The following is a 72,089-nucleotide window of genomic DNA, read 5'->3' as shown; positions in this document are numbered from 1 at the left end:
TTTTCTTTTATTTACCCATTTGACCCATTAACATAACCAAATTGACAAGTTCATATTTCATAACTAAATGGGTCAAAATAAACCCCTCTAGACACAATAAAGTTTTCATTTTTTGCTTAATAATTTATTAACGGGAAAATTACGAAAATGTCGGTTGACCGAAGATGTTTTCAAATTTGTCACGCTCCTGCGTCCTTGGAGCGGCACATTATGCGCGGGATGCGTCCTTAGAGCAAAACCCAATAAAAAATGGACACGTGGCTACGGGATGCGTCCTTCAAGCACGGGATACGTCCTTCAAGTTTTTGAAGCGTTTGGCGAGATTTCCGGCGAGTTGCAGATTTCCGACGAGTTTTCCGGCGAGTTATTTTCCACAATTCTCCCAAAAGCTAAAGTCCAACCCGTTTGAAGAAAATGTTGCCAACAATAGGCGTAACGCTAGAGCTGTTTGACCACTTGCTATGTCAAACAAAGCTTGTTAATTTGGTTTCTAGCGAATAAAAAATAAGCTGCAAATCAAAGGATAAATGCTTGGATGGTTACCAAGATTGATGTTGCAACCAACAGCCCCGAAGAGCCCGGAACCAGATAATGAAAACGGGTTGGACTTTAGCTTTGGTCCGGCCTCGGTATCATCAGAAGGAGATCACCGACCTCAAGAGATAGAGTTGGTGGTTGTTGAGTATTGGTTCGGGCCAGACGTGATGATGATTTGGTTCGGCTTTCAGGGGCTGATCGTTCGGTGGTGATGGTGTACGGTGGTGATGGTGGTGTATACATTGATTTTGGGAGAATTGTGGAAAATAACACGCCGGAAAACTCGTCGGAAACCTGCAACTCGCCGGAAACCTCGCCGGACGCTTCAGAAACTTGAAGGACGCATACCGTGCTTGAAGGACGCATCCCGTGCTTGAAGGACGCATCCCGTGGCCACGTGTCCATTTTTTATTGGGTTTTGCTCTAAGGACGCATCCCGTGCTTGAAGGACGCATCCCGCGCATAATGTGCCGCTCCAAGGACGCAAGAGCGTGACAAATTTGAAAACATGTTTGGTCAACCGACATTTTCGTAATTTTCCCTTTATTAATTATATCACTTTTTCTTTTTATATATTGTTATTGTTAAAAATAGAAAAACAGACGAAAAAGGTATTTAGATCCAACAAATTTACCCAATCTAGCATCATTGGCCTCGTTTGTCGATTTTTAAATCCACTAAAGAAGGTTGCTGCAACAATCATCTGTTCCATGACACTGCAACAAAAACGAGAGAATTTCAGTATCATGCTTACATTTTATTAATCCGCCTTGTAAACTTTGAAGATGCGAGTCTCTCTGTTCAAAATTAAAGTCACGTTTTTTTTTTTTTTTTTTTCCATTAATAATAGTCTTCATTTTCCCAATTTCACAATATATCATGTTAGTATCCTGTAAGAAATTTAAGAAAATGCGAGTATTTATTACGCATATTATACTCATCAATGCATGTGAATCATTTACATCAAATGAATATTTAAACCATATTTACTTTTGAGACTCTTATCAGACATAACTTGAGCGATCATTGTCTGCAAGTTTTTTTCTGTCCTTAATAAAGAGAATTATGGAAGAATAATCAGCAGTCGAATATTTTGTTAAACTACTTGCCAAATCAAAACCTTGCATTGATAACGAAACGTGCAACTATATAAGTGAGGATTGTGGTGATTAATAACTAAGAGCGGAATATGATAATAAAGTAACGGCTTAACCGTGGTGGTCATAGATTGGTTCAATTTAAAACGGGTGAAAGAGACAACTCACATGTAGCATAGGCTTCTATGGGATATCTAAGCGTAGGCTTCTATCAAGAATGCAAATGCTATAAACGTTAAACTGAAACTGAAACTGCAACAAAATTATTGTTTAATACTGTCAAAAACAATATGATATCTGATCAAGATCTACAAAACTACAACGAATACCCAAACCAGAATGATTTATTGCCAAAAAATATGATAATGAACGATTCAAGATACAAGCCTAACATCTCTAAAATAACTCTTAAAGATTACCACAACGATAATCTTTCTATGACAACGAATTAGACAAGAATCACTATCATCTGGTTCAAGACGAACTCAGACCCGATATGTAGAAACATCTAATCGTCACACACCAGAGAGACATGAACTTGTAAAAAATCTCTGAATGTGATCTTGATGCGACCTGTCAAGCGTTATATTCTAATAACCAGACTTTCAAAGGCCGCCAGCCTATCTTTGACAAAAGCCCAGCAGATGCATATCTTCGGCCCATCTGATTAAACAGCAGCCCATCACTTCTTTAGTAGCCCAGCACTTTGTACAGGTCCATTTCCTCATGACAAACAAAACATTATTGTTATTATTATTACAAGTATAAAAATGAACAAAAAGATGCATAAATGTAACACCATTTATATTTTAAGTGTAACATTTTAACAAATACACAATAATATATCAGCTAGGATACGAGAAAAGATGCATGCATTTATCGGCGTGACAGAAGAAAGTTACCTACGATTTTTTTTCCTTAAGAGCTCACTTCACTTCCAAAGTGGAATTATAGAGCTCTAAGTTGGAATATACATCCTGTAAGAATATGAAATACTGAATGATCATTATTGAATGAGTAGGTTACAATATATAGGGATTACGAGTAACCCTAGAACCCTAACTGAGCCCGTGGGCCTATAGTCTAATACTCCCCCACAGTCGTAGCGGATGGAACTAGAAGCTTAGACTGAAAAACAAAAACAATAATAAACCCTAAAAAACTCTCTTCGATTTCAGTCAAAAGTCCATAATCTTGCAATCTTCAATCCATAATCTTCAATCCACGGTTTTGATTGATCTCGTAATCCTATAAGAGGCAACCAATACGGCAGTGCAGCGGCTGCTGGTAGCGGCGCGGCGGCGGATCGTAATCCTGTAGGCGGCGCGGCGGAAGACCGTAGTCTAATGAGCGGCGGCGGCACGGCGGCAAGAAGCGGCTTGACGGAGATGAGAAATCAACAGGATGAGCCGTAGCATCATCTGTGTGGTAAGAGACCGTAAGAAGACCGGTGAATCTAGAACCGAAGACGAAGCTTTATTTGAACACAAAACTGAAAAAAAAAAACGGAAAATGAACAAAGACCGGACAGGGCGGCAGTGGCGGCACGCCGCCCTGTCTAGGGTTTTTCTCAAGTGGTGACGGCTAGGGTTTGTATATTTGTGTGTGGCGTGGCGGTAACGGTATAGAGCCTAGGCTGGCTCTGATACCATGTAAGAATATGAAATACTGAATGATCATTATTGAATGAGTAGGTTACAATATATAGGGATTACGAGTAACCCTAGAAACCTAACTGAGCCGTGGGCCTATAGTCTAATACATCCATCATTTGATACCTGCTCCCTTTAACTTTTTACATCGATCAAGTTCGTCTCACGGGCTTAGGCACGTCACTCTCCCTTATATAAAATCCTTACAATTACAAGATTTGGTGGTGTATAGGTGTAAAAAAAATGTTTAAAAAAAACAAAGGGGGGCAACCTTTCAAGATGAAGGAATCCTCTTCTTTTGATATTTTCTATTGTGCTAATTAATGATTTGATAAATTCATTTATGAGAGTTCATTTGCAGAACATGTTTAGAGGTAAATGCTCTGTAGTAAATTGTATTATCTTCTTGACCAGGGCAAGATGAACTGTTCATTCTACATCCGTACTTACGGGTGGTTATGGTGCATTCTGTAGTAGGCATGTAAACGAACAGAACGTTTAGTGAACTGTACAGTGGCAAGTTCGTTTATTTAATAAGCGGACGAACATGAACTAAAATCTTTGTTCATTTAATTAAACGAACGAACATGAACACATGTCACGTCAATTCGTTTACGTCCGTTCGTTTATAAATATTAATACAAAAGCACCATATATATACATATACATTGTACGTATGTATTATATTTTTTAATACAAAAGTTCATGAACTGTTCGTTAAGAATGTTAATGAACGAACACAGACATGTAGATCCGTTTATTTAACTGTCCGTGGTTGGTTAAAGTTAAATGAGTGAACACGAACATGCCCTTGTTCGTGTTCATTTGGTTCATTTACAAACATCATTGATAGGTTTCACCACTATGACCTTCTCATGGTCCTGCATCTTGGATCAATGAATAATAGCAAAAATATTGTAGAATCAACTCAATCATAACTTTTATTGCTCCTGATAATAACCAACAGTTTCCCCCATTTGTGCATCAAAATCTTGTATTGGATTGGGTATCAGATATGTATCTGGAACCAATCATCTCAGTTAACTAAGGAGTTGAAATTGCTAAGGAGTATACTTTAGAAGGAACCTTGCGTTCTCAATTATAATTTTGAGGTCAAAATTTGATGTATGTCACTTGAACTGATCACATAATAAAGTTACACACCCAGAGGTAAATTCGTTATATGCATTAGCATTATATATGCATATTACCATTAAGAGAGTTCCTTTATAGTTTTACATGCTTCTTACCTTTTCACACGTGCTGCAGTTTTACCCAGCTGGTCTTTGCAAATATGGGGATTCATGTAGATTCAATTACTCCATATTAGAGGCTAACAATCTTCCCTTGCAAGTTAAACTATCTTGGTTATCCTAAAAGATTGGTAATTTATTTCAATAGATCTTGTCTACCGTGCTAATTAATGATCTAATTAAATGATTTATGAGAGTTGCAGAGCATGTTAGCGATAAATGGTCTGTCGTAAACTGTATTACCTTTGTGACCAGGGCAAGATGAATTGTTCTTTCTACATGCGTACTGGCATGTGCGGTTATGGTGTATCCTGTAGGTTTCACCGCCCTAATCCTATCATGATTTTTACTCCTGGACCGATGAGTAACCACAAAGAAGCTGTGAATTTGACTCAATCGCACCTTTCGTTGCCTCTGGTAACAACCGAAAATTTCTCATTTGTGCCTCAAAAATCGTGTATTGAGTGGGTACAATGTTACATACAGTGATACCTAATTAGTAACTTTTAACCTCAAGTTTTTTCATATGTTGGTAATTCTTTGCAAGGTATCTGATATTATCAGTGCTTTACGATATAAATAGGCACCAAAAGGCAAGGAAAAAACTAAAACCGCTGAGGATTATACTCCAAAAAAGAGAACCTTGTGTTCTCAATGATGTTGCTCTACCAACAAGCCCTGTAAGTATTTAAATCTCTAAAATCTGACATGAAGCATTGTTCCTTTTATGTTATTTCAATCAATGAATCTTTTAATGATAGCATGTTGGTTGTATCGGTTACAAAAAGAAGCTATGATGGTCATGTATTTTTATTTTTGTGATATTCATCACCGTATGTTTTTGGAAACAGGGAAAGGTGTATTGAAATTATGAAAATATCGGTCTATGTAATTGGGGTCGTGCCTGTGCATATAACCATCCCAAGAAGCATTCATCATCGCGTGGATCCACTTCCGTGTCTCCTTCCTGTGTTAAGCCACAGGAGAATGTCACATTATAGGAATAAGTTTTAGGCCATGATGTAGTTATCCATATAAGATGGTTTTCTATTCACTAATCTTTCTGCTAGGAACATTTTTGGTTCTTTACTTGGCTTATAAAATATAACCTAATAAGGGTAAGACTTAAGATGTGCCTTTGGAATAAATACATTCCTTGTTTTCTCTATTTTCATGAACATGAACTTTTTTGTTCCATGGATTGCTTGCTTTCTTTAGAGATACCATGATGGTTACCATACATCTATAATTCGCCCCTTATTGTATATTAGATTTAGTTTTACTTTCTACGCCCCGCTTGCGGTATGCGCATATAATGTATATATGTGTGGGCGCTTAGGGGGTAAAAGTGAAAGTGCACTAATTTTAACATTATTTTACTAATTTCATGAAAATAACATTAAAAGAGGGGGATGGTTAATCATGCATCATGTGGTGGCGTTGATAGCTGAAAGACAAGGGAATACATGCACTAATCGGCCTTTGTCTTAATTGCTGAGTGTTATGTGCCTTATATCCACGGCTAGATGCAAAACTACTATCGAGTCGGGGGTCTCACTGGAAGCAGCCTCTCTATTCCTATGGGGTAGAGGTAAGGCTGTTTACATCTTACCCTCCTCAGACCCTACGTTAGCTTTGCTATTGGTGGGATTTACTGAGTATGATGATGATGAGTTCTAGTTTTACTTTCAAACATGCATTATCATATTACACATTGCGAACCAAGATAATCTAGACCATAGAAACAAGACATCTACATTATTTTGGGGCACTGACATATATACCGGATCAAGGTCATTAGGACCTAAAATTTTTTCGGATAACGGCCACCAAATTCAAGAGCCACCATGGACAAGAAGCCACTTAGACCGCAAGTCTCCTGCGAAGCATGAGACATCTCGACCGCCAGTCTCCCACACCAACTACTACTGAGGTAATATACCAACATCTATGACACTTAACGCTTTATGTAGCCTTCCATAGTAAATTTACTAAAGACAACCGGAAAGAAGATGCAAAGGAAGTGAATATATAAGTCTAGCCTGATGTAGTCAGCATTACATCATACTATTTGGGCCCAAATACCAATCTGGTTTGTCTAATGAGCTTAGGTCCATCACCCTTTCCTATAAAGGAAAGAAAAAGGAATTCCTTTTTTCCCTTCTCTCCTACTCCCACTAAAGATGTGCTATCCTGGCTTTCCCTCAATATCATTTCTTTCCGTACAACTTAATTGTCGAAGGTATTCGTCGTGCTTGGGGCTTAGGCCACATTCTAACGATCTTTCTAAATGTTGCAACACGGATCTAGACTTGGGAATATGTCAGGTATGCTAACTAAACAACCCAACTACGAGACACGATTTGGATTTTGTTGTAGGAACACCCAACTACGAGACACGATTTGGATTTTGTTGTAGCAACATGTAAAGTCAAAATGAAAGCATGTCCAAACACGCATTTTGTAAGAAACAACAATAACAACCTTTCTTATAAACTCCAATGAAACGCTTTCAAAGTTCATGTGCCCAAACCTTATATAAGACTCCGATTTTTTAGTATTATTTTGATTGTAGAAATTGTTCTTTTAGTAATTAGATAAGCCTAATTGGTATTCTATGATCTTAACAAAATTAATTGTTGATAACACTTAAGGGGGTAAGTTAACTAAGGGAGCAAGTTACTTCTCATATAAAGATTAGGGAGTTCTATTAGGAATAAATTCTCATCCAAAAATATATATATAGGATTTCAAGCTTGTACCTTTAATATAATTTGAGTATGATTATTTGATTTGGTATTTACCAATTAGGGGAGTCAATCGGCCTCTCGAACGTCGATTAAACCTTTGTATTATTAAATAACTATTTTTGCTCGTTTTTGTCATGATAATAGATTTGGGTCTTATAACCTTCCATATGGTGTGTAGTTTTTTATTTAATCACAATAATGTATCGTATTGATCTAGGATGTAATTAAGTTTCTTTTTAACGGCAAAAGGAAACTTTATTCCACCAAAACTAGCAAGAGGCTAGATACAACGCAACAGAACCATAAAGAATAATAAGAACGAAATCACAAAACCACCCCACACACACACAAAGACACCACTCTCATAAGAAAAAGTAAAACGTAGAAGTACAAAAAACCTCCAAACACATGAGAAACTAGAGAAAACCCAAGCGCATCATGGCGGGTATGCCGGAGGAAACATGAAAACCAGCTTAGGAGGGGTTGGATCCGAGATGCCAATAACCTTCACACGATTAGGTTTAACTCCTTTTTTCTGCTTTCCAATGGGGTTGCCATCACCTTTTCTACCTTTTCCTTGACAGTTAGTCGAATCTCCTGTTTTATTGGATGACCGTAAACCATTTTTTGCATCGGCCTTAGAGAGAATCTTGGGTTGCTCTCGAAGGACCTCCACAAGCTTCGCTTAAGATAACGAGAGCGAGTTCAAGTTCTACTTCGTAGAAGGGCCCATGGGCTTAGGATTAACTGGATACAGAATGATTGGGTTTTGAAAATTGATTAGGCCCAAAAGCTCGTCTAGACGAAATGGGATGTAAACGAACCGACTTGTTCGTGTTCGTTCGTTAAGGAAATAAATGTGTTCACCAACGGTTCATGAACACTTACCGAACGAGATTTTATGTTCGTGTTCGTTCACTAAGGAAATGAGCGTGTTCGCGAACACAAACGAACACAAATAAATTTGGCGAACGCGACGAAGGATAAAGATAGATGGCCCAGAGAGTAGCACTCGAATTTGAATCCCTTATTGTGGAACGGAGGTCAATCGTATTCGTGTATGTAAATAATGAGAAATGAAAGGGAAATGATGCATAAACAAGGTGAAAGTGGGTTTCCTAGTTTGATTGTTAGGGAAATAAAATAAATAAAAGTTTAATAATATAAAAAATACAAATAAAATATAAAAAAGTACAAAGATCTTCAATTAAAACACAAACATACGAACATAAACGAATGCAAATCAACAAATGTTCACAAACACGTTCACGAACATCTTACCGAACGTTCACGAACACAATCGAACGAATGAGACCTCTGTTCGTGTTCGTTCATTTAACCAATCGAACGAAATTTCTTGTTCATGTTCGTTCGTTTATTAAACGTTTATTAAACGAACGATATAAACGAACTTCCCGCCAAACGGTTCACGAACTGTTCGCTGAACGTTCGGTTCGTTTACAGCCCTAGTCAGGATCTATCCGATATCTTATTTTAATTGTGGAATGAAAGATAGGTTAAAGGGATTAACTGGGTTATGGCAAACTGCAGGGCTAATAGATTTGGGCCTTACATGGCTAATAGGATAAAGGGATGTAACTAAGCGACGTCGTGATGGAATTAAAACTTCAATAATAAAAAACTACTTGGAATCTTTCGGCTAACCGTGACCAACGAAACATCACCATAAAAAAAAAGTATCATGATGTCAACATCCTCAAATCAGTTTTGTCAAACATTCAAGCAGCTTATGACATTCACCAATCAAATACATCATGGCATCACTAAAGAAAGCAATCGACGAAACAAAAAGTTCATGTTCAGATAAATAGGAAACAAGGAATTTTTTTTTCAAATACACATCTTAAGTCTTACCCTAGTTAGATTGTATTTTATAAGTCAAGTAAAGAACCAGAGATGTGCGTAACGGAAAGATTAGTTTAGGAATAGAAAGCATCATATCTATATGGATAACTACATCATGGCCTCAAACTTATTCCTATGGTGTGACATTCTCCTGTGGCGTAACACAGGAAGAAGACATTGAATTGATCCAGACGATGATGAATGCTTCTTGGGATGGTTATATGCACAAGCACGACCCCATTTACATAGACCTAAATTTTCATTATTCCAATATACCTTCTTTCCCTGTTTCCAGAAACATAAGGTGATGAATATCACAAATAAATTTATATGTGATATCATAGCTTCTTTTTGTAATCAATACAATCAATATGCTATCATAGAAAGATTTATGATTGAAATAATATAAGAGGAACAATGCTTCACACCACATGTTAGAGATTTATATACTTACAGTCTTATTGGTACAACAACATCATTGAGAACTCAAGGTTCTCTTTTTGAAGTATAATCCTCAGCGATTTCAAATTTTTCCTTGCCTTTTGGTGCCTATTTATATCATAAAGCAATTATAAAATCAAATACCTTGCAATGAATTACCAACATATGAAAGAAGTTGAGGCTAAACTATAGTATCATTGTATATATCAATGTACCCACTCAATACACGATTTCGAGGCACAAATGGGAAATTGTCGATTGTTACCAAAGGCAATGAAATGTATGGCTGAGTCGAGTTCACAGCTTCTTTGCGGTTACTCATCCGTCCATGAGTAAAAATCATGATAGGATCAGGGTGGTGAAACTTACAGGATACACCATAACCGCACATGCCCGTACGCGTGTAGAAAGAACAAATCATGTTGCCCTGGTCAAAAAGATAATACAGTTTACTACATTCCATTTATTGCTAACAGGTTCTGCAACTCTCGTAAATTAGTTAATCTGATCATTAATTAGCAGGGTACAAATGATATTGAAATATATTACCAATCGTTTTGGATAACCAAGATAGTTAACTTGCATGGGAAGATTTTCAGCCTCAAACATGGAGTGATTGAATCTACATGAATCTCCATATTTGCAAAAACCAGCTGAGTAAAACTGCAGCATGTGCGAAAAGGTAAGCAACGTGTAAAACTATAAAGGAACTCCTCTTAATGGTAATATTCATATATAATGCTTGATGTCTCATTGTCTTGCAGCTCATTACATGTGTATGCAATGAACTACAATTCTTTAGCATATAAAGAATTTACCTCTAGGTGTAACTTTATTATGTGATCAGTTCAAGGGGCATACATAAAATTTTGACATTAAAATTATATGTACTGAATTTCAAAGCATTAACATGATCTTTTAAAACATGTACCTTAAGTTGTGCTCTTAAAGTGAGTCCTACAAAACTAACCAAGTCACTAGTAGAAATCTCACACATTACTTACTTGGGTTGTGTTAGACGTACCCCTTGTCAAATCGGTTGTCCATGTGAAAGGACGAATATACTTATATGGGTCATATAAAAAGGCGACATCATATACTTTCTTTTTTACTTAAAAAAAAGCTTAACCGGTCAAATCATACATAAAGGGTTGCATTTAGTAACATGGGTACGTTTAGCCGACCACAATTAAATCCATACCCATAGCGATTCCTATCTACATGTACCTTGCACGGAATCTTAGATGAACTTCCACCACCATTTCCATTGCTTTTATCCCCATCAACCTTCCATAAACAACGCATACATACATACAAATCAATTTCTTCACCAAAAAAATACATAATTTATCAACAAAATCCCAAGTTTATCTAGGACAGAGAGTAAATACCGTTAAAACAGGGTGATTAAACTTGCAGGACGATCCGAACTTGCATGTCCCGGTTCGAATGAAAAAGGAGCAATCTTGGGCATCGGGTCTGGTCGGGTACTTTCCGGTGTATGCCATGAATTTGATGAAAGAGAAACCCTAACTAAAGATGGTAGGACGGAAGAAGGTGGTGAACAAGGCAAAATGAGAGTCGTAAACCCTTTTGAGAGACATAATTCTGAATATATGATGCTAAGATACAATGTGATTGTATCAAATTATGAAAATATGATGTAATATAGTTTTTTAAATATTAGTAATAAGATACAATCCTGTTATATCAAATTAGTTAATTTAATTAATGTGTGAGATACTATTTGCGATATTGCCAATAAGATACAAATGGTAGTTAGAAAAGAAGAGACCATTTATCTAAAAGCAACCAACAATTAAATTTAAGATGATATACAATGTTATTTTATAATATATAATTAGTAAGTTGTCTAACAAGAGAACTTTGTATATGTGTATTTACAATATGATCTATTAAAGCATATATGAAAGTCGTTTATGATAGAAAAAAATATGTTTTGAATAAAACTTTGTTTTCAACAAAATTTATATGAGAATCTGAGAGATAAAAAAATTAAGATCGTTAGAGTTCCCTTGCTCGATGCGACAAGAATTTTGTACATGTATATCTACAATCTTACCTATCAAAACACGTGTAAAAGTCGTTTACGATACAAAAAAATAAATATATTATTTTGAATACAACAATGTTTTCAATAAATTAATATAGAAGTATTGAGAAAAAAAAAATAATAAATATCGTTAGAGTTGCCCGCTTAATGTGACGAGAGTTATGTGTGTGTATATCTACAATCCGACCTATCAAAACACGTGTGAAAGTCATTTACGGCACCAAAAATATTTTATTTTGAATACAATTCTGTTTTCAATAATGTTATATCAGAGTGTTCATTAATATTTATATCGGGATGTTAGAGAAAAAAAGAAACATAATTGTGTAATTTAGAATAAGACAAACAAAGAAAAGTTATTAGAAAAAATTAAAATAAAATGGTAAATAAAATATGAAGTAAAAATTAAATAAGTTAAAGATGCGTATTATTTATAGGTTAATAGATAAATTTAACTTAAAAAAAATGAGTTGTGATTGCTAAAGTTACTACTAGGAAAATTTCTTCGCGCGTTGTGGTGGGCATTTGGTCGGTATCGGTTCAGTTCAAAAAGAAACTCAAAAATAAAGTCGTGATATGCCCAAAAGAATGATGATACGTGTTTTACATCGATGGAATAGAAAACTCGAAAATAAAGTCGTGATATGCCCAAAAGAATGATGATATGTGGTTTACATCGATCGAAAACGAATATCGATAACGGGCTAACAGTTCTAATAGTACCAATAACAAAATTTATACAAACAAAAATTTAACTAAAGAAAAAAACACTTAAACATCAATTCTATATAAACAATACTAAAACAAACTAAAGAATAAATTTAGTTAAATTATTGAGTTTGGGATTTGTAAAACTATATAGTTAAGTATTAAAATAATTATTAGTTAGAAAATAAAAGTAAGAAACATAAGAAAGAAAAAAGAGAACAAATTAGAAAAATAAAATACAAGCTTGAAGAATAAACATTAAAAAGATGTGTGGGAAGTCGTCGAACTCGAAAAGCTTCAACTGGAAGAAATTACACACACCACCACTAGACAAATTTATATTTTTGTTAGTTTAAACACTTCTATAAGTATATATCTTTTTTTTTTTTTGAACGGCTATAAGTATATATCTTAAATATATTGCGTGAAAGTTTAAACACTTCTATAAGTATATATCTTAAATATGTAGCATGAAAAGATAAAAAAATTAATGAATGTCATGTGACATCTACTTTTTTTAATGGCTAACGTTACTCCCTCAAACTACAATATTTACAAATAAATCACCTTTGTTTAGGATTGAACCCAAGACCTCTCACTAAGAGGCAAGAGCCTCTACCAAATGAGCTAGCCTCACTTGGCGTGTGACATCTATTGATTGGCCAAACATCACCATTAACCATTAACCAATGAATGCAAAGTACTATTAATGATCATTTAGCAATTATATATAGTTAATTAATAATTAATTAACTCATGTGATTGCTTGAAGTTTGGTTGTTTGTTATTTTACATGGTAGTTAATTTATCATTTAAGTTAAAAAAATTTACAATAATTTGCATTCGTTTTTTTAAATGTATATGAATATGATGTTATGTTTATTTTTTCTGTCAAGGTTCAGATATAAATTGCAGACGGAGTTTTATTCAAAATAAAATATGTTTTTGTATCATAACCATATCATATGAAGTATCATTAATGTATTGGTACGGTAATACTATCGTACCGAACCGAACATCGTATCCGCAAAAAATGTTCATTTTTATGGTTTTTGGTTTCAATACTAGTTGGTTTCAATATTTTCTGGTATTTTGCATTGTTGGTACTGAACTGGTATTGTACCGCCATAATTGGTACGATCTTCGACTTGCGTTTTAACTCATTTTCGATTTCGATACGTTCGGTACAAGTACCGGAAGGCTTTTTTGTTAACATTCACTAGAAATCTTATTAACAACGGACTTGTGTTAAAATTAAAGTAACTTTTGGTATGGTAAACTATATCGAGTACCAGTACAATAACGATACTCATATTGTACCCAAACGATATCGATCGAACAATATTAGCGCCAATACCGATGTTCATATTTATGTTTTTTTAATCAATATAAAACAAAGAGAAAAATGCTCGGATAGTCCATGTGGTTTGCCCATTTTTCATCTTTAGTCTCATACTTTCTAAAATTACAGCTATAGTCCCCAACTTTTACAATTTCATTCCAGGATAGTTCCTAGCGTGGATGGGGGTTAGTTTGTCTAGTTAAGTGGGTATGAAATGACCCAAATACCCTTACTAATAAACAATGTTATTAATTATCTATTTAAATATCTAATTAAAAGAAAGTAAGGTCCACCTTATATTCTATTTAAATATCTAAATAAAATAAAACACCTTCTTCTCTCTTCCACTCACCATCACCACATCCCCACTTGCAACTTCTCCACCACCTTATAATAAAAAATGTTTTGAAAAATACTCTATTTTGTTCTAATTTTTCTTCAAAGGGGATCTTCATTTAAAACACTGAGACACATCTTCAGAAAAAGAACAAGTTTTACTTACAACCCGAGTTTTCACAACGAATTCCGATCTCGTTCTGGCGGTTTTAGAGATGATCAGATCTGTTAATTTTGATGTTGATTTCGTTCCGGTCGTTTCTAAGATGATCCGATCTGCTAATTTTAAATCCGGCCTCTTTCCGACGGTTTCATATATGATCGGATTTGTTAATTCTGATTCCGATCTTGTTCCGGCTGTTTAAGAGATTATCGGATCTACTTTTGATTACAATTTTGTGTCGGCGGTTTCAGAGATGATAGGATCTGTAAGTTCTCGCTTGATGTAGTAACAAAGAATGATCTTACATACTGCAAAAGTGCTAGATAAGTTGTCATTTATGCTTCATGTTTGTTCATTATGTCGTTAAATCAATGTCTGTCACTTTTCAGAGAAAACAAATATGTGCTATGTAATTGGTGTGTTACTTTGATCTATTCTAGCTCTTTCAATTGGGTGTGGGTGGTGACGGTGATGGTGGTGGAGAAGTTGCAGGTGAGGAGTTGAGTGGTGGTGGTGGTTGGAAGAGAGAACGGAGAAGAAGGAGAGGTGTTTTAGTTTAATTAGATATTTAAATAGATAATTGATAACATTTTTTAATAGTAAGGGTATTTTAGTCATTTTGCACCCACATAACACCAAAAACTAACCCCCATCTGCACCAGGGACTTTCTGGGAATGAAATTGGAAAATTTGGGGACTATAGCTGTAATTTTAGAAAGTTAGGGACTGAAGGTGAAAAATGGACAAACCACAAGGACTATCCGGGCATTTTTCTCTAAAACAAATGTTAGTATCCCTTTGTGCACGAGCACATTTTTTTGTTAGACGAGACAAATGTAATTAGACTTCACCATTATAATAAATTTTTATATTTTGAATACAAGTTTATTTCAACATCGTTCGCCTATAACTGGAAAGAAGTTTTACTAAAACCATAAAAAAGAATATTGATACCACTAACAAAGTTGTTTGGACGATATCTGTTCCGTTTGTCACGATAAAGAATATAAAAATCAATTATTTGAACAAAACTTTTATCTAAGTAGATAAAACTAATCACGTCATAATGATATATTCATAATTTTATAAAACATTACATTATATTTTTAGAATATAAAGACTTAAAAAAGTGAGATCTCTTTGATAACATATATATATATATATATATATATATATATATATATATATATATATATATATATATATATATACATGTGTGTGTGTGTTTCGATTACTTGTACATTACTCATCACAACTTGATATCGAAAACAAACAATATTGAGACAAAGATAAAAATAGTCACGTCACAACGGTATACTCAGGGCTGTAAACGAACCGAACGTTCAGCGAACAGTTCATAATTATTTGGCGGGAAGTTTTTTTATGGTCGTTCGATTAGCTTAATGAACGAACACGAACAAAAAAATTCGTTCGGTTAGCTTAGCGAACGAACGTGGGTTTCATTCGTTCGACTGCATTAGCGAACGTTCGGTAATATGTTTGGTTACGTTCGTTCATGTTTTTTTATTATATTAAAAAATAATAATAAACCTTTTATTTAAATATATTGAAAACTTGAAACCCTGTTTTTTTGAAGTTAGCTAAAATTTGGACATTCTAAAACATTTTTGGGGATAAATATGTCTAAATTAGTTAAACTTGATTCTTCGTTTGTTGGTGTAGTAGACTTCTTGTGTTTTGATTTATCATTTGAGGGTTGTATTTAGCTGCTTATATCCAGTGTTTAAGGATAACAATTTTTTATTTTTTATTTTTGTGTTTTGATTTATCATTTGTGGGTTGTATTTAACTACTTATATCTAGTGTTTAAGGATAACATTTTTTTTTATTTTTCCTTCTTGTGTTTTGATTTATGATTTGAGGGTTGTATTTAACTACTTATATCGAGTGTTGAAGGATAACAATTTTTTTTCAAGTTAAATGTTTGTTTGCGTTCATTTTTATTTGCTTGCGTTCGTTTGTGTTAGAGACTACTTTTCACGAATTGTTCATGAACAACTTAATTTCCTTAACGAACACGAACAGGGCCTTGTTCGTGTTCGTTTGGTTCGTTTACAGCCATAGGTATACTTAAAATGTCACACCCTCAAATTACCACTTAGGGAGTATCCCTGTTAGGCGTGTGACCACTAGTAATGAGCCACCAATTACATTGAATCCATAAGTTTAAAATAAAGTTTCATCATTTAATAGTAATAAAATCCAAACATAAGTAATTCGAAAACCATCAAGTTCAGCGGAAGCGTTAACGTAACATAATGTAAATACTTTCCAAACGACCATAGTAAATAAATGTTTGATAAATAAACTCATCAATGCAACCATGACCACTCACGCCCTCCAGCCAGCAAGTTCCTGTTCCCAAGTACCTAACGACCTGCGAGCATGTAACAAGTGTATCAGACAAAGCTGGCGAGTTCACAGTTTAGGAAAACGTTTGTTACCCGTTGTATGTAAAACAGTTCAATAACCAATGCAAGTAATATTGTTAATATCTCAATTCCGAACAATGACGGCTCCTGAAATACACGACTGCCCTTCCCACGTACTCCTATCTAGTACTGGGCCAGACTGGGTCATTAGTTCACCTCCGTCCTCTACAGGAGCGGTGTGAGGGTGCCAAACCTAAGTAGCGCTACTAACTAATACCCGATGAGGGACTTACAAAAGATGATAGGTGAGAATATTAACCAATATACCCGTTTTTACCCAAAGACTTATCCCCCCATGGGATACCCCCTGACTGTCCCCAACCACTGGGACACATGCTCGAATGTAGTGAACTCACCTTGGTTTTGCTCGGTAAGATTGTTTACTTGATTATCAGTTGAATAAACACGTCCTAAAAAGGTTACCAGTTACAATCAGTTTCACATGCACATATACCACACCTTTCACGTATAGTTAATTCACACATTCGAGGTTCACATAAAATATGTTCATTGCTCATGTAACGCACATATGCATTCCAACTCGTGACAGTTTATTCGCCCGTCTACAATATCAGACAATGCTTAGCATGTGATCACACAAATATACCATATTCATACCTACATAATCAACTAGTGTGTGCATGGCCCAAAGTTAACACATGTGTATATCATGATAACTAACAAATCCAACATTCAAGTATGGCCAAATTACGTCATGTGCGGCCCACATCACAACCGGCCCAACAATCATGCAATTCACACAACTAAGTCAATCCATAAGAGAGTGCGACCAAAACCCATTTGTGTGACCTGTTAGGCTTGTAGCCCACTGTTTAGAGTGCGGCCCAACAATCAGTCCTAAGTGACCTGTTATCACATATTGTAAACATGTGCAGCCCAGTTGTAAACCAACCATATTATTCATGCACTAGACATTTGGACCCTCGCAATATTCCTTTAATTACCCGACCCACTGTTGTCAATTTATTTAAAGTTTATAACCCTATGACTTGTAATTTATCTATAATATGAAATCCATTAGTTGCTGTTGTGCCATTCTTAAGGCTCACCTAAAACATATGTGGCCCAACCAACTTGTTTATGAATCCCGCATATACAGTTCAAACCAAATAACAAAACATTACTAACAACACAATACCATCCATTTGTTTCAAAACAATCGGTTTCAACATTGGGTTCATGAGCCTAATCATAATCTACAAGCAAGTCGAACAACATGACCATGCTACACAGATTTGTGAACTTATCCTTGTTGTCAGTTCTCATCTTAGTTATATATATAACCAATAAAAGTTCTGACCAACCACCCAAACCTTCACATGTATATGTCAGACATATATTGAATTCAATTTTTAATTAAATCACACTCAATTAATAGGCTAGCATGATTGGACCGATTGCTTGCATGCAATTCCTTTAATTGGACCTTTTATAATCTTTCACATGCATCAAATTGATATATGGCCGACAACTATGCTTTATCATATTCATGAATAGATTTACCACCAATTATTTACAAGCAACTTTATTCAACATGGCCATCATTGGCACCAATACAAGACAATTGTTGGCATTTTAACTTCTTCATATGCAGCCAACTATAATTAGTTGATTTGTGCGGTCCCTTTGTTCCTCACATGCAACCAAACTTTCACATACAACCTTATCATAAAAGCAACCATGTGCGGATATAATATAGTTATCATGTGCGGCCCTAATTTATTTCATCATATATAACTTATACTAGCATGCACCCTAATCCGTCTGTTCATTATTTACAAGTAATCACATGCATTCATCATTGAAACCCATTACATACATTCTTGTATCCGATCACACAGGAGTTACCAAGAAATCACACCATGTAGTTTTCATAAGTAATAATTCGACACAAAATACAAACAACTAGAATAAACTTTATAAGAACAGCTAATTGAAAGCACGAGACTAACCGAGAGTACCAAATGAGGCCAAGTAATCGAAGGGGGGGGGGGGTCTGCTACTGCCGACACACTTCCAAAAGAGGGTAGGGTTTGTTACGGTGAGAAGATGAGGGCATATGGGAGTTACGTGCTTCTAATTATTCTGTTAAAACCCCACCCTTTTGGGCTGGATATGAGGCTTTGGGCTGCACATAATTGGGCCGGATATTGATTAACATTTAGATAGAATGAGTTGGGTTCAGGTGGTCCATTAGCCGTATAGTGTGACTAATCGGCTCAAGATGTGCGCAGCCCAACAAATGCCAATACGATACTCTGCTCAATTATTAAACGTTTCACCCGGTTTAATGAAGTTATAATTGAATAGGACGTTTTAGCACATAAGAAAGAGATAAAGAGAAGCTAAGATCGCAAGGTGAAACATTACTAACCTCGGAAGATCGGGTTGTCACATAAAACTTTGTAAAAATATCGTATCTTAAAAGTGGTAAGATGAGAACAAAACACATATTAAATTAGTTATTATAACAAGTAATTATAAAACCTTTGTGGGTAGAAGGAAGAGGTTGAATGGCTAATTTAAAAAAAAAAATCAGGATATATAATACTTAAAGGGTATGTCCAAACGTGCCAAACCGTTGGAGCTGATGACTTAACGTCGTCCGGTTTGGCATAGTAGAGGAGTCCGGATATGACAAGGTGGGGTGTTGATCCCAGATGATGATGCTCTTTAACTAAATCTGGCAATAGATTTTAACAAGTATAAAAATAATGTGCGGAGATGGAAATCAAACTTTCAAGAAGCACAACTTACAGAATTTTCAAGTTTATCACTTTGGAAAACAAAGTTTACAAGGTGATCGTGAGGTTATTGACTACTAGAAATGAATACTTTAAAGAATTTTGTAATGAAGGGTAATGGAGTTTTTGTCGTATGTATTGAATGTTTGGCTTAACTCATTCTCGTTCTGTGGTGACATCTCTATTTATAGAGAGTCTTTGTCTTGAATAAACATTTGTTTATTCATGCTCTTGCTCTGCATAAAGTAACTTTTTGGCATATTCATTGAATCTATAGAGGTCAACTAGCTACTTCACAAATGTGGAAGAGCCTAATCTCTTAGACAAGTTGGCTCATCAGAATTTCCGATGACCTTCTTACCAGAATTCTGTTGAAATGATCATCAGAATCTCCGATGATCAGATGTTACCAGATTCTGATGATGAATACCAGATTTATCACCAGACTCATCAAATTGGTCTCTTCTGATCGTCTTTCTTTGCTTGTGATCAGATTCTGATCTTTGTTGAAGATTTGTCTTTCTTTCTTTTCTTGTCCTGTTATCTTGTATTTTCCTTTTGTTGATCTTCAGCATATGATTAGATTGATCATATTTTTCTTCAATACTTACAAATAATTTCCTAACAATTTCCCCCCCTAAGTATTGTAAGAAAAATAACTACTCATACTCAAAAAACATAAAGTGAATTCAAACTACAGAAATTCAAAGATTGACAAAAACATTGTTAAAAAATAAACAAGTAATATAAACAAATTGTTTTCCAATCATTGGCTAATCTTGTAAAGATCTCCATCTTTTAGCTTCTTCTTGTAGTCAGCCATTTTGTTGCATTCTTTGTACATTTCCTTGTACCAGGTTCTTGCTTGAACTCATTCATCAATGATGACTTCCATGTATGCTCTTAGCTCCTCTTTGTCACGTCCCATCAGCTTGAGCTGCACCTGTTTCTTGTTCATGCAGTCTTTAATGTATTTAAAAGTCTGATTAGAGTACCTGTGTAATACCTTGGAAATTAGAAAACCCTAAAATAATAAATACTGATTTATTATGTCGGTTTTTAAACGACTTTAGTACCCTTTAAAGATCTAAATATCGTATTATTGTGTTGTACTTTAGGCACCTCGTAAATATGATCAAATCTTAATGAAAAACTCTAATTAACTAAATTATATAACCATATCAAATATATACTAATAATTAAATAGGTATATAATAATAGTTACTATTATGAAAAGGCTAAATGTTATAAGATTTGTGTGAACGTATACACTAACTATATTAAACAATTCTTGAAGTTTATGGTTATCAATCAATATTCACCATATCCTTGTATGTATATTATTGAGTAACTTCCATGAAATGCTTCATATTATTCTGTTATGGCGAAACCCTTTAGTAAAGAAAAAACATCAAACGTGTACACATATGCATTTATTATAAAGAATGGCTTTTTTTAAGATATATATATATATATATATATATATATATATATATATATATATATATATATAACATCCTTTAATTGATTAAATCGATAACTAATAAAATCAATATAATCTTGAAGACGGGAAACCGGGCTAAGTTGAACACCAATTACACAGTGTGAGTGCATTTATGTCTATCGCCTCCGTCAATCGTACGTCGTAGCAGAAACATAACAAGACGCAGTTTAACGAAGATTTATTAAAGAGGAAGTCCATCCGGACGGATGGATAGCTGTAACAACCCGACTTTCCGGGTCATTACTTATATCTGTCATTTCTTGCTTAATTACTTGTACTCCCGAGATTCCGATTATCGCTAAGGGTTAAACTACCTTTTAAACTATATTTTACAACGCATATTCAAAACGCAGTTATCGCATTTAACGCAGTTAACAACATATACTATTAAACGCATTGTATCGCATATTACATAGCACGTTTATACTAAATGCTATCGCAACGCAAACTCAACGCAATCTCAACGCCAACTCATAACACTGATTTACTTTTATGCATCTTAGTTATTATGGGTACTATTTATGTGATCATTTGTGTCATTATTTGTTATATGGTTATCTCAATGCACCACTTACTTGAAACTCGCTTAAACGCAACGCTTAACGCATGAAACAGAAGTTGGAAAACTAATTCGCACAACACAGTTGTCCGAGTGGACATCCGGTCGAATAGACATCCGTCCGGATGGCCATAACCGAGGCCGTTTTTGCCATTTCTAACTTTTTGATTTTTGAAGAGAGGGCCTCGATTTGGGCTTGTAAAGAGGTGCTTTCGTCAACCTTGTGGGCGCACAGGGCAATAGATTTTGTGCCTCGGGGAGTGTGCCACTGAAAATTGTTTTGAGCAATTTCCTCAATTTGATTATAAATTTCATTTGAGTGACGATTACCTAGAAGTCCCCCGGAGCTAGAGTCAAGTGTTTGTCTTTGTTGGTGCAGTCATCTGTCGTCTTTGTCTTATGTCGAGTCTCGGGTTCGTCGGAGATCAAACTGGACAAGAAATCAAGGTTTTTGATGTTTGGCCGTTTGAAGTAAGCTGGTCGTTTGAAGGAATGTGTCCGTTTGAGTCCTGTCCCTTTGAATGTCATTCGTTTGAAGGTTTGCTGACCGTTTGAGCATGTTCAAACGGTCAGGCTATTAGTATATATAGGGTTCAAACGGTTTCATTTGTAACTTTCTGTTTTTCCGATGGCGAAGCTCCGTCGAAGTGTCTCCGTGACTGTAGTTGCTTTATAATCAATACAAGAGACAATTAATAGTGAATCCAAGCTGAACGAAGACCAAATCAATGAATTCCGCCTCTGATTCGGTCTAAGCGCTCTTCTGATCGACTCATCAGGTCGATTACACGATCCTACAATTGGTATCAGAGCTCAAGAGGAAGAGTTCTTACCGTTTAGCTCGTTTTCGCTAAGCAAATTCTAATTTTCTACACCTTCTTTCACGAAACTGATACTTTCACGGTTAAAATCAGCTAAAAACTTCACACTGTGTTCGGAATTGATAATAGACAAAGCCTTGAAAGTTTCAGCTTAAAACTCGAAGTGAAAATGGTGAAAATTGACTGAAAACTGGTGACCGTTTGAACGAACAGGACCTTCCGTTTGAAAAAACATCAATCGTTTGAGTGATCGTTTGAACAGGATACCTGACCGTTTGAAATTTGGGTCCCATCGTTTGAAAGTGTTAACTGGTCGTTTGAAATCAGGTTCCATCGTTTGAAACCAGTTCCCATCGTTTGAAACTGCTTTCCATCGTTTGAAAGCAGTCCAGTCGTTTGAAATTAACCCTATCCATTTGAACTTTCTTGACCGTTTGAACCAACTTCCGTTTGAACAAGATCATTACCGTTTGAAACTGTTTCGTTTGAAAAGAGGATATTGTTTGAACTTGGAATTTCGTTTGAACAGATTGTGTTGGAAAAATGGCAATGGTATTTGATGAACAGGAAAACTATTATTTTGAGAGATTTAATGAATGGTATCAAGGTTTTATAGATGACAGTTATAGAAGTGTGAAAAAGGATGGATGGGTCAAAAGATTTAAATATTTTGTGAGTCTGCAGAATGAAACTTTGGAAGCGTTAGAAAAACGATATGGAGTCTTACTTGAATACTTGAAAAAACATGAGATATTTCTATCAGATGGTGAAAAGATAGAGAAGTTTGCAGATGCATTACCTGTTGAATGGAGTGAATGTTTGGAAAATTTAAGAAAAGATTCAAATTTTTCAAAATTACATCTAAACAAATTCATCAGCAAACTTAAATCTCATGAAGTTGAAAGTACAAAGAAAAGAAAAGATATGATTAAAGTGTTGGAAAATCATTTGATGGGTCTCGGTGTAGATATGATTGAAGAAGTGAACAAAAAGATCATTGAATGTGTCAGGGCAAAATATGTTATGAAATACGACATCAAAAGAGGTTGTTATATTGATAATAATGGAAATCCTCTTGATTTCGTTAAAATGTTTTGTGCAGGTACATTCAAGGCAAAGGAAGAAGGAGCTTCAAAAGCTGAAGAATTTGTGAAGAATGAAACAGTGTGCTTTAAATGTGACAACTTCAAGACTGTCAATGACAAACTTGTGAAAGATGCGGAAAGTTTGGAATTGGAGATCAAGAAGTTGAGAGATAAGAAACAAGCTGATCAGCAGATTCTTATGTTTCGTGAAATTTGTGAGAAACTGAAAGCTGAAAATGACAAACTGTCAAGTAACTTGAACAGTTTGACATTTGAAAACAAGAAATTGATAGAAAAAGAAAAAGTTTTTGAAGAGAAAGTTAAAGATTTTGAAATTGAGAAATCAAAAATTGAGAAAGATTTTCAAAATCAAATGAAAATTCTTGAAGATGGGAGAGATGTGTTTAGCAAAAACAACACTGAAAAACAGAAAATGATAAATTCTCATCTTCAGAAAATTATAAAATTGGAGAAAGAAGGTGAATGTGCTAAAAAGAAAATCAAAGAGTTGGAAAAAGAGCTTGAAAGCAAACAGAAATCTTCAGAAGATTTGGATTTCTGGATAAAGCTTGAGAATAAGAATATGAAAGCTAATGAAACAAAATTTCAGGAACAGATAAAAGCTTTGGAAAATGAAAAGTCTGTTCTTGAAAATTTGAAGAATGAAAATGAAAATTCAATCAAGTTTCATCTTGAAAAAATATCTCAGCTTGAAAATGAAGCTGAGAATTCAAGAATCAAGATTGATGAACTTGAAAAGAAGTTGAAAGGTTTTGTGACTTCATCTGACAAGTTGAATTTTCCTTGTCCAAAACCAATCAACTCTGTTCCAATAAGTGACGATGTCACAAACTTTGACAATGTCAAAGTTGAAGATTGCGATGAAAAATCTGATGATGAAAATGAAAAATTAGAAAAACAAAAATTTTTTTTAAATTTGAAAGAAAAATTTCAGAAAACTGTTCTACAATCGACTGAAAAGGGAGAATGCTCTAAGCAAAAACCTTTGAAGAAGAAAGTGGAACAGAAACACAAAATTAAAAATGAGAAAATTTTTCAAAAACATAATAAAAGTTCATCAGATCGATCATCCAATCGTAATGAAAAATTACAAAAAGTAAAAAATGAAAACTCAAAAAATGTTGGTAATAAGTGGTGCAGGTTGGACCACAGTGCTCAAACGTCAAAACCAGCAAACTTGAGGAAGGAATACCACCAAGCTAAACAATGTTATGATCTGAGTATTTGGTGTGAAAAAGGTGGTAACTGGTACGATAACAGAGTGTGTTACAGTTGCGGATATCACGGGCACATTGCTGTTAACTGTCAGTATTGGAGTTATGAGACCAGGAGGTGCTTTAACTGCAACATCAAAGGTCACATTGCCAGAGATTGCCCAAGGAGATCAAATGAAAGATTGAGGGTTAATTCTCAGAGATTGGCAAGAATTCCAGTCAAGGTCAAGCCCAAAGAAATGAAAGTTCAAGAACCAAAAGTTCAAAACCCAAAAGTTCAAGAACAAAAAGTTCAAGAGACGAAAGTGAAGCTTTCACAGGGGCAGAAAGACCGACTGAGGAAGAAGAGGAAGAAAGCTCGAGAGTATTTGGAGAAGATATTGTCCTCGGGTTCATCCGTGGGAAAGAATAAGAGTTCTGATGAATCAATTTCTTCGGCTGCAAAGTCAAGCAAGATGAATTCATCAGATACAAATCCGAGGACTAAAGAGGATAAGAAGAAGAAGAAAATGGTCGGCGATGAATCTGACAGGTCAAAGTCAGACAAGCCACCTGCAGGCAATGATTCTGGTTCGTCGAAGCCAGAGGAGCCATTGGTTGAGGTAAAAAAGGAGAATTCAGGTTTAACAATGGATGATGCAAACTTTCCACCATTGTTGAACAAGAATTCGAAATCACCCAAGGACCGTCAGGCTTGGGTGAATCTGTTTAAATGAAAAACCTGACTTGCCGGAGTTCCCAGGTTGGTAAGCGTGGAACATGAATCGGCATATTTCTTGAGAAATTTCACTTTGGTGATTTTTCGTTTTACATGTGGTAAATCAGGGACATTAAGCTGTACTTGATTTTCTACAAGTATCATGTTGAGTTTTTTAAACTGATAGCGTCAAATCTATTATGAGTTTGATGAAAACATGATGATGAAGATAACCCCGAACCTACAAATGGTTGTTACACAAACTAATTTTTCCGGAAAAACCATTTTGATTGAAACAAACTTAAGTGTTTTGAAATCTAAATGGGAAAATAGTTTGTTGTGAGGGGGAGTTCTGATTGTTTTTGCATGAGAATGGTGATTTGAGGTAATTCACATAATGTTGTCAAATTTCTTGTATAGTTTGTTTTCAATTTTTCCTCAGAAAATCAAAATTGAAACATATTTTGATTTTAGGGGGAGTAATAAAATTTTGAAAAATTTAAAAAAAAATTGAAAAATGAAAATGAGTTTGGTTGCAAAAAGAGGAAATGATAGTACATCGGTGGACTATCACAGCATGCTAGAGATTTATAAAGTCAAAAATGTTTTTAAACAAGTCTTACTAATGATGTGTCAATAGACTTAACACAGTTAGTAAATTGTATTCGAGATATAAACCTAAATTCAAACTTGCTTAGTTTGTGGGGAACACTACTTGGATATATAGGTAACCCCTGAAATCTCGTTTGAAAGGTTTCTTATTCTGATATACTAGGTTTTTCTACTCAATGATGTCTGGGGTATTATTCCGGGACTTCTGCTGAATGGAAGTTCTGACCTAGTCCTTGGATAATACTTTCTTCATATGCTTGAAACATAGCATAAAGCCCTCAGCTGATTAGACAATAAAATTGATAATCAGTTGTTGTAGCTAAAAGATCTCCTAAAGGGGACACACCGCAAAGTCGAAACTGATATCTCTCTGCGCATACGGAAGTATCGACCTGAGATCCCTCAGTTCTCGCACATCCCTAATTTATATATAGATATCATTCGTAGTATACTTACCTGTAAATCTGAATATTGAGATCTGGATACGGGAGTATATTCAAGAGGTGGGACACTCAAATAAGTTTAAGTGCTAAGACATTAAATACATATCTTGAATCAACTGAAAATTTGTGTAGAGGTTTAAGTGGACAACAATACTGACAATCAGAAGTGAATTTGTTTCTTAACACTTGCTGATTAATAAGATCAACGGTGTTAGTGATATGTCTCAAAATCCGATATGATCCTCTTGCACAATCTCACAAAAATAGTGTTCCATTTCTGTATTTCATTAAATTCAAAAATCCAAAAATATTGTATTTTCTGTTTGAAATTTGAAAACTACAAAAAGATTTTCGAAAACTGAGTGTGAAGAGCTGAGTTTCGTCATTTCAAGTGCTAAACATGTTGAACTTGCGGTTTGAGAGAGAGAGTGAGTGAAAATGTGAAGATTTTGAAATTGCTAAAGGGGTTCATTAACTTGAAATTTAAGTTGTAATGTTCATTTGCAATTTGATCATTCATAGTTTTCTTATATGATTAGTTGATTCATTATATTGAATCACAATTGTGTTTTTGTTTTGTGATAGAGTGTTTGAGTTGTGCAGGTTTCTGATCCTGTTGCTTCTGATAGCCAGGAGACACATCAGAACCAGAGGAGGGCTTAAACTGAGAAAGCCAGGAGTTGATTTCAATGGTGATAACAAATACCAGACAGCGATCCCAGCATGATGATAGGGGGAGTCTGATGAGAGTTTGAGCCAGAGAAAGATCCAGGCACATGATTCCAGAAGATAGTTTCTGAAGATAGTTCCTGAAATCTTGTTTGAAAGGTCCCTTATTCTGAGATACTAGGTCTTTATACTCAGTGATATCTGGGGTATTATCCCGGGACTTCTGCTGTATGGATGTACTGACCTAGTCCCCGGATAATACTTTCCGCAAAGCTTGAAAAAGCATCGCCCTCAGCAAATCGATGAAACAATAAAATTGATAGTCATTGCTGTTGTAAAAAAGATCCTCTAAAGGGGACCCACCAAAAGTCGAGCCGTCATCTCTCTGCTGAACGGAAGTTCTGACCTGAGCTCTCACGGTTTCGCATCTAACCCCTTATAGATATCATCTGTGGTATATTCACCTGTAAGACTGAAAATTGGGATCTGGATACGGGAGTATATTCAAGTAGTGGGACACACGGATAAGTTTAAGTTCTTAAAACACTAATATCGTATCTCGGATCAGTTGAACTTTGTGTGAAAATTTCAGTGGACTGATATACTGACAATCTAGGTAAATTGTTTAGAACTGAAAATGTAATCTAGCTTAACGGTGTTAGTGACATGTCTCATAAACTGATATGATCCTCTTACACGAACTCACAAAAATATTGTCTGTAAATATCTTCTTTACTGCATTACAGGTTTCTTTATTTCAAAATCCAAAAAGATTTTCAGTGTGTTTTAGCATAAATTTTTGAAAAAGTCAAAAAGATTTTCGACAACTGATGTTGAATAGCTGATTTTCAAAATTCCGAGTGCTAAACATGATGAGTAATATTTGAGGGGGAGTGTTTGTGTGAAATTAAATGTTTTCATAATCTAACCTTTCAAGTGGTTCATCAAAATCTGTGTTTGTTTTAAAGGAGAGTCTGAATTGGTGCAGGGTTATATGTTTGAAATATGTATGTGAAAGAAATTTATTTTGAGGTAGAGTGTTTGCAGGGATTCGATGAAAAATTGTGAGTTGAAAAGACAGACAACGATCCTAAAGCTGATGATGCTGATGATCTGAAGAAATGCCAGCATATCGCAAGGGGGAGTCTGAAGACCTGCAAGAAAAGACTAAAAGTGAAGACCAGAGACGGATCAAGACTGAAGATTGTGAAGACTCGACACTTAAGACTTGTCAACATCTGAGGGGGAGTCTGTTGGTGCAGTCATCTGTCGTCTTCGTCTTATGTCGAGTCTCGGGTTCGTCGGAGATCAAATTGGACAAGAAATCAAGGTTTTTGATGTCTGGCCGTTTGAAGTAAGCTGGCCGTTTGAACGAATGTGTCCGTTTGAGTCCTGTCCGTTTGAATGTCATTCGTTTGAAGGTTTGCTGACCGTTTGAGCATGTTCAAACGGTCAGGCTATTAGTATATATAGGGTTCAAACGGTTTCATTTGTAACTTTCTGTTTTTCCGACGGCGAAGCTCCGTCGAAGTGTCTCCGTGACTGTAGTTGCTTTATAATCAATACAAGAGACAATTAATAGTGAATCCAAGCTGAACGAAGACCAAATCAATGAATTCCGCCTCTGATTCGGTCTAAGCGCTCTTCTGATCGACTCATCAGGTCGATTACACGATCCTACAGTCTTGTGTGTGGCAAAAACCCATTATAGAAAGTTGATACTTGTTGCCATACCGCAAGACCATGATGAGGGCACTTTCTTAGTAGCTCCTTGAACATTTCCCAAGTTTCATATAAGGATTCCCCATCCTCTTGTGAGTATGTATTAATTTCAGTCATTAATTTAGCCGTTTTTGAAGGAGGGAAATACTTATATAAAAACTTTTGGGCTAGTTCATCCCAGGTGTTTACCGATCCAACTGGGAGGGTGTTAGGCCAAGCCTTAGCTCGGTCTTTTAGCGAAAATGGGAACATTTGGAGGCGGATGGCGTCATTTGATGCTCTATTGATTCGAAAAGTGTCACATATTTCCAAAAAGTTGGTAATATGTAAATGGGGATCTTCATCTGCAAGCCCATGGAAAGTTGCGGAGTTTTGGAGCATTTGAATCAAATGCGGCCGAAGTTCGAAGTTGTTGGCATCGACATTCGGTGCATTGATAGCGGCTCCGAGATTACCTACCGTGGGTCGTAGGAAATCCATCAGGGTACGTTGGTCCGCCATTGGAAGTGGATCCCCCGAAACTTTCTCTTGGGTTTTAGCTTTAAGTCTTTTTCTTAGAAAGTGTTCGGGTTCGTCTAGAGGTTCTTTTATGTCTTTATTGGAACTGGAGCTCATGCACAGCGTAGGAAGTTCAGGTGCGATGCCTGGGTTCCAAGTCCTGCTATAAAAATAAAAAAGATTGTTGGTCAGAAGTCTCACCACGGCCCGGTGCTCAGCCGAACACGGCCCCGTGGTCGTGGTTACAGTTATTATTTTCCGAATTCCTGTTACTGGGGAGTTCGACACGACCCCGTGCTGCACCAACACGGCCCCGTGTTCAGCTCTCTATAACTCGGAAAATAAAAACTTCCAGTAAGGATGCTGAGCACGGCCCCGTGTCCGACAAGGCACGGCCCCGTGCTGCAGTATGCAGAAGCTAAAAAATTAAGAAAAAAATCCTAAAAAAACAGAAAAATAAGAAAAACGATTAGGCCGTTGATTCCTAACTTTCTTAAAATCCTAGCGGCGCCAAAAACTTGACGCGTGTCGAGTCTGATATATTTTTATGTATATTTTTAGCCCCTTTTATCACTTTAGTCAAGTTTTAAATTTATAAAACACGATATTCTACAAACACTAAACACACATATGGGCAAGTGCACCCATCGTGAGCGTAGTATAGCGTTGGTAAGATACCGAGGTCGTCCAAGGACACAAGAGCTTTTAATACCGGTTTATCCTCAACGTCTAATCAAATCAAAATTTTAGAAAAGGTTTTAAACATGAAAATTAAAAACTAAAAATGCTGAAAATAAAAATAAAATAAAATAAAATAAAAACAGATAGGCAAGATGAATCACTTGGATCCGACTCGCCTTTAGTGTAACCTTTGATGATTTCCGCACTTTTACACTTTTTAAGAGATTATCTTAGTTATAGTAGTAGGCCGCTCTTTTGAAGATGACGTTACCCTCAACTCAGTAGTTTGAGTCAGCAAGGATATAATCCTAAAGGGTCGGAATATTTAAAGATAATTAATTAACTTATTAATGCGTAATGCGGTAGGCCCCTCTTTTGAAGGTGACGTTACCCTCGGCTAAGTGGTTTGAGTCTGCAGGGATACAATCCCAAGTAGCCGGGTTAATGTATTAATAGTAGTTTACATATGAGGGGATCAAGCCATTCGCACCCCCGCCATCCAATACCAGTGGGTATTGAAGGAGGTTATAGTGAGCTTAACCCAGGTCCTTGGAGGATCTATACACTGAACAAGGCAAGAACCTTACCAAACAATTCCCTTAACCCCTGACCAGGTAGCCAACATATCTCTATATAGACCGTGGAGATATGAATGGTGTAAATCTTTTATTTTATATAGATAGTAAAATAACGCCAAGACACCACAGACAAATGATAAGGAAGTTTCACCTTCAACATAAGAAACTAGTTATTAAAGTCATTAATACAAAACCAAATAAAAAGTGCGAAAAGATTAAAAATCAATAGTATTACACTAAATGCTTGTCTTCATCAAGTGATGTAAGAGACTTAGGCAAACATGGTCTTTGATTGTCAAGAACTCTTACTATCAATCTTGGATACCGAGACTACTACACACACTCTAAGATGGATGATGGATGATGGTGATGGATGTGGGTGTTGTGATGGTGGTGGAGTGTGGGTGAAGTGGTAGAGAGGTGGTTTGCCAAGGGATTCCTTTGAAGTGAACCAAGCACCCCTATTTATAGCCTGCACAGAAGCTCGAACATGGCCCCGTATCCATTGGGCACGGCCCCGTGTCCATCCTTATTCTCTTTCTTCATTAATTACAATTTGTTTGCATTAGCTCCACACGCCCCCGTGTCCGCTGGGCACGACCCCATGTGCAGAAGCGTATATGTACTATCAAGATTTGCTTGGATTCTGCGAATCTTAGGGTTGACCACGGCCCGTGTTGAGCTGGCACGCCCCCGTGTCGGGAATAGAAGCTTCTATAGCTTTGTCCTTTCTGCAGACACCTGGCCACGCCTCCCGTGTCCGCTGGGCACGTGGCCGTGGTCAGCCTTCTGTTTTCTTGTTTTTGCTTGGAAGATGCTGTCGAGGGGTCGGGCATGCCACGTTGGTTCCTTTTCTTGTATTTATGTTAGATTTTGCTGCATATTTGTTTCTTTTGTTCATTTACGCTCATTTAGTCCTGAAAATACAAAAGGAAGACAAAAGCACACTTTTTCCAACATTAGTACTAAAAAGGGTTAGTTTTATGCCTCAATTGATGTAATTTAGGTGTTGCATTTTACACACATCAAATACCCCCACAATTGAATCTTTGCTTGTCCTCAAGCAAAACTCTTTATAACGTGGCTTACATGCCCAAATGGAATGGGTAGAAGAGAAGTTTTGGGCTTGTCTTGAGTGTCGCGAATCCAAGATCTCTATTAGGTTCTATTTTTATGTTATTTACAATCCTATTCATTATGATTTATTTAGAACGTTTCATAAGAGAAATTACTTATTTGGGCATAACATGCCTCTTTAAAATTTCATTTATATACAAGTTCACATACCTCACGGGAGATCTCTCAACACTCGGCGGAAGATGTATTTTGTGAAACACTCGAGACGTGCATGGAACTTACTTCTACCATATGCTTGCCAAGCAATCAATCCTCCTCCTTTTTAACCATAAACCTTTGTAAATATCAAGAGGACTTGGGGAAGGGTTAGGCTTGGGTTAAAGGTAGGTGGTTTTGGGTTAGTGGTTAGTAAAAAGGGCAAAAAGCGTAAAAAGTGTCGGTCGTCGTATAACTTGACGAACTTGTTTGTTTATTGCTATACTTCATTTTTTATAAGAAATGTCACATAAAAACCGAGCTTTTCACTAAAATAAAGGGTTTAAAAATAAAAAACGGTTTTGGTGGGTAAAGGGTGTTTGTTTTGCGGGTTTAGAAACGAAAAGGTTTAGGCTCAAAGGGGTTAACTAGGGGGATTTTGGGTAAGTGATAAAAATTGAAAAATAATGGTGTAGAAAAGAAAAAGGGTTAGTCCTAATGCCTTATCATTTACTTACTTGGGTTTAAGTTGGTAAGGACCGGGAATGTATCATCATAGCAAGTTCTAAAGTCGTAAGAAAACAAGCGCCTATTCACACAAGAAACGAAAAATGATCATTTAGTTTAAAGATGTATATTTGTATGCTCAATAAAGGCTCAAAACTCACTTTTTGTGGGAATGGGTTTATAATGTGATCAAGTATATATAATCAAATTTTAACTAGATTTGTCATGTCGTTTAATAATTTTCTTATGTTGGTTCTTTTTATCACGACGCTATCGGTTGTAAATTTGTAAAAATATAACCTTTTTAAAACTTGTTCTTCCCAAATTAAACCAAGACAAGTAAAAAAAATGAAAAGTTTTGAAAAAATTTGGGGTGATTAACGGTTCCAATAGAGTTTTGTGTAAGGCTTGTTATTAGGACTTGCAAAATTCAAGGTTTTAGCATCCCTCCCCCAACTTAAATTACACATTGTCCTCAATGTGTCCCAAAATAAGTTTTTAGGTTGATCGAATGTGTAAGAAGATGTTAAAAACAAAATTTTATGTTACTGGGCGTCTGGACACGGGCCCTGTTGGTCCGGGCACGGCCCTGTGTTCAGATTACCAGTATCATAATTAACAGAAGGCTGGGCGTATTCAGTGAACACGGCCCCGTGTCCAGTTACCTGAACTGGGCATTTTCTGCAGAACCTTGGGCACGAGGCGTGTTGGGCTGAGCACGGCCCCGCGCTGAACTTGCTGTAATGAAGAAAAATTGTCGGGAGGCTCTGTTTTTGTGCATGGGGTGTGGGTTCAAGTTTCCCTTAGTAACCTCCACTATTCCGAGTGTGTTTTATTCCTGAAAAGTAAAACTAAACTAGAAAACATAAAAGATAATCTAAACTAAAACTAAGGATAGTTCCGCGGAATGCCTCCGTGGTGCGCCATGTTTATAAGGGTCCTTGGCTAGACCCAAAGTCGGTCATATGTTACCCAAGTGGGATGTCTTGCATCCCATATTGCACCGTCGGAGAGCAACATCCAAGCTTGAGTCTATGACCTTCATGTAATTGACCGGGTCCTCGTCTTCTACTCTTTTTCTAACCCCAAACTCCATCTATTTGTCCCCAACCCTCAATGTTAATTTCCCACCATTCATATCCACCATTGCATGGGCGGTGGCTAGGAATGGTCTTCCTAAGATAAGCAGTACCTCGGTATCTTTCTCCATATCTAGTATGACAAAGTCAGCCGAGAAGACAAAGTCTCCGACTTTTACCAATAGATTTTCGGCGACACCCTGTGGATATTTAATGGACCTATCGGCGAGTTGTATGCTCATCTTTATAGGGCTTGTTTTCCCTAGTCCGAGTCGGTCGAACATTGATGCGGGCATGAGGTTGATGCTAGCCCCAAGATCGGCTAATGCATTGCGTATGGGTGATCCCCCATTCGAACAAGGGATGGTGAAGCTTCCGGGATCGTTCTTCTTTTATGGGAGTTTGTTGAGTAGTAAGGCTCAGCATTCTTCGCTTAAATTAACTAATTGCAATGATTCAATTTTTCTTTTGTAAGTGAGAAATTCCCTCATAAATTTTGAATATTTAGGCATTTGAGTGAGGACTTCTACAAATGGAATATTGACATGCAATTGTTTTAGTAAGTTTACGAATTTTGTGAATTGCTCATCGGTATTTTGGCGAAGTAACCGACCAAGGTAAGGTACCAGAGGATTCTTGGTAGGCTCTTGATTTGGTGGAGGAGTCGTTTCCTTTTGGGGTGTTGGTGAAGTTGCGAATTTATTGGATGGACTCTTGTCGGATGGGGGCAACTGAGCCTCCTCGGGACCTACAGTACGGTTTCTCAATGTGATGAGATGCACTTGCGCTTTCGGGTTGGTTTCGGTATTGCTAGGTAACGTGCCTTGTTGTCTCTCGGAGAAATTTTGAGCTAGTTGATTTAGTTGTTTTTCAATATTTTGAATACTAGCTTGTTGATTTCTATAGTTCGAATCCAACTGTTGAAATCGATCCGAGTTTTTCTTTTCGGTGTCGGAGATGAGGCGTGAGATAGTATCTTCAAGCCTCTCTCGTCCCCCTTGTTGTTGTTGAGAGAAATTTTGTGACTCATTTCTTGGTTGTTGAAAGTTTGTTCGTTGGTTTTGATTTTGTTGGTTACTACTATTGTCGGGTTCTCTCCAACCAAGGTTAGGGTGGTTACGCCATCCTTGGTTGTAGGTACCTGTTGGAGGACCTGACGGCTTATGTCTATTATCAATATAGTTACCATTTATGTTTGATTATCCATCTCTTTCATACAACTCCAATTTTCATGTGGTCCACCACACCCTTCACAAGCCATAACCGAGGCCGTTTTTGCCATTTCTAACTTTTTGATTTTTGAAGAGAGGGCCTCGATTTGGGCTTGTAAAGAGGTGCTTTCGTCAACCTTATGGGCGCCTGGGGCAATAGATTTTGTGCCTCAGTGAGTGTGCCATTGTAAATTTTTTTGAACAATTTCCTCAATTTGATTATAAATTTCATTTGGGCGACGATTACTAAGAAGTCCCCCGGAGCTAGAGTCGAGTGTTTGTCTTGTGTGTCGCAACAACCCGTTATAGAAAGTGGATACTTGTTTCCATACCGCAAGACCATGATGAGGGCACTTTCTTAGTAGCTCCTTGAACCTTTCCCAAGTTTCATATAAGGATTCCCCGTCCTCTTGTGAGTATGTATTAATTTCAGTCATTAATTTAGCCGTTTTTTAAGGAGGGAAATACTTATATAAAAACTTTTGGACTAGTTCATCCCAGGTGTTTACCGATCCAACTGAGAGGGTGTTAAGCCAAGCCTTAGCTTGGTCTTTTAGCGAAAATGGGAACATTCGGAGGCGGATGGCGTCATTTGATGCTCCGTTGATCCGAAAAGTGTCACATATTTCCAAAAAGTTGGTAATATGTAAATGGGGATCTTCGTCCGCAAGCCCATGGAAAGTTGCGGAGTTTTGGAGCATTTGAATCAAATGCGGCCGAAGTTCGAAGTTGTTGGCATCGACATTCGGTGCATTGATAGCGGCTCCGAGATTACCTACCGTGGGTCGTAGGAAATCCATCAGGGTACGTTGGTCCGCTATTGGAAGTGGATCCCCCGAAACTTTCTCTTAGGTTTTAGCTTTAAGTCTTTTTCTTAGAAAGCGTTCGGGTTCGTCTAGAGGTTCTTTTATGTCTTTATTGGAATTGGAGCTCATGAACAGCGTAGGAAGTTCAGGTGCAGTATGCAGAAGCTGAAAAATTAAGAAAAAAATCCTAAAAAACAGAAAAAATAAGAAAAACGATTAGGCCGTTGATTCCTAACTTTCTTAAAATCCTAGCGGCGCCAAAAACTTGATGCGTGTCGAGTCTGATATATTTTTATGTATATTTTTAGCCCCTTTTATCACTTTAGTCAAGTTTTAAATTTACAAAACACGATATTCTACTAACACTAAACACACATATGGGCAAGTGCACCCATCGTGAGCGTAGTATAGCGTTGGTAAGATACCGAGGTCGTCCAAGGACACAAGAGCTTTTAATACCGGTTTATCCTCAACGTCTAATCAAATCAAAATTTTAGAAAAGGTTTTAAACATGAAAATTAAAAACTAAAATGCTGAAAATAAAAATAAAATAAAATAAAAACAGATAGGCAAGATGAATCACTTGGATCCGACTCGCCTTTAGTGTAACCTTTGATGATTTCCGCACTTTTACACTTTTTAAGAGATTATCTTAGTTATAGTAGTAGGCCGCTCTTTTGAAGATGACGTTACCCTCAACTCAGTAGTTTGAGTCAGCAAGGATATAATCCTAAAGGGTCGGAATATTGAAAGATAATTAATTAACTTATTAATGCGTAATGCGGTAGGCCCCTCTTTTGAAGGTGACGTTACCCTCGGCTAAGTGGTTTGAGTCTGCAGGGATACAATCCCATGTAGCCGGGTTAATGTATTAATAGTAGTTTACATATGAGGGGATCAAGCCATTCGCACCCCCGCCATCCAATACCAGTGGGTATTGAAGGAGGTTATAGTGAGCTTAACCCAGGTCCTTGGAGGATCTATACACTGAACAAGGCAAGAACCTTACCAAACCATTCCCTTAACCCCCGACCAGGTGGCCAACATATCTCTATATAGATCGTAGAGATATGAATGGTGTAAATCTTTTATTTTATATAGATAGTAAAATAACGCCAAGACACCACGAACAAATGATAAGGAAGTTTCACCTTCAACATAAGAAACTAGTTATTAAAGTCATTAATACAAAACCAAATAAAAAGTGCGAAAAGATTAAAAATCAAAAGTATTACACTAAACGCTTTTCTTCACCAAGTGATGTAAGAGACTTAGGCAAACATGGCCTTTGATTGTCAAGAACTCTTACTATCAATCTTGGATCTCGAGACTACTAAACACACCCAAAGATAGATGATGGTGGTGGAGTTGGGTGAAGTGGTAGAGAGGTGGTTTGCCAAGGGATGCCTTTGAAGTGAACCAAGCACCCCTATTTATAGCCTGCACAGAAGCCTGGACACGGCCCCGTGTCCATACTTATTCTCTTTCTTCATTAATTGCAATTTGTCTGCATTAGCTCCACACGCCCTCGTGTCCGCTGGGCACGGCCCCGTGTGCAGAAGCGTATCTGTACTATCAAGATTTGCTTGGATTCTGCGAATCTTAGCATTGACCACGACCCGTGTTGAGCTAGGCACGCCCCCGTGTCGGGAATAGAAGCTTCTACAGCTTTGTCCTTTCTGCAGACACCTGGCCACGCCCCCGTGTCCGCTGGACATAGGGCCGTGGTCAACCTTCTGTTTTCTTGTTTTTGCTTGGGAAGATGTTGTCGAGGGGTCGGACATGCCACGTTTGTTCCTTTTCTTGTATTTATGTTAGATTATGCTGCATATTTGTTCCTTTTGTTCATTTACGCTCATTTAGTCCTGAAAATACAAAAGAAAGACAAAAGCACACTTTTTCCAACATTAGTACTAAAAAAATGGTTAGTTTTATGCCTCAATTGATGGAATTTATATGTTGCATTTTACACACATCACCTTTACATTTTATGTATTGACTCTATTTTAACGTATGTGACAGGTTGATAGGATGCTATGCTGTGATAAAACGAAGTACGAAGTCTAGAAACTCCACAAATAGAAATCTAGGTTGTCGGTCCTGATTTGCTTTTGAGATACGCTATATGTAATAATTATTTATGGAATGTTTGTTGGTTGGTATCGGCCAATTAACCTTTTAAATATTGCCATTTAATAGTTGTTATGGATTCTCTTGAGCAATCTGGTTCACCTAGTGTCGCTCCCCGATGTTTCCACTATCGGTTGGGGTGTGACAGATTGTTATTAGAGCCACAGCTATAGGGAATTAGGTCGAGTCTTAGGATTGACCTAGTCTATAGTCTAAATACCAACAGACCGCTTAGTGTGAACCCAGTAGGAGTTTTGCACGAGCTCACTCTTGATACTCTCGCTCGAACTCACGAAAACTACCTCTTTGCGCGAACACCGCATACTACGGCTTCGTGCAAAGACGACCTTTCCTAAGGTTGAACACTAACATGCCTTTCCTAAGGCTGATACAATACACATGTTTTCGGAAACACTCGCATAACACAATCGAGTGATTTGGTCGAGATTAGGTGTGAAAACCAAGAACTCTCGATAAAATCGCTCACTCTATGCGTATTTTTACTCTCAGCACGAGAATCTTCGTTAAGTTAGGAGTGACATCCATATCTCGACGAGACTCTCCATCTCTATCTCGTGGTTTTGCCACACATTCAGGAACGAAGTTGTCAAGCTAGGGGTGAAACCCGCATCTTAGTGACTAGTCCCACTCTACCTTGATTTTACAAAACTCACACTAAAGTCTCGATGAATTCCAATGACTCGATTCACGTAGTAACCGGAAGGATGCCTGCCGTTCACCGTATTTTGGGGAGAGCACAGTCTATTAGGCCAAAGTGTGCACTCGAGGTCGTTGTGGATAGTCGAATCACTTTGGGTAGTCGATGTCTAACACCCAAGACGTTCTGTTTCGATTCTGAGCTCGCAGCCGCTGATTTTACACCATATCGATTTTATGTGTTTATATGGTTACATATTTTGATTTTGGAGAATTTTACTCGCTTTTCGCTCCTCGCTTTACTAAACGCGCACAACTCGCACAACTACCGAATCCCAAACGCTAACTAATCGCAGAAAAACTAAGAACTCTCGTACGCTACACTACTCGCTGTACTAGTTGCAATGCCACTCGCTATGCTACTCGCTACCTAATGCAATACTCGCTACGCTGCTCGCTATCGCTCGCAACTCTCGATCGTGAAACGCTCCCTTGAAAGATAGGTGAATATGTGCAAAATATGTAGGTGAATACGTGAAAAATATAGGTGAATACGTGCAAAATATGTGCTTACGTGGGTTATGTGCTCCTACGTGCTGATGTGCTTATGTGCCTATCTGATTATGTGCCTATGTGTCTATGTGCCTACGTGTTCCTGAGCTTTACCTAAAAGAGGATGATTGTAAAACGATAAGCTTTTCTAAACAAAAACTAGATATAATCGAATCTCGTCTGAATCCTATGACGATGTCTGCTGTAGACAATGTCGTCAATTGAGGAGACTTACCAACTCGCGGCTGAGATCAATGATAAGCGAGTCTTAGCTAGGTATTTCAAAACCTCAACCAAGTCACTGCTACTCCCGCTCCCGAAATCGCAGCATCACAAGTTACAAAGTCTTCATGCCAGAATCGCAAGTGCAAGGGTAACAACAACAGGAACTACGCTACTACCACCGCTCCTCTCAACGTTGTCCCCGTACAACCCACCCAGAACCGAAAAGTTGCAACTCCTAACACCCTGCAGGGGTGAACTGTCGTTTTTATGCCAACTGTAACGTTTATGGGCATTTTACTGCTCATTGCCGTTCAGGCTCACGTCAACAAACTGTTCAAGCTCCAACCCCACCAACTCAACCCCTCGCTATTCAGGGTAACCAAGCAGCTCTCACCCCCGCTGCTCATGGGTGAGCCTGCTACTCTTGTGGTGACACGAACCACTTTGCTAACTTCTCCCCGAATCGTGTGGTGAAACAAGAACTGCAACAGCAACCACCGCAACAACAACAGCAACAGCAGCAGCCGCATCAGCAACAACAACAACAACAACAATAAGCATCATGGGGAAGAACTTTCAACATCAATCTCTGCCAGGCTCAAACTGACAACAACGTTGTCAATGGTACGTTCCTTGTTAACAGTATTTATGCTTCGTGTTTATTTGTGTAACACCACGGAAAAACGTGTCCAATTATATATAGACACGTGTCTTAAACTCCAAGGGTGCGAAAGATTTCGTTTGATGGACCAAAGTTGTCGAACAATGAAACTATGAAACCACAGGGACTAAAAGTGTCAACATGCCAAACTCGTGCCTCTGAATGACCTTACACGATGAATATATTCTTGAATGAGTGATTTATTTGATACAAGAAGCTGTTTATGAAAATAACCGGAAGATTATTATATTACAAGGGTTAAACGTGTCAACATGTCAATTCTGACCTCTGAGTGACCTTTTAACGAAACCAAGGCTTCGAAACATTCAAATATACTCTTAAGAATAAGTGGTATAAATTTCACGAGGTTTCGATATCGTTAAGTATGGTTTCAAGACTTTGGGCCAAAAGTGTCAACTTGACGAAACTTGCTTTCATAGTGATATTTAACGAACCCGAGCCTAACGAGGTTTGTTTAATTATCCTTGGGCTCCAAGAAATTATCTACAAGGGTCTCTATTGCCAAAAATGAAGTTAAAAAGGGGTTTAAACGAGCAAGGACTGAATCTGCCAGCTTTTAAACTTGTTTTCCCGGTTTAACATGTCCACGCGGCCCGCGTAAGACACCCTTAAGTCTTACGCGGCCGGCCTCAGGACGCCCAGATCAGAAAAGTTACCTGCAGGTGCGGGTTGGCCTGTTCCACCGCCTTAACCTCAAAGATATCGACCTAGGGAGCTGTAAGTCGGTTTATTACAATAGGTAGGACACCTGGGTTGATCTCAGAGCATCCTATTACACCTGGAAGTGATCAAAATCCTTGGACATTGCTATATAAAGAACCTTAGTTCTTATGTTCTTGGCACATTATTTGCAACAATTCCAAAAGGACTTGCTCTGGAGCTTCCATCAGCTAGAAGAGGATCATCAAGTGTAGAAAAGTTTGCTAGGACCTTAAGTAAGCTTCTAATTACTTGTTTAGTTGTTTAATTTAGCTTAATTATTCTAAAGTCAAACTTATCGTAAAATTAGTTTGACTTTCGTTTTAATTACATGTGGCTTAATCACTGATCAAATTAAAAGTGGTTATAAGACCACATTAGTGTAGGTGATTAACCCTTAAAAGGGCACCTCCTAATTATCTCGATTGGCTAGTCAATTGTCGGGTCAAAGTAGTTTGACAAAAAGTCAAACTGGGCAGAATGTTGGAATATGATTAAAATTAATAAACCAGAGGTTCTAAATTATATTTTAACATTCTAATAACTTGGTAATTAATATTAAAACATGTTTTATCAGTCCTAAACCGACAATTAATAGTCTAAGGTCAGTTTATAACCGAAAGTCGCAAAAGCTTGACTTTTGCTTTGACTTTCAGTTCTGACCCGTTCAAGCTTAATTCTCCTATGTTTTAAGCTTCCATTAGGACCACATTACTTAGTAGTATAACCCCCTGGAGTTATATTGCATGGTGCCTAGTGGTTTGAAGTATATGCACTTGATCGTAATTATGCTTAATAATGCCATAAACGCCCTTTTTACATACAACTGAGATTTTTAACAATGCGATTGGATTAACACCTTTGCTACTGATATTTAGACATGTCCTAAAAATTTGACACCAATTGGAGGTCTAGAATAGGAGTTATGCTCAATAACGTAATTAAGGGACTTTTTATCATTAATATGGCGTAATTAACATAAAGCCCATCTAAACCCGATTTTTGACACCAAACTTCATACCTACTGATGTAAAATAATATTTTGGGAATTTTAAAGATTTTTAATTATTTTTAGACTGAGCATAACATAGGATTATAACTTAATTTCGGTAAATGTCGATTTTACCCTTTTCATGCATAAAATGAGTTTTACATAACTTTTTAGTGCCAAACCTTTTGCTACTGATTTTTTATAATAAATAAAGTATTTTGAACTTTGTAAACTGATCAAAAACTCATATTTACTATTTTAACCCGAATACCCCTTTAAACCGACTTTTAAGTGTTTTTAGTACATAGTATGGGTCAAAATTATATTTGACAAATAAAACTCATTACCCACTGATGTTTTAAGTTAATTTATATAATTATACAGTAAGCTAAAGTTTCTAAACTCAGAAGTCTATTTTTGACCTTTAAAGTGTATGTAAAATTACCAAAATGCCCCTACGGGACATAGTTTGGCTATATAAGATAAATTTCACATATATAAACTATCCTACTGTTATAACTTATAAAAATACATATTTTTACTGATTTAATCAGACCTGAAACTCAGTTGCACAATTAAACTCTTTTATGGGCATTAAGATTACCAAAATGCCCTTATGGGACTTATTTTGGTTTAAATAAATTTTTGGGCATATATGTTAATATCTTACTGATGTATTAACATATTTTGAGCATAATAATGATTAAGATCTGTATATAATTTATTTGGATACCCGTTACGCGTTTACGCGTTCGGATCGGCTTATGTGACTAGTTTACATAAATTAGCCGAAACGAGTCAAACCTTATCATTAAATCCTCAATTTCCAGAATGTGTTTAGTTTACCCATATTATACAAGTATCCAAGCTTGTCGGGTCTAAATCTCATTCTATTCCGGTCTCCGCTTAATCTAGCGTTTAGAACCTTAAGGTTTCTTCCTAGCTAGCCGGTCTAAGTCCTTGACTAAAGTAAAGACCCGTTAACATCCTAATAGGTTAATAAACCTTCTATACAGATTAAATAGCTTCCGGTAGAAGGTGCCTTCAAAAAGCTTTAGGATCTTACTGCTAGCATCAGGTAAATACTTTTAACTTATTTTCCCTTATACGGGCTTGGGATATGGTATTATAATAATACCACTTGGTCGGGTATGAAATCATTTAATCGGATTGTGATTAATAAATTTGCATAACCCGTTTTAATATGACTTGTTTGATAACATAAACATTGGGGGTTAGTCTGACCATGTCCTGGATATCCTCGGCTCATTTTATTTAAAATGGCCACGACCTATGCACGGGGTGTAGGCATACACCCGACAGATGCAAATGCTAAAATAATATATAAACCCACATGTTGGGGATAACTCCTTTGTGGGTTCTACAAGTGGTGAGTCGGTTAATCATGACCGGCTTCCAACCGGCCCCAATTGTAAGACAAACATGTAAATCTATATACAAGATTATATTTAAATAATTATCCTAAGTTATAAAAGATTTATGCCATGTGCACCTAAATCAATTTTCTTAAATGTTTTCAAAAGAGTCAGTTAATTGTATTTACCAGTGTAAACTGACGTATTTTCTTAAAGACTGATTTGACAGGTACCTCTCGAAATAGGCTGGAGCTATAGGGTGTCTTTAGAGGATCTTGCAAATCCATAAGATGCCTGCAGTCTGTTATTTGTTTCTTTGTACATTTATGATCCGCCTGTGGATCTTATTACATTCCAATCTGTATATTCATAAACTCGAACACTCAGACTATATGGTTTGTAATAGTTTATTCACCAAGACTTTCGCTGTGCTATTATATTGTGTGTATTGACTATGACGATATCAACTACGTCACGATACTCCCCGCCGGGCCCACCGGTCATATGTGGAAATACGGGGTGTGGCAGGTTGGTATCAGAGCCAACATTGAGTGAATTAAACACTAACCTTTTGTGTTTAATCTCAATGACACAATAAGCACATTCCTTAGACTCTCGAGTCTTGGAAAAATGACCTAGGGTTTTACTCTTAACCTTCCTTTTATTGTTTTATTATATTTACTTGTTTTGACAGGAAAATGCCACCAAGACTAAGAGGACGAGGCAAGGGACCCATGCGTGGAGGACCCTCTAGTAGCTCCGGACCCTCCCATAGGCGTACACCATCTGACTCGATTTCCGGCTCCGACTCCAAGGACAATTGGAGCCACAGCTTTCAACCAGCAAGACACTCTGTCTCGCTGGGGTCCTCACCAGCAGACCCTCCTTATTTTGGGATGCCCATTCCGATCGAACCCCATCATTCTCCTCTCTTGTTAGGAACTCATCAATCCAACCAATCATACCATTCTTACAAATCTCATCCTCTTCACCAATCAGATTCCACTTATTCCCCAACACAATTTAATCCCAACGCTTATGTTAACGACTTTTTGGGCTATAACCTTTTAGGACCTGAGGATCATTTTTCTCAGGAGATGGAGATGGATGACGACCCAGACTCAGATTTGCAAACTGGTACACCAGGGCACCCGATAAGTATCTCTAGCGGTTCCCCATTTCTGGGATCACCGTACAATGGGCCCGACTCATTCCAGGAGAAGATGGGCCAGTATGACTGGTTTTTCACACCTTCATACCATAGCTCACCTGGCCAACCTCCCTTGGATGAACCACAGCTTCGAGCGGTTACCCCACCACCCTTGCCAGTTGAGGATCCACCTCAACAGCCTCCTGAGCCTCCAAGGCGAAAAAGGAATGCTAGAATGTCCGTACGTGGGGGACCACAGTTTGTATCTCCTCGTGGCTCGAGTTCGTATCCTCCTATCCCAGAAGACCCTCAGTTGGGTGAGTCATCACGCACGGTGACGGAAGTTAACCTTCCGTCGGTTTCACACGCACCATTTCAGCCACCGTTGGGTTTCGACAACCCTATCCCGACATACCCAGGATCATCTGGGTATAACCCGTCTGGATACCCATCCGACTATGGGACTCAGGATCCGTATCATACACCTGCCCAATACCATCATCATTACCCTTCGTCTTACCCTCCACTCTATCCTACTAGATACCCGGCGCAGGATTCTCAATACCCGCCATATCAACAACCTCCTTCGTATCAGCAGCAGCAGACTTAAGAGATTCTAGAGAGGTTAGAGAGAGTTGAACATAAGGCTCACGAAAATAAGAAAAAGCACAATGGTTTTGTTAAGGGCCTTATGAACCTTCTCAAGGGTAAGAAGAAATAGGGTGATGTTGGGTTGTTTTGCTTGTTATGTAATAAAGTCCCTGTGAGGACGTTTATTTTGTTTTCATGTATTAAGTCCCTGCGCGGACTTATTTCTGTTTCAGTATGCCCCTGCGTGGGCAGTGTTTTTCAGTATGCCCCTGCGTGGGCAGTGTTTTTCAATAACCCCTGTGTGGGTAATTTGTGTTGTTTTCTCAAAGTCCCTTTTCGGGCAACGTTGTAACCGTATCGTGATTTTAATGCAGTTATTTTGGTTTTAAATATGTAATTTATTATGTCATACTACTTCATTTCAAATTTTATTTAATCCGCCTAAGAAACTCTTAGAGGTATAACCTAGCCAAAATATTAAATGGCTATGATGGTATAACCTTTTTAAGATAAAGACTCCCTGTTAACATCTGAAAACATGTTAACAATCCTGTATTGTGCGGTACGAGAAATCACACAATCTTCCTAATATATTTGGATTTTTTTCCAGACCACTATTTTTAGCCTATATGATCATCATGAATCATGGCTAACAAACATCAATATGATGTATACACCACACATCCATTAGAGATGTATGCATATAAGCAAAGGTGTAATAAAGACAATGGAAGTTCTATTTATGAACTTCTTGTAAAAAAGGCGATGAACTTTGTTCGACCCTTAAATGATCACTGATCCAGAGGATCGTTGGTTATAATTAATCGTCCATGTGACAAGCTTTTCTAAGCTATTTAAATGTCCCTTAAGACGAGCTTTGTATAATATGATTATCTCTGTGATTATTATTTTAATGGTTTATATGGTATAATGATACCATGACCATCTACTCATCAATACGATGATCTAATATGTAAATTAAATATATCATCTATGTTTGATATAGTATTCAGAAATGGCTGGCTCGGACGAAGCAAGCAGTCATGCTACAGAAGGCAACAACACCAGAATTAATATCACTGGTGCCGAACTGCAGGCAATGATCACCGCAGCAGTTTCTCAAGCGGTAGATGCTAAGTTTAAAGATCCTAGTATTGTTAGGCCTCAAACTCATTCGAAATCCCAATCTCAACCTCACACTAATAAGAAAAGTGAGTCTCATCACTCATCTAACCAGGGTAGTGAACCCAAGAGGCAACTAGTCCTCAAACCGACTCATAGGTACGCCAAAGGTTGTACCTACAAGTACTTTGTCTCCTGTAAGCCTAGGGATTTTACTGGAGAAAAGGGAGCGATTGATTGTATGAAATGGTTAGATGAGATGGAAACCGTAATAGACATTAGCGGATGTGCTAAGGATGATGTAGTTATGTTTGTATCACAATCCTTCAAGGGTGATGCTCTCACATGGTGGAAAGCCTTAGTACAGTCTACTGGAAAGGTTCACTTGTATAATCTTTCTTGGGAGAAGTTTGTAGATCTTGTGAAGGACACATACTGCCCTCAACACGAGGTTGAGAGGATTGAATCAGATTTCCTCACCTTAGTAATGAAGGATCTGGATTGTAGATCCTATGTGACTAGTTTCAACTCTATGTCAAGGTTGGTACCGTACTTACTCACTCCTGAACCCAAACGCATCGCGCGTTTCATTGGTGGCTTGGCCCCTGAAGTAAAGGGAAATGTTAAGGCCTCAAAGCCAGCCACTTATAGATCCGCTGTGGATCTATCCTTATCCCTCACTTTGGATGTTGTGAGGAGTAGGGCGAAGAAGACGACCGATGAAGGGAAGAGGAAACGAGAGGAAGACAAGTCTCCTCAGTCGAACAAAAAGGGCAAAGGGAACTCTGGTTCCAAAAAGGGGCAGTTGAGTGACAAGCCCAGGTGTAAGACTTGTAATAAAAGGCATTTCGGGAAATGGAATCAAGATCCACAAGCCAAACCTTGTGGGATCTGCAAAAAGAAAGGGCACAAGTCTGTTGAGTGCCGAAATATAAAGGATGCAACCTGCTACGGTTGCAATGAAAAGGGGCACATCAAAACCAATTGCCCCAAGAATGCAAAGAAGCCCGAAGAGGCAAACAAAAACAATGCAAGAGTTTTCCAGATGCAAGCAAAGGAAGCAGTGAATGACGAGAATGTCATAACAGGTACCTTCCTCGTAAATAATAATTATGCTAGAGTCTTATTTGATTCCGGTGCTGATAAGTCTTTTGAAGACCATAAGTTCTGTAAGTTATTAAATCTGCCTATTAAGACTCTAGACATAAAATACGAGGTAGAACTTGCTGATGGTACCTTAGAAACAGCTTCCACTCTTCTTGATGGATGTTCTATATCCATTAAGAATCATTCTATTCCGCTATCTCTCTTGCCAATGAAATTGGCTGGGTTTGATATAGTTTTAGGCATGGATTGGTTGTCGCATAACCAAGCCCAAATTGCCTGTGATAAAAAGCTAGTCATTATCAAAACCCCATCTGGCGAATCAGTCACCATTCAGGGAGATACGCAATATGGGTTGCTAGCAATGTGTCTATTCTCAAGTTAGCGCAGTGTATGAAAAGTGGGTGTGTCATTTACATGGCACAAGTGACTGTGAATGATCCTAAGCCTAAAATTGAAGATATTCCGATTATCTCTGAATATCCTGATGTCTTTCCTGACGAATTACCTAGATTACCTCCTGAGAGGCAAGTAGAGTTCAGGATAGACATTCTCCCAGGATCAGCACCTATAGCACGAGCTCCTTATCGTCTAGCGCCCACAGAAATGAAAGAGCTCAGAACTCAATTAGATGAACTATTAGAGAAAGGTTTCATCCGACCTAGTTCTTCACCCTGGGGAGCTCCAACACTGTTTGTGAAAAAGAAGGACGGATCAATGCGTCTATGCATTGATAATCGTGAGCTAAACAAAGTAACGATTAAGAATCGTTATCCTTTACCCAGGATCGACGACTTATTTGATCAGCTCCAAGGAGCGAGCTTCTTTTCGAAGATTGATTTGAGATCCGGGTATCATCAACTTAAGGTTAGAACTGAAGATGTGCCTAAGACAGCATTCAGGACGAGGTATGGACATTTCGAATTCTTAGTGATGCCCTTTGGACTCACTAATGCTCCAGCAGCATTCATGGACCTCATGAATAGAGTCTGCAAACCATACTTAGACAAGTTTGTCATCGTCTTCATAGATGATATACTTATCTATTCTCGTAATCAGGATGATCATGAGAAGCACCTTCGGTGCATTTTAGGATTGCTTCGACAGGAGAAATTGTATGCAAAATTCTCCAAGTGCGAGTTTTGGCTTTGCGAAGTCCAATTCCTTGGACATGTTGTCAGTGAGCGAGGTATCCAAGTAGATCCCTCTAAGGTAGAAGATTCATTGAGAACTTCTCAAGAATAGCTGCCGTAATGAATTGGGAAGCACCCAAGACTCCAACCGAAATACGTAGCTTTTTGGGTTTAGCTGGATATTATAGAAGATTCATTGAGAACTTCTCAAGAATAGCTGCACCATTAACTTCTTTGACCCGTAAGAATATTAAGTTTGATTGGGGTCCAAAACAACAAGAATCCTTCGAGATTCTTAAGCAAAGGTTGAGCAATGCTCCAGTATTAACTTTACCTGATGGAATTGAAGAGTTTGTTGTTTACTGTGATGCTTCACACACCGGTATGGTTGTGTACTCATGCAAAAAGGAAAAGTGATTGCATATGCATCACGACAACTAAAGGTGCATGAAAAGAATTACACCACCCATGATTTAGAATTGGGTGTTGTGGTATTCGCACTAAAGTTATGGAGACATTATTTATACGGAACTAAATGTGTGATCTTTTCCGATCACAAGAGTCTCCAACATTTATTCAATCAAAAAGAGCTCAATATGAGACAGCGTCGTTGGATGGAGACCTTAAACGACTATGATTGCGAAATTCGCTACCATCCTGGTAAAGCGAATGTGGTCGCAGATGCGCTAAGTCAAAAGGAAATAGTTAAGCCAATTAGGATCAATGCCAAGAGCATTGAGTTGAGGAATAGTCTGAATGAAAGACTATCAGCTGCACAGAAGGATGCCGTTTTGGAAGATAACCTCCCAAATGAAAAATTAGGTATAATTTTCGACCAGTTAACACATGGGAAGGATGGAATTCTCAGAACGAACGGAAGGATTTGGGTTCCTATTCAAGGGGGACTGTGTGATATGATCCTCCAGGAAGCCCACAACTCCAAGTACTCAGTTCACCCGGGAGGTGACAAAATGTATCATGATTTGAAAGCTAACTATTGGTGGATAGGTATGAAGAAATCTATTGCTACCTATGTAGCTAAGTGCCTGACTTGTGCTTAGATTAAAGCTGAACATCAAAAGCCATCAGGTCTGCTTCAATAACCAGAACTTCCCATATGGAAGTGGGAGATGGTGACCATGGATTTCATAACCAAATTACCTAAAACCAGGCACGGAAATGACATTATATGGGTTATTGTTGATAGACTGACTAAGTCAGCACATTTCTTACCCATCAAGGAGACTCATAGCTCCGATAAGTTAGCCCAGTTGTATGTAGATAAGATTGTGGCTCTACATGGCGTACCGGTAGCTATTATCTCGGATAGAGATACTAGATACACCTCTCATTTTTGGAAAAGTTTCCAACAATCTTAGGGCACACGTTTGAACTTTAGTACCGCTTACCATCCTCAGACGGATGGACAGAGTGAGCGTACAATTCAAACATTGGAAGACATGCTGCAAGCATGTGTCATTGATTTAGGAGGTAGTTGGGATGATCATCTACCCTTAATCGAGTTCTCCTATAATAATAGCTACCATACAAGCATTCAGGCTACACCTTTTGAGGCATTATATGGTAGGAAATGTAGAACGCCTGTCTGTTGGGTAGAAGTAGGAGAAGCTCAGTTGTCAGGACCTGAGATAGTCCTTGAAACAACGGACAAAATTGTCCAGATTCGTGATCGCTTAAAAGTTGCCAGGGATAGGCAGAAAAGCTATGCTAATGGGAAGCGAAGGTCTCTAAAATTTGAAATAGGCGATAAAGTTCTACTGAAAGTATCACCCTGGAAAGGTGTGATGCGTTTTGGTAAGAAGGGTAAGTTGAGCCCTAGATATATTGGACCATTCGAGATTATCGAATGTGTCGGTAGTGTAGCTTATAAGCTGAACTTGCATGAGGAGCTAAGTGGGATTCATAATGTGTTTCACATTTGTAATCTCAAGAAATGCCTAGCCGATGAATCTCAAACAATGTCTCATAAGGACGTGCAAATTGATGAAAGTTTGAGGTTTGTTGAAAGACCTATATCGATCGAGGATCGACAGGTTAAAAGGCTCCGAAGAAAGCATGTACCTATAGTAAAGGTCAAATGGGAAGCCCGTAGAGGTCCCGAGTATACGTGGGAAATCGAGTCCACTATGAAACAGAAATACCCTCACTTATTTCAGTAAATCTCGGGGTCGAGATTTCTTTTAAGGGGGTGAGGATGTAACACCACGGAAAAACGTGTCCAATTATATACAGACACGTGTCTTAAACTCCAAGGGTGAGAAAAATTTCGTTTGATGGACCAAAGTTGTCGAACAATGAAACTATGAAACCACAGGGACTAAAAGTGTCAACATGCCAAACTCGTGCCTCTGAATGACCTTACACGATGAATATATTCTTGAACGAGTGATTTATTTGATACAAGAAGCCGTTTATGAAAATAATCGGAAGATTATTATATTACAAGGGTTAAACGTGTCAACATGTCAATTCTGACCTCTGAGTGACCTTTTAACGAAACCAAGGCTTCGAAACATTCAAATATACTCTTAAGAATAAGTGGTATAAATTTCACGAGGTTTCGATATCGTTAAGTATGGTTTCAAGACTTTGGGCCAAAAGTGTCAACTTGACGAAACTTGCTTTCATAGTGATATTTAATGAACCCGAGCCTAACGAGGTTTGTTTAATTATCCTTGGGCTCCAAGAAATTAACTACAAGGGTCTCTATTGCCGAAAATGAAGTTAAAAAGGGGTTTAAACGAGCAAGGACTGAATCTGCCAGCTTTTAAACTTGTTTTCCCGGTTTAACATGTCCACGCAGCCCGCGTAAGACACCCTTAAGTCTTACGCGGCCCGCCTCAGGACGCCCAGATCGGAAAAGTTACCTGCAGGTGCGGGTTGGCCTGTTCCACCGCCTTAACCTCAAAGATATCGACCTAGGGAGCTGTAAGTCGGTTTATTACAATAGGTAGGACACCTGGGTTGATCTCAGAGCATCCTATTACACCTGGAAGTGATCAAAATCCTTGGACATTGCTATATAAAGAACCTTAGTTCTTATGTTCTTGGCACATTATTTGCAACAATTCCAAAAGGACTTGCTCTGGAGCTTCCATCAGCTAGAAGAGGATCATCAAGTGTAGAAAAGTTTGCTAGGACCTTAAGTAAGCTTCTAATTACTTGTTTAGTTGTTTAATTTAGCTTAATTACTCTAAAGTCAAACTTATCGTAAAATTAGTTTGACTTTCGTTTTAATTACATGTGGCTTAATCACTGATCAAATTGAAAGTGGTTATAAGACCACATTAGTGTAGGTGATTAACCCTTAAAAGGGCACCTCCTAATTATCTCGATTGGCTAGTCAATTGTCGGGTCAAAGTAGTTTGACAAAAAGTCAAACTGGGCAGAATGTTGGAATATGATTAAAATTAATAAACAAGAGGTTCTAAATTATATTTTAACATTCTAATAACTTGGTAATTAATATTAAAACATGTTTTATCAGTCCTAACCCGACAATTAATAGTCTAAGGTCAGTTTATAACCGAAAGTCGCAAAAGCTTGACTTTTGCTTTGACTTTCAGTTCTGACCCGTTCAAGCTTAATTCTCCTATGTTTTAAGCTTCCATTAGGACCACATTACTTAGTAGTATAACCCCCTGGAGTTATATTGCATGGTGCCTAGTGGTTTGAATTATATGCACTTGATCGTAATTATGCTTAATAATGCCATAAACGCCCATTTTACATACAACTGAGATTTTTAACAATGCGATTGGATTAACACCTTTACTACTGATATTTAGACATGTCCTAAAAATTTGACACCAATCGGAGGTCTAGAATAGGAGTTATGCTCAATAACGTAATTAAGGGACTTTTTATCATTAATATGGCGTAATTAACATAAAGCCCATCTAAACCCGATTTTTGACACCAAACTTCATACCTACTGATGTAAAATAATATTTTGGGAATTTTAAAGATTTTTAATTATTTTTAGACTGCGCATAACATAGGATTATAGCTTAATTTCGGTAAATGTCGATTTTACCCTTTTCATGCATAAAATGAGTTTTACATAACTTTTTAGTGCCAACCTTTTGCTACTGATTTTTTATAATAAATAAAGTATTTTGAACTTTGTAAACTGATCAAAAACTCAGATTTACTATTTTAACCCGAATACCCCTTTAAACCGACTTTTAAGTGTTTTTAGTACATAGTATGGGTCAAAATTATATTTGACATATAAAACTCATTACCCACTGATGTTTTAAGTTAATTTATATAATTATACAGTAAGCTAAAGTTTCTAAACTCAGAAGTCTATTTTTGACCTTTAAAGTGTATGTAAAATTACCAAAATGCCCCTACGGGACATAGTTTGGCTATATAAGATAAATTTCACATATATAAACTATCCTACTGTTATAACTTATAAAAATACATATTTTTACTGATTTAATCAGACCTGAAACTCAGTTGCACAATTAAACTCTTTTATGGGCATTAAGATTACCAAAATGCCCTTATGGGACTTATTTTGGTTTAAATAAATTTTTGGGCATATATGTTAATATCTTACTGATGTATTAACATATTTTGAGCATAATAATGATTAAGATCTGTATATAATTTATTTGGATACCCGTTATGTGTTTACGCGTTCGGATCGGCTTATGTGACTAGTTTACATAAATTAGCCGAAACGGGTCAAACCTTATCATTAAATCCTCAATTTCCAGAATGTGTTTGGTTTACCCATATTATACAAGTATCCAAGCTTTTCGGGTCTAAATCTCATTCTATTCCGGTCTCCGCTTAATCTAGCGTTTAGAACCTTAAGGTTTCTTCCTAGCTAGCCGGTCTAAGTCCTTGACTAAAGTAAAGACCCGTTAACATCCTAATAGGTTAATAAACATTCTATACAGATTAAATAGCTTCCGGTAGAAGGTGCCTTCAAAAAGCTTTAGGATCTTACTGCTAGCATCAGGTAAATACTTTTAACTTATTTTCCCTTATACGGGCTTGGGATATGGTATTATAATAATACCACTTGGTCGGGTATGAAATCATTTAATCGGATTGTGATTAATAAATTTGCATAACCCGTTTTAATATGACTTGTTTGATAACATAAACATTGGGGGTTAGTCTGACCATGTCCTGGATATCCTCGGCTCATTTTATTTAAAATGGCCACGACCTATGCACGGGGTGTAGGCATACACCCGACAGATGCAAATGCTAAAATAATATATAAACCCACATGTTGGGGATAACTCCTTTGTGGGTTCTACAAGTGGTGAGTCGGTTAATCATGACCGGCTTCCAACCGGCCCCAATTGTAAGATATACATGTAAATCTCTATACAAGATTATATTAAAATAATTATCCCAAGTTATAAAAGATTTATGCCATGTGCACCTAAATCAATTTTCTTAAATGTTTTCAAAAGAGTCAGTTAATTGTATTTACCAGTGTAAACTGACGTATTTTCTTAAAGACTGATTTGACAGGTACCTCTCGAAATAGGCTGGAGCTATAGGGTGTCTTTAGGGGATCTTGCAAATCCATAAGATGCCTGCAGTCTGTTATTTGTTTCTTTGTACATTTATAATCCGCCTGTGGATCTTATTACATTCCAGTCTGTATATTCATAAACTCGAACACTCAGACTATATGGTTTGTAATAGTTTATTCACAAAGACTTTCGCTGTGCTATTATATTGTGTGTATTGACTATGACGATATCAACTACGTCACGATACTCCCCGCCGGGCCCACCGGTGATATGTGGAAATAACGGGGTGTGACAATTTGATACTGAAGCCGATAACTGTTTTGTGTCGTTTGAATTCGAAAAGCTCCTAAACCGTAAACGCGCAAATCTCCCAACGACGTTCGACGCAGAAATTGCCACCGGAAGAACCGTCACTGTTAGTTCTGTTCTCCGTGATTGTACTCTCGAACTCAACAATCACGTCTTCCTGATCGATCTCATCCAATGCAACTTGGTAGTTTCGATGTCATAGTAGGTATGGATTTTCTTCGTGAAAATCGTGCCGAAGTTGTTTGTTTCGAAAAGATGATTCGTTTCTCTCTTGCTAATGGCGACCAACTCTGTGTTTATGCGAAGTATCTTCGAAGGAACTTAAACTTATGTCATGCATTGAAGCAAGCAAGTATCTCTGAAAGGAATACAAGGCTTTCTTGGCTCACATCGTAGTAGCGGAGAAGGAGAAGAAGCCGATGGAAAAGGTACTTGTGGTTCGTGATTTTCCTAATGTCTTTCCTGACGATTTACCCGGTCTACCCCCGACTCGTGATATTCATTTTCGTATCGACCTTATTCTTGGAGCTAACCCCGTCGCTAAAGCTCCTTATCGCCTCGCTCCATCCGCAATGCGTGGACTTTGTAGTCAACTCCAAGAATTACTTGATAAAGGCTTCATACGCCCTAGCACATCTCCATGGGGCGCACCTGTCCTTTTCGTGAAAAAGAAGGATGGATCGTTCCGAATATGCATCGATTATAGGGAACTCAATAAGCTTACTATCAAGAATCGCTATCCTTTACCTCGAATCGACGACTTGTTTGATCAATTACAAGACGCTACATGTTTCCCTAAGATCGATCTACGCTCTGGTTATCATCAACAACGAATTCAAGAGGAAGATATCCCTAAATCCGCTTTTCGAACTCGCTGTGGCCATTACGAATTCATCATTATGCCCTTTGGACTCACAAACGCACCCGCGGTTTTCATGGATTTGATGAACCGTGTGTGTAAACCTTTTCTCGACCGCTTCGTTATTGTGTTTATCAATGATATCCTTATCTATTCGAAGTCGAAAGCTGAACATGCACAAAATCTTCGTTTGTTTCTCGAGCTTCTCCAAGGAAATCTCCTATACGCCAAGTTCTCCAAGTGTGAATTTTGGCTTGAGGAGGTTCAATTCCTCGGTCACATCATCAATAGTCAAGGTATTCACGTCGATCCCGCGATGATAGAAGCAGTTAAGAGTTGGATTACACCGAAAACCCCGTCCGAAGTTCGCTCTTTTCTCGGATTGGCGGGTTATTACCATCGATTTATCATTGATTTCTCTAAAATCGTCGTTCCTCTCACCTCTCTTATGCATAAAGATAAGACTTTTATTTGGGGAACCGAACAAGAGGATGCCTTTCAAAGTCTCAACCGTATGCTTTGCAACGCTCCCGTACTCACGCTACCCGATGGAAATAATGACTTTGTTGTCTATTGCGATGCCTCTAACCTAGGTCTTGGTTGTGTTCTTATGCAACGAGACAAGGTTATCGCGTACGCGTCTCGTCAGCTCAAAGTCCATGAGAAGAACTACACAACCCACGATCTCGAACTCGGTGCAGTTGTTTTTGCGTTAAAGATTTGGCGACACTACCTGTATGGTACCAAGTTTACGGTCTTCACCGACCATAAGAGCCTACAATACATCTTGAACCAGAAAGCGCTGAATATGCGCCGACGCAAATGGGTTGAACTCCTCAACAACTATGATTGTGAGATACGCTACCACCCAGGCAAAGCAAACGTCGTTGCCGATGCCCTTAGCCGACGAAGCTATTTACTTAGTGTTTGTGATGTTCAAGCCCAACACGACCTCGAAGCCCTCATACGCGACGCTCAACACGCTTGTTTTCTTGATAACACTTTGAAGGAAGAAAGAATACTGGGATTCGAAAATCAACTAGTGAATAAACCTAATGGTATTTTTCACTATCTCGACCGCATTTGGATACCTAGTCGCAATAATCTCTGTGAGATTTTGCTGACTAATGCCCACAAATCCCGATATTCCATTCATCTCGATGCCGATAAAATGTACCAGGACCTCCGTGCCAGGTATTGGTGGCCTGGAATGAAGAAGGATATCGCTCTATACGTTTCAAAATGCCTAACTTGCTCGAAAGTTAAGGCTGAACATCAACGACCCTCTGGCTTACTCGTACAACCCGAGATCCCGATGTGGAAATGGGAGAGTATAGCTATGGACTTCATTATGAAACTCCCCCGCATGCCATCAGGTCACTATAGCATTTGGGTTATCGTTGATCGTCTTACGAAATCCGCTCACTTTTTACCGATACGAGAAGACTATAAGGTTGAACGATTAGCACGAATTTATACCGACGAAATCATTTGTCGACATGGGACACCTCATGACATCATCTCTGACCGCGATGGTCGATTTACTTCGCGTCTCTGTGAGACTTTTCAATCCGCTCTCGGTACTACTCTTAACCTCAGTACCGCTTTCCATCCCAGACTGACGGTCAGACTGAACGCATGATCCACACCCTTAAAGACATGCTTCGTTCGTGCGTTATAGATTTTAGTGGTACTTGGGATTCGCATTTACCTTTAGTCGAATTCTCGTACAACAACAGTTATCACGCTAGTATTCAAATGGCACCATTTGAGGCATTATATGGAAGAAAATGTCGATCGCCTATTGTATAGCACGAGATCGGAGACGCGCACATTGTCGGTCCTGAGATGATACAAACGCCTGACAAGATCCTCCAAATCCGATACAATCTCTTGAAAGCTTGGAATCGTCAAAAGAGTTACGCCGATAAACGCCGCAAGCCCCTTGAGTTTGAAGTTGGTGATCACGTACTCCTAAAGATTTCACCTTGGAAGGGGGTGATCCGATTCGGCCAGAAAGGAAAGCTAGTGCCACGATACGTTGGTCCCTTTAAGATTCTGGAAAGAATTGGCAAAGTGGCCTACCGACTCGAATTACCGGAGGAACACAGCAACGTACATCCTACTTTCCACATCTTGAACCTCAAGAAATGTCTAGCCGTAGAAAACCTGCATGTCCCTCTTGAGGATTTGCAAGTTAACGAAACTCTACACTTTGTGGAAAAGCCTGTAGAAATCATGGATCGAGAGACCAAGAAACTCCGACGCTCTCGCATTCCTATAGTGAAGATTCGCTGGAAAGGTAAACGCGGCGTCGAGTTCACTTGGGAACTCGAAGGTGATATGAAAGCTAAATACCCACAACTATTTGTTACGCCTAAGCCTTAATTTCAGGACGAAATTCCCTAAAGTATGGGAGGCTGTAACAACCCGACTTTCCGGGTCATTACTTATATCTGTCATTTCTTGCTTAATTACTTGTACTTCTGAGATTCAGATTATCGCTAAGGGTTAAACTACCTTTTAAACTATATTTTACAACGTATTCACAAAGCTTATTCAAAACGCATTTATCACATTTAACACAGATTACAACGCATACTATTAAACGCATTTTATCACATATTACATCGCGTGTTTATAGTAAACGCTATCGCAACGCAAACTCAACGCAATCTCAATGCCAACTCGAAACACAAATTTACTTTTATGCATCTTAGTTATTATGGGTACTATTTATGTGATCATTTGTGTGATTATTTGTTATGTGGTTATCTCAACGCAACACTTACTCACAACTCGCTTAAACGGAACGCAACGCCTAACGCATGAAACGAAAGTTGGAAAACTAGTTCGTACAACATGGCTGTCCGAATGGACATCGGATCAAATGGACATCCGTCAGGATGACCATCCGATCGGATGGCCATCTGACCGAAATGCCATCCTACCTAACGCACTACCCCACCGACTTAACTCTCCCTCACCCTCTATAAATACAGCCGTACACTACTATTCACTGATTTAACACCTCCATCCGACCACCTGCACTCAAGTCACTTTCAAGCACTTTTTCTCGCGATTCAAGGCTATTTCGTAAGTATTTCTCCTCAAATCTTGTACAATCATCATCACTACACATTTCTACATCATCTTCTCCATCAAAATCACACATTTTCTTCTCGAAATCGTCTGATTTGGACTCCTCGAAGATGGTTCTCACCCAGTTGCTTATGCAAACTGTTGTGTGACATCATCTCATCAAGATTAGTTCAGATCTAAAGGATTTCCACCCAATTAAACACGAATCACAACAAGATCTTAACATTTTTCAACTGTTTTCAACCTTTCTTCAACATTTCTTCAACTTTCTACACAAAACCGATGGAATCTTAACTCATTCAGGCTCTCTACTCATTCTCTAGTTGAGAACCAATTTGAAAACGGATTTCCACCGGAGAGATGACCGATTCACGGGTTGAACATGAAACTCCATCAAGAACAGTGAACCTGATCGAATGGGGTGATTTCCATCCGATTGACTGAGCTAGACCTTGGTGTGTTTCCGTTGTTTGACACGTCGCCACGCCGTCTCTATTAAAACTCGAAACTTTTACTTAGTAAATTTTACGAAAGATTACAAACTACCGTTTTCTCACTCGAATAGCCATCCGATCGAATGGCCATCCGTCCGGATGACCATCCGACTGGATGACTTGTCATTTATACTTTACATTGTTTAAACGCTACAACGAAAACTTCAAATTTTCAAAACGATTTACAAACACCCACATCTCATTCGAATGGCCATCCGTTCGAATGGTCATCCGCTCAGATGTCCATCCGCTCGGATGACCATCCGAACGAATGGATACTCATCCGTTCGGATCACCACCCGAACACCCTACCAATTGACACGCTGCTTTACGCACTGTTCAATGCTTATGCTACTGTTCTATGCTCAGGATAACTCCAACGCGCTCCCTTCAATCCAATCAAGGCTGTGATTATTTGTTAAACACACTGTGAGTATACTCAAACCCATTTTCTTTTAACACACTTTTGGGTGTTACATACATTCTCTATCAAAATACAACAACACACAGCGCAAACACTTTTAACGTTAACCGCTCCCGCATGTTATACGTGATCTTGAATGCTTGTTAATATGCTTAGACAATGTTACACTATACGGCCTCTAGCAACGATAGTACTATAGTTTGTACTCAGCACCTGTCGTGGACAGGGGTTGCTAGGGATCACATCTCTTTACTTCACGTGTTCATTGAACATGTGTCTCGCATACTCTACAATACAGTCTCGTGGTTAAGTGTGAACATAGTTTTGATAGTTACTTGTTTCGCCGTTACGTAATACATGTTGGTTATGCGTAAACACTTTTCGCAATACTATATGCTATGCAAACTTGTGTACTCACCTTTACATTTTATGTATTGACTCTATTTTAACGTATGTGACAGGTTGATTGGATGTTACGCTGTGATGAAACGAAGTAAGAAGTCTAGAAACTCCACAAATAGAAATCTAGGTTATCGGACTTGATTTGCTTTTGAGACACGCTATCTGTAATAATTATTTGTGGAATGTTTGTTGGTTGGTATGGGACAATTAACCTTTTAAATATTGCCATCTAATAGTTGTTATGGATTCTCTTGAGCAATCTGGTTCGCCTAATGCCACTCCCCAATGTTTCCACCATCGGTTGGGGTGTGACAATAGTGGCCCATCCGGAAGGATGGAGAGCTTAAATGAGGAGTGCTTCACTAAACCCCTTCCTATAAGTAGTCATGTTATGTTGTCATTTTACAACTTTTGCGCATTTGTTACTTTGGAGAGCTCTTGGATTCTAGAGAGAGAAAGTGAAAAAAGGTGGTGATTCAAGGTGTAAAACTTTGTCATATCTTAATAGAATCATCGGTTAATTAGTTCTTGTGTTCGGTTCACACACGTACATGGATTCCGCACGTCGTACGTGTTATTCGCAATCATTCGGGAGATATATTTGATCCTACAACGCGTTCATAATAAGTTATATTATTTCAAATCATAAATCGATATTTTAAGATACCGAACTCTCCGTTGCCAGTACATTAGTCAACCAAATAGTTGGGCATTGTAATCTAAGTTGGGCATATCTAATTCAATATAATTAAAGTGTAGGTTCACGCATTTGTTATGGACGCCTTGATTTGTCCTTGCTTTTATTTTTGCCTGGCTGAATTAAGGTACGGACTCTTTGGTCTTCTCATCATAGTATTTATCTTAATCATATCCTTCACTTCGCAGTACAGATTCTGTTTTCTTTTCATCGTAGTATAATTTCCAATTCCTTATACGAGTACAAATTCATGGATCTTGTTATCATAGTAAAATCTTATTTTTCGTTACTCTTTAGCACAAATTTTTGTCCTTGTTTTAAAATCTGATTACCATGGTTTGATACTTATATTTCGTTTGATATGTGATGCGTCATCTGAGTCAGTATTGTATTTGTCTGCTTATTTATTAGTGTGTTGTAGCATGCCATACCTCAGATTTGTATTCATGGTCGCATGTTCCTATTAGTTTTATATTTATTCATCTGTAGATTATTTATAAGGCCTTAGTATTTGTACTCTGTCACCCGAGTATGCCTGGCTTGTCGTTTGGACGTCAATGACATGGCACTTATCGTGACAGTGCGTAATAAAAGTTCACGGCGTCTTTAGCTTGTGCTTGTGTAGCACCTTGGCCACTAGAGGCGTACAGATCGATCTTAGCTCTGAGTCCGAGTTTGTTTATCTGGAGATGGAATAATGGTTGACGCCACACTCACCGTCTGATAGGTGCATTAACTAGCTTGCTGTGTACCAGTCTGTTTCTGTTTCTGGCTTTGGGTGCTTCTGTGTTACACGATTAGTTTTGTGGATATATACATCTGTCGTGTAAGTCAGTATGTGTTTCTGTATCTGAATATGCTAAGTATCTATTCTAGTATGTCTAGTATGTTTTGGATGCATCTGGTTATGTTTCCGATCATGTATCGGGTTACGCTTCCAATTATGTTCGGTATCTGTTCTGATATGTCTGATATATTTTGTACGCATCTGGTTTTGTTTCAGATCATGTATCCGGTTAATTATGCTTTTGATTATGTACAATATTCGATTATGTTATATATTAGTTATGTGTGTTTTAACTTAGTATCTGTATCGGTTTATATCAGTTCCGTCTCGGTATCAGTCTCGATTTGGATTTGAAATTAAGCTGGGTTTCTTCAAAAAAAAAGTTGAAGAACACGTTGGGAGTGTTTGAATAATTGATTGGTGACGAAAATCACATTATAATGTAGTGAATAGTGATTATTGATATAGAAAGTGAAGAAAAGGTTGAAGGTGGTGGGTTTTGAAAATGATGGGTTTTGAAGTTACAAGGAGAGAAGAAGGAAGAAGATTGGATAAAATTGATTAAAATACTCTTCCCTATATTTTTAAATTTTGTCACATGTCATAATCCTATTGCTTTCTATCCTTCGTAGCCAAATTAGTCTTCCTATTTGGTCATCTCCCTTATTTTATATATTAATTTTAAAGTTGGTAATAGTTTTAAAACAAATTGAACCTATCAATCTATCAGTAATACAATATAATTACATAACCAAAAGAAAAAAGTCGAACTTTTTTTTCTCTCTTTAAAATACACTTACAATGAAATCTACAAAAATATGAGCATACCACAAAATGAATTCTTCTGATTTGTAGAAAATCAAGTCAATTTTTTGTTAAATGGGTCATGTTCTTCACGGGTTGGTGTGGTGAATCGAACACAACTCAAACTCAAAAATCATTTTCAGATACATGAATCCGAACATGATATAAGTTTTTGCAGTTTGACAGAAATACGTGCCATTAACCCTATATATATAGGTAAAGAGTATAGTACAAATATGGTTATCGTACACTACATACGCAAGATTTTGAGCCATACACGTGTCCTGATTCAGTTTTTCTTTAATAAGGTTAAATCAGACAATTAATTCAATCATCTGAGGGCAAATTCGTCTCTTCATTGAATCAGCGAGATGTTCGTTACACTAATATCCCGGTAATTATCATTCGAATCAGTTTCAAATTTTTCATAATTCTCAAATTGCAATTTTCGTTCTTCTGTGTTAGGGTTTCATTCAATTGTTTTTTTTCGATGGATCCACAGAGCAGGACTGGACGAACAGATGTTGATCTTGAAGAAACTCGATCGTTCGGTGATCGGGCTCAATTATCTGCATATCAGAGAGTTTCGATTGAGGATGTATTAAATCCGCCACCTGCAAATCCAATCCAATTGCAAGTACAAGTGCTGTAAACGAGTTTTTTAATGGTAATTATGTTAATTCAGATCTCTAAATTGTTCGTATACTTGTTTTTTGTTTAATCATAGCAATGATTTTATATTGTTGTAGCTGTTTTTTTAAGTTTGAATGTTGATTATATTTTTGATATGAAAGCAACATGCACAAATTCGCATGTTATTACTCTTTCAATTCGCACTTGATTTTATTTTCTGTATGCATTTTCGCATGTTATGGTATAATAAATCGCATATGTAAAACATATTAATCAAAATTATCAATTTCGCATGTTATTGTTCATACAATTCGCATGTGTGTTTGTTCTTTTATGATGAAATTATGTTGTTATTAAGATTTCGCATGTAACTAGTCCGATAATTCGCACGATTTTTGTTTTCTGATTTTTGATTCATGTAGATGAAAGGGTTTATACTCTGGAGGTTCAAGCATCAGCTACACATGTTGTTAGAATGCAATTTATCTCTATTGAACAAGCATATGCGTTTTACCAATCATATGCTAAGTTAGCTGGGTTTTCTACTCGGAAAGGTGGTGAAGTACACAGTGGTGGTATAATCAAAACTAAGTATTTTGTTTGTTCTAAAGAGGGATATAAGCCATTGTGTATTGATGATCGTTCGAAGTCAAAAAAGCAATTCAAAACAAGGAACAGGGGGACTATTAGAACTGGATGCAAAGCTCAACTTATGATTTGCACTGTGGATGGTAGATTATATACAGTAAAGAGATTTGTTGGTGGCCATAATCATAAGATGATATTCACATGTTGCCAGCTTACAGACAATTGTCAGATGTTTACAAAAGCTTATATTATTTTCTCCATAGTCAGAGAGTTGGCGTGAACATGTCACATCAGTTAGTAGTTCGTCTAGAAAAACCTTTTAAAGGAATTTATGATTTGAACATCGTTCGTAAGAAGCTCTGTGGTGATTATTCTAGTTCTTGGGATTAGGAAAGCTGACATAGTGTCACACCCCAACCGATGGCGGAAACATCGGGATGAGACGAAAACAAGATTGCAAGAGACTTCATAACACTATGTGACAATAATTAATTTAATTCAATTTTCATTTCATAACTAGATTGTCATACAAGATTAAATAAAAGACACAATTGTTTCATAACATAACATAACAACAAAATAGATAAATTAATCTAGGTGTGTATCTAGTCCACCCTAAATCTTGTTTCATCTTGTAACATCACTTCATCAATTAACCTGCAACATGTATTAAAATAGAGTTCAACGCAAAAGCAGAGGCGAGTATACAAGTTTTATCACATAGCGTAAATAAAATAAAAAGTGCTCATATCCAACATGATCATAATATATGAGTACTAGTATGCAAATATGGCGTACAATATGTTCAAACCCAAGTATACAACGCGTTAAAATAGCCCAATCCCAATAGAGTAGCGGGAGGTAACATGTTTAACTTAACAATACCCCAAGTCTAACAGGCGGTGTGTTAATCCTATAGCGCTATAATTGTTAAGGGAGGCTAGCAAAGTTATTGAGCATATAACGACCAAATAATTTACATAGCATACGAGAATAACAAATATCACACATAGTTTCATGTTAAGCATGGATAGAGTATGTTTAAAATAGTTTAAGTGTCATTTTGTATAATATACATGTTGCATCCCAAAGTGGTAAAGAGTAAAAAAGGGATTGAGTATACTCACGGTTTTTGCAAGCTTTCCTACTTGATATCCCGTGAGTGTTGGTTGTTTAGTTTGGAGGACCTTGTCCTCCTACACAAGGGAACATTGGTGTGTGAGTTTGGGGAAAACGGAAGATTATGGATTCGGAATTTAAAATGCAAGAACATAGTCATAGGAAAATAACCATCCGTCACATATGATGTTTAGATGGTATACTTACTAACTTGATAATGTCCACTTGTTCATCATCAATAGTTTGGTTTATTTGAATGTTATATAAGTATTACATAGTATATTATATCATATATGTCAAGTATGAGGTAGAAGACTAAGGTCTTCATTTAGGCACCTCTAAGTATCATAGAAATCATACATGAGGTAGGAAGAATAAGCTTCCATTTAGGTACCTCCATTGTTCACCACTACACTTGTTGTTATGAACAACAAGGAGGGTCTTGAACTTACAAAGAAAATGAAATGCAACAACTATCTTATGAGAAAACATCAAGAAGTGAGTGGATGTTTATGAAAGATAGCCCAAGCTAGTCTAACCATCACACTTTTATCAAGCTTCAAGCTTGAACACTTCTTGTGGGTAAAACCCTAACTAAAACAGAAAGTTTGTGAGGTTTTAACCTATGATTTAACATGTCTCAACCTTGTTTTTAAGCCCAACTAACCATTCATTTGATTATGAGCATTAGGACATAGGTTTGAGATGAGAAAACTCAAGTTTAACTAAGTTTAACAAAGATTAAATGAAAACATAAATAATCAGTGAACTTTGGAGCCTTTTTGCCGGAGTTCCAGGGACTTATTTACTGTGAAACCCATGGAATCGAAGCTAAGGTCAATCTAAGCACATAGGAAAAAGAATGGACTAAATCGGATAAGAAACGAGTGAGTTATGCTCACTTTAGTGAAAGGTAGTGCTTCTGTCCGAACTTGAGGTTTCAGCTGCGTTTTTGGTGATTTGAGAGAGATTTAGAGGAGTTTGTAAAGTGATTACGGCTTGGATTAGTGTGGTATTTATAGGGGAAGAGTTGGGGTTAGTGGTTGTGAGTTATTAATGCAAGAAACACAAATAAACAACCAACTAACACACTAAAATGGCCAATCCCGTAACCAGAAACATGCTGGCTGCGGATTACAACCTCTGGCGGGGCGCGAGAGAGACTAGGGGGCGGTCGCGGGGTGCCAGAGACCATCAGGTCAGCACTTCAAGTTTTAGAGATGACACTTTGGTCCCTTGAGTTTATAACTTAGGGTTTAGGGTATTTTATGTAATAAAAACATAGTTTAAGGATATATGAAGTATGAGGAACATAAACCAAGTATAATTAGGCGTATGAATGTCGTATTTAAGTATCATTTATGATCAAAACACGTTTTATGCATAAGTTTCACATATTTGCAAGTTTAGTACATAGTTTCCAAGAATTACGAGTAAGCATCAATTGTTTCACGAATATGAATGTATGAGCATGTATAAAGTATGTACAAGATGAATTTAACGAAATACGAGTTTTATTTATGATCAAAGTCTCGGATTTTACAACGATTACAATGAAAGAACGATTACAAGAACACAAGACTTCAAAAAATAGAAATACAAGCAAGACCTTCTAATTACGGAAAGTACAAAAGAGCGGGGCGTTACACATAGGACATGTGAGAGGCAGATCGAGCTCCAGAATGAAATGAAATGAAATCAAAAGTCAAGATGGATGTTTAATGTTTGAATTAAAACCAAAGTGCATCCCTGTTCATGAAAGGGCACAAAAATGAGAGTTGCAGCCAAAGATTCTAATGATATCCTGATTTAAAATGTTGCATATGCTATTAGAAAAATTGTGCTCGAGTTGAAGAAAACACTAAGGCAACGGTGCTTGTAAACCTTGTATCAAAATCAAATTTAGTAAAAGCCTCACTAGTTTGATAATGGGCATTACATGGCCACAAAGACCAAGTGAACAACATGTTATGTTATGCGTGTCTTCTTTTTTATTCTTGCACTTTAATTCATATACTAATTGATAATGGGTATTTGTTTGGGTAAGATGTCCTTTCAAGAGTTACTTAAATTGTGTCAACTAATCCTAATCCTGTTTTGTTTTGTTGTATGCATAATGAATAAGAAAATATGTACTCTAGCGATAATAAATATGAACAATGCCACATCTCGTGTTCTCTTTTTCTCTCAGATCTGCAAAACCATAAGCACATTAAAAGGGGTCAGGGACCGGAGTCATTTGAACCTCCGTCTGACGCTGAAGTTAGTATTGGATTCAAAATCATAGACATGTATGAATATAAACATGATAGTACGTTGAGAGAATTCTAGGATTATGAGACAGCCTGTTGAATATTGAGAAGGAGACTCATATTTATAGTTAGTGGTGATGAAGGTTTTCTTTTTGTTTTAGGGATAGGGATTGAAGACCTATCTGATTTAGGTTGATATATCTCTCCACCTTGTTAGGGATATACCAACAGCATTTGAATATTAAGGGAAATATCTCCAAAGTCTAGAGAGAGAGAGAGAGAGAGAGAGAGATTACGATTGATATGGATAAGTATGCTGTGACAACCCAAGATTTCAAGACCTTTCCTCTAAGCGTTACCTATTTTATATTCATGTTTTATACCTTTTATACATTGGATCATGTGTATTACTTGGAATAATTTTAGTATAAGTTGTTGGCTTAATGTTTGAGCATTCAATAAAATCCTTTAGTGACGAAACCCTTTTCACACTGTTGTTCGACGAAACATGTTCAACGAAACTTGTGGAGTTTCGTCATATGCATACTCGATGAAAATGGGAGTTTCGCCACTATCTTGGCCGAAGAATGTTGAGTTTCGTCCATAAAGGCCGGTCTAAATGCCTTGAAAGCCCAAGAAGGGCCCGGGTCTAGTATATCAACATAAAAACCCGTAGGGTATTTCATTCTGTAACATAACTGACATCTTGCAAACCTAGACTTCCCTAAACCTAGCGACGACAGTTCCCTCATCTCTCATTCGAGACTCTCAAACCCTAAGCACCACCGATCTACACCACATCAAGGTTAGTGTATAAACGTTGTTACTGAATGGATTGTTGATGATTACGGTTGTGTTATTACTATGGTGTCGTATGGATTAGGGTTAGAAGTGTAAATCCGATATTTGCATGATAAAGGTTTGACAGTTGATTCATGATCTTATGTACAAACTAGATTGGACATGAGCATGTATATGTATATGTTCTGATATGTGTTGTGATGATCTATTGTTGTTTATATGTGAATCTTTAATAACTATTGGATTTAAATGAGATGTCAAGGTGTTGTGATGCATAAGAAATTAGAATGTTCAAAGAAATATGTATGTTTGAATTGTCAATACCCTTATTGCATGTTGATGATAGTTAGGTGCTGAATGATTGATCGATGATCATAACCGGTGATGATCATTAGGGTTCTAGAATATGTCAAACTGTAATCATTGGATGGATCTGTAACTGTTTGTTCCACGAAACATATAGGAGTTTCGCCACAGCATATATCGACGAAACATATAGGTTTCGCCGACAAGAATAACGACGAAACACATGGGTGTTTCGTCACACCTCATCCTGACGAAAGTTGACCTTTCGCCACAAGAAATGTTTCGCGGTGTAGGTCTCTGAAGTGAACAGTAGGAGCCTGTGATGTTATTTATGACAGATGCTTGTGTGTATGTATGATCTATGATGCATGGTAATAAGAAACTTGGTGCGATTATTTGGTATAACGATCTCATCTGCTACGTTATGTCGTTATGTGTTGATTGTGACAATCGAACAAGATGTGAACTTGTAATAGAAAAGTGTACTGGCTACTGTTATACTGTGAACTGGTGTATGTGATGCAAACAGGTGTGAAAACAACAACTTGTTTAATCATGAAACTGATATTCATTGGTAACCATGTTAGGGTTGGTTGATTAACTTGGAAACGGGTAACTAAACAAACCGAGCAAATCAATGTGAGTTCACTGCTCTTTTTCCAAGCATGCATCCCGGGGAGGGATAACGGGTAACGTTTTGGGGAGGAATGTCAGGTTATTGGGATGTTTGTTATTACACTCTTTTCTATCGATAAGACCCCTTACATCTACTGATTATTTTCCGGGGAGGCAACGAGGTTATTAGTTGATAGCGCTATTAGGTTTGGCACCCTCACACCGTATCGGGGAGGACGGGCGTGAACTAATTACCTTAACCACTTGACCAATGTTTTGATAGGGACATTGGGGTTGGGCAAATACATCTAGTAGCCATCTGCGGTAATCGAGTTAATAACAACATCAAATCAAATCATTGAACTGTTTTATACTCATATATGGTAACTAAACGCGTTAACAAAACTTTGAACTCACCAGCGTCGTCTGTCACACTTGTCTGCATGCTTGCAGGTCGTTAGATACTTGATATGGACTTGCTATCTGGGAGTGATGGAGTGGTCATGGGTCAAGACTCTTGGATACTTGTTTCGCTGATTATGAACATATGTTTTGAAACAATTGATTTACAGCTTACATTATGCTTCCGCTGAACATTTACTTTGGTTTAACTTATGACCTGGGTTATATTTTGAAATGAATGGAATGTTTATTTAAATACTATGTGTAGTTCAAGTGATTGGTGGCTTGGATCCTGGTACGTCACACGTCCCGCGGTGATTCCGCATGTGGTATTTTGGGGGTGTGACAGTTTGGTATCAGAGCCACTGGTTATAGTGAACTAGGTTTTAATACGTTTTTATAAAACCAGACTATAACCGAACACCTTTGAAAATCGACCATGACACTCAGCTCAAGATTGCAAGGTTCGTCTTATGTTTACTTTATGCATTACTTGTTTAGTAGTTACACACACACGACTTGCATGAAACAACATGTTTGAAAGCTTGATGTGATTATCTATGCTGCGTGTCTTAGTGGAACTAGATAGTGTGGCACTACCCTTCAACTCTTGTGACTATTAATATTGCAATGCCTTTCGTTATGCTATTTGAATGAGGGGGAAACCTCTAGCGCAAGTTAAGAGGCACTGAGATAAGCATGCAAATTGCCTTATTATTATGGGTGCACACATAATAATAACGTGAGGTGCATGTAAGTCCCAGTGAGGCTTAACGAGTGTGAGAAGGGTTCTGCCCTATGGTGTGTAAACTTGGTAGTTTGTAGATTTCAACGTGAGACTTAACTCTTACCTCATCTCGACTCTTAAATTTGTTCCCTCTCCTTATATAGAACCATGAGTGGACGAGGTCATGGACGTGGTCACATCGCGATGACCCAAGCTGAGCTGACAAACTTAATCAAAACATGTGTGGCTGAGGCTTTGGTAGCCTACCAAGCTGGTACGAAATGTGCCGAATACTCTTTAATCTTGTGTCGCGTACACAACTCTTACCCATGTGTTGTATTTACTTTCGTCCATTAGGTTAGCCAGCGCATCAGAACTATCCGCCTGCCTGCACATTCAAGACATTCATGGATTGTAAGCCACAGACGTTCAGTGGGACTGAAGGGGCTGTGGGGTTACTACGTTGGTTTGAGAAGGCTGAATCAGTGTTTGCTATGTGTAACTGTCCCGTGGGGACCGGGTGAAGTATGCTACTGGCACTTTGGAGGATGGTGCCTTAACTTGGTGGAATGCCCAGGTGCAAATGTTGCGCATCGAGATGGCTAACGCCACTACTTGGGATGATTTCAAAGAGTTAATGTGGGAGGAGTACTGTCCTCGTGATGAGATTCAGAAGCTCGAGAACGAGTACTACGATTTGAAGATGGAAGGGTCCGAGATCGAGGCTTACACGAAACGATCTCATGAACTAGCAATTTTGTGCCCTAACCTGTCTCGACCTACGTCTCGAAGAATTGAGTTGTACCTCAAGGGCCTAGCACCAGCCGTAAAGGGGTATGTCACTGCTGCGAACCATAACAATCTACCCCAGCTCATCCGTTTGGCACACAAGATTACTGACCAAGAGGTTGAGTGTGGCTCATTGCCGCCTCGTAAATCTGCTACTACCACTGCCGCTACAGCTACCACACCTGCTAGTGATAACAAACGGAAATGGAACGATGCTGACAAGGCAACCAGTGCCAGTCAATCGCAGAAGAGGTCTGACAACAGCAATAACCGTAGTTTCAGTCAGTCGTCCTCAGTTAACCAAGGCCAGGGCAACAATCAGAATCAGGGCTCCTATGTTGGGAAGAAGCCACAGTGCAACAAGTGTGTTTATCATCATTATGGACAGTGTGTCCGGACTTACCATAGGTGCGAAAAGGTGGGCCATGAGGCCAAAGACTGTAGAGCCCCGCAGCCAAAGCAGCAGCAGCAGCAGCAAAATCAACAGTATCAGCGACAGCAAAGGCAACAACCCCATCAGAACCAGGGCTTTAAGAAGTGGTGTTTCTAGTGTGGGGATGAGGGCCACATCAAGCGGATTGCCCTTAGTTGAATCAGAATGCCAACGACAACAACCGCCAGAACAACAACAACAATGCTGGAAACAACAACGATAACGGCAACAATGGAGGCAATGGTCCCCTGGAAGGGTGTTTACGATCGGTGCTGGTGATGCTAGGAACGACGGCAATGTCGTGACTGGTACGTTTTCTGTGAACAATCTTATTGCTTCTGTGTTATTTGATTCCGGTGCCGATTGGAGTTATGTGTCCCTAGAGTTCAGTCAACGATTAGGGTTAGCCCCAACACCTTTAGAAGTTAAGCATGTAGTAGAATTAGCTGATGGTAAAACGATTGAAGCTTCACATGTCCTCTTTGGGTGTAAACTAGATCTTGTGGGTCAAGTGTTTGATATTGATCTCCTTCCTGTTACCCTCGGTAGTTTTGATATAGTGATTGGTATGGATTGGCTGTCTAAACACAAAGCTGAGATTTTGTGTAAGGAGAAGATTGTACGTATTCCTCTCCCTGGAGGAGAGTCGTTATCGGTTCAGGGGCATCGCAGTGGTGTGATGGTTGGTATCATCTCAGCTATGCAAGCGCAGAAATATCTACGAAAGGGGTATCCTGCTATTCTAGCACTTGTTACTGATACTTCATCAGGAGAGAGAAAGATCGAGGATCTGCCAGTGGTACACGAATTTGCCGATGTGTTTCCTGAGGAACTTCCTGGTTTACCTCCTCACCGCCAAGTGGAATTTCAGATTGATCTTGCGCCAGGAGCAGCCCCGATAGCTCGTGCTCCTTACCGTTTAGCGCCTGGGGAATTGCAGGAGTTGTCTAATCAACTACAAGAGTTACTGGATAGGGGCTTTATTCGACCCACTTCTTTGCCTTGGGGAGCCCCAGTTCTGTTCGTAACTAAGAAAGACGGGTCCTTTCGCATATGTATTGATTATCGGGAACTCAACAAGGTGACTGTCAAAAACCGTTATCCATTGCCACACATCGATGACTTGTTTGACCAGTTGCAAGAGTCAAGTTTTTATTCGAAAATCAACTTAAGATCGGGCTATCATCAGATGAGAGTCCGAGAGGAGGACGTTCCTAAAACGGCTTTTCAAACGCGTTATGGGCACTATGAGTTTTTAGTTATGCCGTTTGGATTGACGAACGCGCCAACGGTTTTCATGGATCTCATGAACCGTATATGCAAACCTTATCTTGACGATTTCGTTATAGTGTTCATCGACGACATTTTGATCTACTCGAAGAGTAAGGAAGAACATGAGCGGCACCTGCGTCTTATTTTGGAACTCCTGAGGAAGGAGCAACTCTATGCGAAGTTTTCAAAGTGTAACTTATGGATTCGAGAAGTGCACTTCCTTGGCCATATTGTGAACGAATCAGGTATACACGTGGATCCTGCAAAGATTGATGCTATAAAAAATTGGGCGGCACCGAAGACTCCTTCAGAGGTGCGATAATTTCTTGGACTCGCTGGGTACTATCGCAGGTTTATAAAGGACTTTTCGAAGATCGCCCAACCTCTTACTTCATTGACACAGAAAGGCGTTGTATACTCGTGGGGAACAAAACAAGAGGAAGCTTTTTAGCTACTAAAACAGAAACTCTGCAGTGCACCGATCTTGTCTCTACCAGAAGGTACAGAAGACTTTGTAGGATACTGTGATGCTTCCATACAGGGTCTCGGGTGCGTGCTGATGCAACGTAACAATGTGATAGCTTACGCCTCTCGACAGTTGAAGGTTCACGAGAGGAATTATACGACACACGACTTGGAGTTGGGAGCCGTGGTATTTGCGCTCAAAATCTGGAGGCATTACCTGTACGGTACTAAATGCACTATTTATACCGACCACAGGAGCCTTCAGCATATTTTCAACCAGAAGGATTTCAATATGCGACAGCGTCGCTGGGTAGAACTTTTAAACGATTACGATTGTGCAATCAAGTATCATCCGGGTAAGGCTAACTTGTGGCAGACGCTCTTAGTAGAAATGAATCAAAACCCAAACGTGTTCGCGCTTTGCATCTCACTATCCATTCAAATCTTCCT

The 72,089-nt window shown here is 38.0% G+C and overlaps 1 protein-coding gene, 1 long non-coding RNA gene and 2 other non-coding genes across 4 annotated transcripts in view; 3 read left to right on the top strand and 1 right to left on the bottom strand.

The window, feature by feature from the left end:
* Positions 1-1,250, bottom strand: part of LOC110878396 — a 3,184-nt gene extending 1,934 nt beyond the window's left edge. The window contains exon 1 of the long non-coding RNA XR_004867065.1: positions 1,172-1,250. This is a non-coding gene — a long non-coding RNA (uncharacterized LOC110878396). The remainder of the gene's footprint in view (positions 1-1,171) is intronic.
* Positions 1,251-28,800: 27,550 nt separating this feature from the next.
* On the top strand, positions 28,801-28,907 carry LOC118482316. Its single transcript, XR_004868359.1, has one exon. It is a non-coding gene; the product is annotated as a small nucleolar RNA R71 (small nucleolar RNA).
* A 6,039-nt stretch (positions 28,908-34,946) lies between these two features.
* Positions 34,947-35,053, top strand: LOC118482310. The gene has a single exon (XR_004868353.1). It is a non-coding gene; the product is annotated as a small nucleolar RNA R71 (small nucleolar RNA).
* Positions 35,054-43,426: 8,373 nt separating this feature from the next.
* LOC110876216 (extensin-like) lies at positions 43,427-44,488 on the top strand. Its single transcript, XM_022124392.1, has one exon. The coding sequence runs from the start codon at positions 43,427-43,429 to the stop codon at positions 44,486-44,488; it is 1,062 nt and encodes a 353-aa protein (XP_021980084.1).
* Positions 44,489-72,089: the final 27,601 nt, after the last annotated feature.

This window comes from Helianthus annuus, chromosome 9, assembly GCF_002127325.2.
Source record: "Helianthus annuus cultivar XRQ/B chromosome 9, HanXRQr2.0-SUNRISE, whole genome shotgun sequence".
Taxonomy (NCBI): domain Eukaryota; kingdom Viridiplantae; phylum Streptophyta; class Magnoliopsida; order Asterales; family Asteraceae; genus Helianthus; species Helianthus annuus.
This window is presented reverse-complemented; position numbering and strand designations above follow the sequence as displayed.

What these genes read in the sequence shown, in the direction of transcription:
- LOC110876216 (XM_022124392.1), top strand. Translation starts at nt 43,427, where the DNA reads ATGCCACCAAGACTAAGAGGACGAGGCAAGGGACCCATGCGTGGAGGA.